The following is a 72,089-nucleotide window of genomic DNA, read 5'->3' on the forward strand; positions in this document are numbered from 1 at the left end:
GATGTTTGGGAGGTTAAAAACAGGTGTCCTGTGAGTTTTGTTCTTTAGGAGAGTAATGGATTGTCTGTCATAATAAATTCAGTAAGTGCTTGGGAACTTGTCCATGCCTCTAGCTCCCACATGCTATTTCCTTAAAATATTCATATGCATAAGATACCTTGTGATAGGCTGTCCCGATCCAATGTCGGGAGAGGTTTCGATACGATCCCAAGGACGAGATTAAGATGCAAACGAGGTCAAATGCCGTAAAACCTTTTGACTTTATTTTGGCGAACGAAGGGGTGAGGACCGGGTAGGGAGATGGGGGGCAAAAAAAAGAAAGAAAAAGAGAGAAAAATAGAAAGAGCGTGCTCAGGTGGGTGAGAAAAGAGCCACATAGGGGAACTAGCTACCACCACTCCGAGTCCGGCGTTGTCCCGTCGATCAAAGGTCCAGTCGGTCCAGTCTCTGTGTCCGCAGGAGCAGCTTCCAAGGAGGTGCACGGTGTAGGACGAGAAGAGAAAGAGGAGGGAGCTGAGGGCGAAGAGGGCCTCAAAAGGCACACACAGTCCTTTTATAGGGCCATGCACATGCACAGAACGGGTCTGCGTACATGCAGTTTGCGCTTCTGCTTTTCGCGCCCTGGTGTCTGCGCAGGCGTGCATGCAGTCCATGGCCCTGCCTTTCACGTCCCGGCCTCTGCCTTTCGCACCCTGGTGTCTGTGCAGGCGTGCGTGCAGTCCATGGCCCCGCCTTTCGTGTCCTGGTCTCTGCATGGGCATCCATCCTGTGGTGGTTTCGTCGGGGGCTGGATGTCGAACCCAGAAGATGGCGGTAGAACGGCAATGTCGAGACAATTCTGGTTCCATAACAGTCCTCGACATAGGCCAACAACACTCACAGCAGCTGAGAGTCTCACTTGCTCTTTAGTCTCAAGAGGGCTTAATAGTCCTTTTCTCAGTGAAACCCATGGTTGCTCAGGTGCACTACAGCAGTGAGATCAGCCTTGTTTTATATGGCTGATATAGAGTTAAGCTGAAAAGGTGCAGTTAATGCAAATGAAAACAGGCTCTTTCCATTGTTAACTTGGGAAATGACTCCTAGTGGGCAACTAGTGTTTAGTGAATAAGGAAGAATGTGATGAGCAGGAAGAAACACAATCTTTTCTTTCATCTTGATCCCCTTTGGAAAGTGCAAAAGCTAGTGAGGTGATTTGTTGCTCTGGATCCACTCCATGCTTTTCAGAATGATTTAAAGCAGCAAACAAAGTATGGGTTGAATGTAAATATGCTGTGACTATAACTGTGAGACAGAACCTTTCTCAGATATAAGCAGGCTTTGTCTCTTCTTGTGTCTTAGCCATTATCTGCTTCAATACAGCAAACAAACAAATGCCTCATAAAACCTTTAATAAGACCACAAACCTGCATTGAAAGTGCAGGATCTGCTGGGCCGCTGGAGAAACAATAATAATGAAATAAAAACCCTCCACCTCTCTTCCTAATGAGGTGACTTCAGTAAGGCTCACAATCCTTATCTGTGCGTTCAGCTTTGGGCACATGAATAGTTTCACCGAGGCACAAGCCCCTTGCGTGCCTCTGCGTGCCAGTCAGCGACTCGCTGGTTCAGGGCCTGGATGATTGAGGTGTTCACCATAGAGGCTTATGAGAAAAATTACGGGATGAGCCGTGCGGGCAGCGTGCCAGCTCTTTCAAGGCCTGAAATGTCCCTTTCCCCAGCAGCCTCCAGGAGGGGCAGAATCAGCAGGTGTCCCCAGGCAGGAGCAAGCCTCTCCCTCTCCATGTGCAGGGGAGAGAGCTATAAACTGCAGTGCTCCTATGTGTGATGGAAGGAACTGTCGAGCAACACATGAACTCCGCGACTGGGCTGAATCTCTGTAATTTTCCAGGCTTTTATAAAAAACACTCATTGAAGTCAGACTCTCACGGACTTCAGTGGGTCTTGGAGTGGGGCCTTACTTTCCCTCTTTCTTTTCTTTTTTTAATCCTGTCATATTTATTTTGAAGAGGTTCCACCAAAACACCAAATGTTTAATAGCAACATTTTGTTTCGTATGGGTATTTCTACCTGGAGCTCAGTAAAACTGATTACTACTTGCAGCAAGAAACAAAAAGGAAGGGACTTGCTGACTTTCCTATGTATCGGTACTTTAAAAAAATGAATATTTTCTGCTTCACAAATGTGCTGAATGAAATGCATGTCTCATTTATCACTTAAATAGTAATAACAGTGTCCACTGCATGCTGCAGGCTGGATTCTGACATAGGTGGATTGACAGTGTTCGCTCAGAGGAAGCAATAAACAGATCAATAACAAAATGGAGCCTGGGGGGCTGGAGGTGTGACAAGTCAACCATGATTTCAGAGTCTTGCTGGGACCCTTATTAAACTCATTTGTACATCTGAAAACAACTGATGCCTCACTGGGTTAAAGGTAGCTGCAAGTATTGGTCTGAAGAAGGCTTGAATCCTATCTGTGCCCCAGAGGAACACGGCTGCTCAAGAGCAGCCTGGTGCTCTTTTGGGAGAGCAAGCAGCAGTGAAATCTAAAATGTAATTAAAAAAAAGTCGACATTTTGTTTGATTTTATTTCCTTCACCATAACTGCTTATATGTCAGTGATGGTCTGGACTGAGCACTTTTGTTATATGAGGGAGGGAGGAAGGAAAATCAGATGTTTACCTTTCCTCTCCTCTTATTCCCCACTAAGTGACGGCAACGGACCTCCTGGGTGAGGGAAATAGCTTGCTCCTTATAGTTACTTTGCCGGAGGAAGTGATAATGAGAGAGCGCCTTGCCTTCTCTCCTGCTGAACCCGGGAGCTAGCTGACTGCAAGGCTGTGGGAAGAAAAAGTTCACTCTCTTAGGGCAGCAACGACGCGGGTTTCCACTTTTTCCCCCATTAGGGCTGCATCTCAGGTATGCTGCTGCGGGAGGTGACCACGCTCAGGCCATGGTTGCTGCCTTTTGCCAAGAGGTGTCCCTAAAGCCACAAGCAGGTCTTATAAATGTTTTGCTCAACTTTCAGGCTAGAAAAGGAGTATCACTCATCTGAAGGTCAGCCAAGGTGTCAAACTTGTAGGCTTGAATACCAGGTGGTCTTCTTTTTATCAGACTTGTGCGGACAGGGATGAGGTCACTGGCAGGAGAAAGCGCGGTGTTTCAGAGGCAGCTCGGGGAGCTGCTGAGGTGCTGGCCACAGGTGCTTGTGTGAGTGGACAGAGTGTGGCCGTCTCTTGTGCTTTTTGGATGAAAGTGCCTCGTTCTTCTGGAAATACTGCTGTAGTGTCTGACGCTCAGCACGCTAAAATGAAACACGGGCTGCTCTGAAATGTCTCCCTCCAGCAGGTTGATCAGAAAGGGTGATGACCTCACTTTCACGTGCTTCTTTTCGGAACAACATTTTGTTTTTCCCAATAAATAAAAGTAACAAGTGACTCTCTAAGAAAAGAATTTGCTAATACTCAGTTATTAGCTCTGTATCTCTAGTTTAGCAGCACTTCAGTAAGGATTGTTATGGGTAGGGTGGAGACTCATGAGGAGTAAGGTGGTTAGTATGTGTCTTTCAATTAAAGAGCTGATTATACCCATTCCTACCCAAGAAAGCACAACTCAAAATGAAACGCTCTGGGCAAAGCGGCTTCATCTGCTTATTATATTTGGAAATATGGGGTGGCAGACATTGATCAGTCAAAAGGAAAGTCAACACAGTTTGAATAGCAGGGTATGTATCTCTAAAAGCAGCTGGCAAGAACATCTCTGGGATGTCTGCATTAGCTGAAAGAAACCTCTGCACTGTGGGAAACTGTCTCATCTTGTAGGATGCCTCCTGCACTCAAGCAATGAGGGTCCCATGAGTTCTTGCAAAACAGCATGGTTGTTCTCTGCTAGCTGGAACCGCAGTGCCTCAATTACTGGCTTGTCATCTATAACGTCTGTGACTCAAGATGAGCTAGACTGTGCATAGAAACCCATGGTGCCAGTTAAGGAGTTAGTGACTAAAGGGACGTGAGAAGGATCTGGCTGCAAATTTTGCAAAGATTGTTTTATTTTTACTGAATCCACTTCAGAGGGCATGCAGATACTCTGTCATAAAAGGTTACATTTGCAAAAGCACTTAATTCCTTAGGGTTTAGATATTGATTTAAATTGGAGTCACACAGCATGAACTTTGAAAATATAGGGGGAAAATTAGACTAGGAGTTAGACCTCAAAGAAAAATAAATCAAATACGGGGTAGCTTGAAGATGACCCAGAAAAGAGCACAGCTGTTTTCAGTTTAAATGAATAAATCTTTTTTAAAAGAAAAAAAATAAATAGCCATAAAAAACTTCTACAATTAAAGTTTATGTCCAGTGATACATCACTCTGTGTAAATATATAGTTTATTCACAGCATTGAACTTAGTGAGATGGAAACTAAAAGGGAGGAAATGGTAAGGAGAAACAGAGGCTTCACCCTACTGCTGGAGTCATCAAATTCATCCTGGATACAGTGAAGAAATAGCACAAAATGGCTCACACCTAGGTTTTAGTGACTATCTAAACAGATTTGAATAGACACATATAAAAGGTCCCATTGGTTGTTTTGGAACTTGCATGCAGTTACAAATAAATAAGAATATATGCAGATCTGTATCTTCATTTCTGCATACATAGCAATAGGATAATTATATACTATATCCAAAGTAATTTTTATATCTTACTGATAATCAGATCCTTAATTAATTTAAAAGTATAGTTTAGCGTAGTGTAGAAAGTCATAAAAGTTCAAAAGAAAGAATTAATAAAGCTTTGTGTTCTAGGTGATAAATACATTTTCACTAGTCATTTTGTAATGGTAGAACTTATAGCTGAAGTATCTTCACCAAACGAATGTGTGCAAACACGTTAAACTTTCATTTGTGAGCAGAAAGTTCCATTTTCCTAATCATGATTAAGGTGGATGGCACAAATCAATGTGGTATATACACAGCTGAGAAGGACCACTTTTTATACAGAAGTCTTTAGGGGTCTGCAGTTATTAATGCAATCAATGCTGCAGCTTTATTACATACAATTCTGTGTATTTGTATCCTTATTGATTTCTGATAAGTGAATATTTTGGACTTTACTAAAAATGTAAAAACTCACCAAACTTCACAAAGTTGTTCTCCATGATCTTAACCCTTTTTTTGCTAAATTTGAAGTAATGAAATATTTTTCCCTATAGGATTGCCATGTATTTTGCATGAATGGCATTTGCATTGTGCCTCCTAAATTATTTTACTTTTTGACTCATAGTGCCATTCTATATGCTGCTTTCTGTTCTCTCTCAGCATACTGAAGGACAGTTACAAATAATAAATAATCTTATTTAATTAGATTAAAAAAAAAAATCGATCTTATTTTCCTACAGAATTAATCTAAGAATTCTAGCAATCCAAGGAGTCCCAAGAAAATGCAACATTCTCAGAACTCTGGACTGTTTCACAGACTAGGTTGGTGATGCCACATACACACCTTAGGTATAGGTATAGGTATAGGTATAGGTATAGGTATAGGTATAGATAGATGAAAGAAGTGAATGCATTGGACTTTTCCAGGTGTCATCTGGAAAGACATTACAAGGAGTAATCATCAAATCACTGAGTAATCACAAGGAAATTATCATTTTACTTCCAGAGTAACATCTTTAGTACTGTTTGGAAGTGAGTTTGTACAAGGAGCAATGAATGGTCATAAAGAACAGTGCTGAACTGCATTTACTTATTATTTTCCTCTCCAAAGAATTAAGATTGGCTCATCTTGTAGGACCTTGCCTGACTCTGGTACTTTATTACCAGCCTTAATTTCCTAAATCATGTTTTCTAGGTTGCTTCAGCTAGTAAGGTCTTTTTACCGTGATTGTTTGAAATGGTCACAAACCAGTGCAAACATTATATTACAGAAAAATATTTTAGTGGGAGAGGAAAAATAATTTGCTGTTTAAATTTAACATCTATGTATTGAATAATAATTCCCTCTAGTAATTAGCTTTCAAAATAGAGCTAGTAAGATGGATAAACTAACAAAGAAAAATAATTTGTTCTGCCAACCTTCATGTGTTTTTAATTTACACTATGTTATTGGAAGGAATATTTGGTGAGACGGAATTTCTGAAGGATAATTCATCAGGGCACATACAAGACAGAAAAAAAAATGAAATTTTATCCTTTAAAATTGGCAAATTGCATGTGGAAGGTTGCCTTATTTTTTTCACCTATTCAGTATAAACAATCTAGAGATTTTTTCTGTCTTAGTGGAGTGAGAGTAACATCTGTCATTAAGATTACTTGGCAGAGATTATAAATCTCTTTCTCATTTTACCTTTGCCAAACTGCAGAGTCATGGAGGTGAAATTTTTCTGTGCCTAAGGTCTCATGAATTCTGTTCCTAACATTAGTTGCTAATAGGTCAAAAGGATGCCATCAAATGCATTAGCTTGTGCCTTCACGTCATGATACTAATGACACAGTCCTTGCTTTTGTGTCTTCTTAATATGTAAATTTTGGCAAGAAAAATCATCAGTTTTAGTTCGAAGTAGACTAAACTTTTAACCTTTACAAAGAAATTTTTCTCTTTTTTATGGAAAGACTAAATCTAGAACTACCTTATGTAAATCAGCTTGATTCCAGTGATTTCAATAATTAAAACAAAGCAAAGCTGCTTCCCTACCTTAATTATTTATACTCTATTATCCATTATAGCTATGAATATTGTGGAATTAATGATGCTTTTCTAATTTATACCAGCAAAGGCATGATATACTGCCCAATATATGTAACTTAATTGGTATGGAGTGAATGTCACTCCCTTTAAACAAAGGTAGACTTCTTCCTGTGAGATTCATTAAAATACATGCATGACTCCTGATTTTATATAGGGCCTCATTGACTAAGCATTATTAACAAGAAGCCCCACATGTGTGGTTTAATTCAAAAAGAGGAACTTGTTCTCTGTCTGAAATAATTCCAACCTTATGCTTCCAGTCTGCCCAGGATGTCCACTGAGCAAAACACATGGCCAGCTTGAGAGAGAGAGCGCACGTGTGTGCCTGTGTGCATAGGTGTGTGCAGGTAAGGAGAAGTGAAAGAAGGGGCGAAAGAGAGAGGGTTGCAATTAATTTGAACACGGCTGTTATAGGAAATTAAATTACTCCTTTTTTCCTCAACAAACAAAAAGTTAGAGGCAAATTATTCTAAAAAAACAGTAATAATTATGAAGTCTGCTAAACCAAATGCAAGCCTGTGACCTTCTCAGCGCCTCTGTATTTCAATAAATATTTTATGACTGTGAATAGCATTAATAAGATGTAAACCTCACACATGTGGGCACACATGCACACACACACGCACACCCAGAGGGAATGAGCACTTGAGCGTACTAAGGCAACATTCCCGCTGAGGAAGCCGCTGGGCTGATACCAGCCTGTGTGTTTATCTGTGTGTGCTAAGCAGTTCTCAAACTGGAGGAAGGGCTGTTCATAACCTCCCTGCGTTTGAAGATGGGCATCTCATTGGAGAGTCTGGGCTAATTCAGATCTGTGCCAAGATGTTAGCAATGCTGGATTTTAATGCCCTGTACATGATGAATAATTGCATTAATCAAGCACTGGCTATTTACTTTCCTTAAGCAATCAGGGACTCTGAGAGCAGATTTTAGTTGTGAATTAGTCTGCCATTTTTTATTCCCATAGACTTTGGCCTGATATAAAAATTGAGGTCAGTCGAAAGACGTCCACCAATTTCCACAGGCTTTGAATAGGACTCTGTAGGGACTGAACTGAATTACGGATGCAATGATGAGGAGTCTTAATCCCTTTCACATGTCCCTGACCTGTGTGTGAGATACTTCACCTCTCTCCCTCAGAACAGAATCTCTGGCTCCATATATTACGTTCATTAGCCAACCTAAACCCCTGCTGTAAATCTCATGGACTGAGAGAAAATAAGACATCAGTTTCGGAAATATGTGGGGCCAGACAAGAAAAGTTCTGTTAGGTAGAGTGAGTCCGCTCACTTTTATAGGACAATTATAATTATTTGCCTTGTAGAACAATTTCTTTACAGATTCATTTAAACGGTTAATTAATTAAACTGTAAATTAATACACTTATCTTCTACTATTTATTAGTACAATTAATATTATGGAGGGGACAGCACAGGAAAAAAAAAAGAGAAATAATGGAATTAAGAACAATTTTATGAGGAAGGATGGTTTTGTGATTCATGGAGACATGAATCTCAGTTCCACTTTTGCTCTGCTACAGATACTCCAGATAAACTACTGAATTACTCCAGTCTTCCTGCTTTAAGATGGGTGTAGTAATCTTTGCTTCTCAGGCATTGCCTGTTTGGATTGTAAGTGTTTTAGGGCACATTTGGCTTTGCATGAATGCTTGTAAAACCCAAGATGATTGCAACCTCTCTTGGACCTCCATCAAGAAACCTGTGATAGTCTTTTCATTTACCTCTTCTGTAAGTATTTAAGGGATCTTGCAGAGCCATTGTTTCAAAATTTCTATGGCCAATATAAGAGGGAGGAATCAGGAAGATATATACAGACTCTTGTTTAAAAGAAAAAAGGAAAACTCTTCGTTAGTTGCCTTTTACTCCTCCTTTGATGTGGTGTCAGTACAGACCAGGGCAGTTGGAGAGGCTGGATGTGCCCTGACTTTCTATCTGCTCTCTAGGCCAGGTTGGAGTTGATTATTTCCATTTTCACTTCCTTTTGCCAATTTAACGGCTATTTGCCATAGCCAGCTTCATTCCTTTGGGGTTATCTCACCTTCCAGATGTTTTTTGCCACCTATTATGCTGCTTGTCTGGTTTTGATTTAGGACTGATACGATGTTAGAAATGAAAAAGAAGTGTCAAGCTGCCAGAAGGAGATGGACACCTGGAAACCTTAGTAGTTTTTCTGCATCTTATGGAAAATATCTCTTCTCTTACTTTTCTTTTAAGACACACGAGTGAAACTTAGCTTGTTCACGTCAGAGTTTTCTGGGGCTTGGGGGTTTTGGTTTCTTTTTAAAGTAGTTTGCAAATAATTGTGTAATTTATACAGTGTTCATACATGATGTTGGAACTGTTGTCTAACTCATTGTGTAGCATTGATTGCTGCATTATCTCTGCTCTGGCATTTTTAACAAGCTTTAACTTTTCAGGTTTCCATTCCATCAGGTCCATACTTTAATTAAGGCAAGTCAGCCACGTAGAAGGGAGCTGAATGTCTTTTTGCCGGTGTTGAAGGGCAGAAGGAGGGCAATTTGCAGGATTCTGACATTTCTCTGTTATCCATAAGACTCCCGAGACGACTTGAAAGGCTTCTGGAATTTTCTTTAAAAGCCGTGGAGGGAGAAATAAAGAGCACCAGCAAATGCTTTCCTATGTTTATTTTTTTAAAATGCTGGGGACCCTAAAAAAGCTTTTTTACAGGAGTTGTGAGATTGAATGAGGAACTTAAGTGCTTGTTCAAATGCTTGATTGAAAACTTTTTTGGTTTACATGGTTAGAGAGATAAAATCTCTTTTGGCACTGTCTCTGCCAGCGCTTCAGGGTGGCTGGGTAAGGCATCACTTATGGTTTGCCTGCTGCTTCAGTGTCTGCTGTGCCGAGCCAGCAGCTTCACCACCAAAGTAGGCCATAGCCCAGATACCGCTTTCTCCAGTTATCTTCAGGCTTTTCAAATGTGTGCTATGGCTTTGTGCTTAATGGGCTTCATGGTGGGGCCCAGATATGATATTTTTGTATCACTTTTTGAAACCTGCTAAGTACTTGGTTCCTATAGCTCAAGATCTGGCAAGTATCTTGCAAGCGTATTTGTCTAAATGGTTTAATATCCATAAACAGTGAATGGGAAATAGAGCCAGAGATGCAGATGTTGTACGATGATGGGGTGGTGGAGAAGAATTAAGTCATGGAGCTGGACCTTGTCTCAGGGCACCCCAGGCCTTGCAATGAACTAAACACCACACCATGCTACAGGGGCAGCTGTTGCATCTTAGCAACCTTCTGCTCTTTTGTCTTCTATTCCCCCATCCTGACAAGTCCCCTGCTCAAACAGGGTTTTCAAACCTCATGGGTTTTCAAACCCATGAGGTTGTGGGTGCCCTTTCCTCTGACACAGACCAGCAAGGGCTGCACCATCAAGAGCTGAGCCCTGATCTCTGGAGCATGGGTTTGTTTATGTAAGGGGGCAAGGGAAGACCTTCTGGTATTATTGGCAAGGCTGTGCTTTGGGGTCTGGATATGAGCTGGAGGCCATATGTGGAAGAAGCCCAATTATTGACCATAAATGCTGAATGTAAGACTGGTGCCAGTTCTTTTCCATATGCTTAAGAATAGTTAAAGGCCTAATCAGAGCATTTCTTTGCCTGAATGGGAGACCTGAAAGTTTTTACCCCATCCTATTTAAAGATTAATGTTGTTGCCCTGATTTTCCTATACATTTATTAATTTGGTTGGGTATGGAAGGTCTACAGAAATCTCTGTGGTTGTACTTGCCAGGTCTGCATGATCATACATATGGCCCAATAGTAGTTGTTATTCATTAGATGAAGTTCTGCCTATTCCAGCAGTTGTGAAGCATGTAAGGTAAAAAGGATGGAGGAGGAAATCTAAACCACACTCAGCTTATAATAATTAGAGCCCTGACCACACAAATGAACCTAGAGACAACTTGCTGAATTTACAGCAATCTCCATTAAAGACAGAGTGGCTCCAGGCTGGAGGCTGCTTGCAAAGGTATTTCTAAGAATGAGGATATATACTGTGACTTGTGACTGTAGCTGATTTATTTCCTTTTTTTGTTGTTTTTGTTTTGTTTGGTTTTTTTGTTTTCAAGAATAGTTGAATTTTAAGAATTGATCTGTTAGGCTATTTGCTTTCCTGGCTCTGTAAACATTGTCCACGACAAATGTGCCAATAGTCTGTGCAACTGAACTGGAAAATGGGAAGTAAGGAGCCGTAACGGTATCTTCAAATTCAACGTGCTGACCAGAAGTGCAGGACATCTACACAAAGGGCATGTGACAGGGTGGGAAAAATAGCGAGCACACAAGTAAGAGAGTTTTGAAGCTGTGAAAAGGGACATCAGTGTAATTGAAGACAAGTAAAAGATTCAGAGCAGCTTTGGCTGCTGAGTGTTTGCCCATGTCTGCCAGACTTGTATTACACATGATTACAATGTAATAACTAGACCAAATGCTTGCGGAACCAAAACCAATCCTGTATGGCTCAAAGTAAGTGATAATACCTTGATTGATTTCAGGAGAAGCAGTAGTAAGTCCCAGACACTTGTCTCTTTTATTGACTTGAGCATTAATTAATTTATGAGTGGGTTTCACATTTCCACATGGTGTTGCAAAATTAGAGTAGAATTAATTATTTGGTAATCGGTGAATCCCATTAGGTGAAACAATATGGACTTGTTCAGTAGCTTAAACATTATTCAGCATTAGCGTAGCAGTTGTATACTCATTACAATGATGATGCTTTTATTAAATATACCTTCAATTAGTTCTGGTTCATTTTAATCTCTACCTCCTGAAAAAACATTCAGTCAAGTGTTGTGACAAGAGCAGAATGATGAATATGCCAGGGCCAGCTCTGCTTAGTCCTTCAAGGGTACTACACAGGCTACATTAAGGTGAACTTCAGAAATGTTTGCCTTAGGTTCTTCTCTTCCTTGAAACATCATCTAAAGAGCATTAGCATGTTATCCTTCATTTATGCTTTAAAATAAACAACGTTCATGATTCGACCATTTATGATATCATGTTTGGACCCACAGCAGATAATTAGGAGAGAACAGGGCATGAAGAGTCTTTCCTGCATGCCTCCTCATTACCTTGCATGCTCAAAGGAATTTGCCCTTGTTCTAGGAGAAGACCTCCTTCCTTGCAGATGGTTTCCAGCTCTCCAGGTTTTGCTCCTTTCAGCAGCTGAGGGGTGCAGGTGGGGTGCTGCAGGGGCAGGGAGCTCCCAGCCATGGGGCAGCCCCGGGAGGTCCAGCAGCTGAGGGACATAGAGCTGGGGAAGGGGATTTCCTGGGACGTGGGGACTGCACCCGGGAGGGAAACCAAAACCCATCCTGACAGCCAGGGCTGCCCACAGGGAGGGAGCAGGGGGACAAGCCCCTCTTTCTGCCCCCACCAGAGACCTCTCTGTAGAGGCATGTACTGCAGCAGCTAGCCTAATAAAATCCGCAAAGTGGCTGCTGTGGTGGGATGTGTGGGTCACTGGGGGGTTTTGGGTCCCCTCAGAGCAGCGTTGCACTGCCAGTTGCCTTGTAATCTTCTACTGTGCTGATACTGCTTTGCTACTTCTCTTGCCCATATTTAAAATCAAAACTATCAGTATAACCAGAGAATTAGAGTACCTAACAGAGGAGACAAGTCTTATTCCCTGGAGGATGTGATTTTCAGGGATCCAGTAATGGATACAGAGCCTTTCCCCTTTCAAATCCCAGAAAGGGCAGCCGTGACTGAAAATCATTACCATATGCTATTTTGTCTGTCATCTTTGTAAAATGAGGAAGTAGGCTGGACAGGTTCCATATTACATAAAATAATATTACAAGCATATCTTCAGAGCCTCTGCGCACTAGCTGAAGATAGCAGAGAGAAGTATGGGGGAAGTGAGAACTCCTGAGAAAATTTCAGTCCTACGCTACACGCTTTTTTGTATGGTGATGTTTTTGAATGCCCAGCCTAGAAAGCTGCACTTCATATTCACAGTCTGTGAATCCAAACTCTTTAATATAGTTTCTTCTGGGCTCTCAGAACTGATGCAAATGATGCCTTCCTGATTAATAGCACTCTGAAAAACTTGGATCTGAATTTCTTGTACCCACTTGACTTGCACAATGACAGTGTGAACTTACTCTCAGTGACCTGCTGCAGCGCCTTTCATAAGTGCCGCCCACTAATCTGATGACTGTTAACCCGTCTAAGCATAATATTAATGAATTTATTCTCTGTTCATTTCAGTTCTGCTGCTGAAACACATAGATGAAGAGTTTCTTCATACACTTCATGTGCACTTGTCCTGGGAGATTGTGCGAGTACTGTGTACTTCAAATTCATTTGCTGTTTTGGTTTCTCTGGCAACTAGAAGGTGCCTTTGATCCCTCTACCATCTTTTTGTTTTTGCATTTTGATGATTTTATCATGAATTCATGTTTAATTCATGCTGAAGTGATGCAGTAAGTGGCAACACTCAAAGAAAAGATACTTTTTGCAAAATCAAACCATATTCATTTGAACTCTGTATGAACTACTCCATTCCTTTGAAGCAGAATATATTAATGAGGACAGATATTAAGAAAAAACATACTTACACTAAGTCACATTTATTATCTCATCTGAGGTTACAGTGGAGGTAGATCTATCAGATAAAAAATGAGTGTGCTTTGAGTGAACTTTCAGTTGAAACGTACTGACAAGGGACTAATTGTTTTGTGTTAGCTTTTTGATTTTTTGTCATTTTTATCTCTGTTTCTATGTTACATACTCACCGATATACATGAATTTTATGGTCAAAACCATGTGCATAATTAAAATGACATGTGCACAAATGCAAAATATGTTCAATAGGTTGGTGTTTTTCCTCTGGAAAAACAGAGGATAAAGAAGCTTTGTGTAGCATCTTTTTGCAGGCAGTATTCATCTTTTTAATAAAAAGCTTCTTGTGAAAGTATTGGGGCAACAGGGTATTTTATTTTGCTTTTTAAGGAATCACATTGTGATTGAAACACTGGAACTGCATGCTTTTCTGTCATGGGAAACCATGATGATGTGATGCTGAATGTGCCATTAGCTCAGAGGCACGAGGTGCATGTAACCTCCTGTGAGATGGGCTATGCACAGTCCAGGACTGCAGACTGCGTAAATGTCATCGTGTGGCACTGCGCAAGGCCTAGAGCCCCCGGTGATACCGCCTTGTGTGCGTTTTACAGGCTTACAGCCACTGTGCAGTGCAATTAGACTTATTTCTACAGCTAGCAGGCCTTCTGCAGCATTAATATTTGAACTTTTTTTTATAGTAACAAGGCATTTTGAGCATTTGCGTTTTACCGTAGTAGGAGTGGACTGTAGGTCTAGCATGAAGTATTAAATAAAAAAATACATCTTAAATGGCTTTGTTATTTTTTAATGGTTTTGACGTTCACTTCAAAGTACAATGTCTAGTATCCTGTTAGTCGTAAGGTCACCGCTTTCACGCCGAAGTAGGTGTGCACTGCTTGGGTGCCGGCATGCTTGCCCTGCTCACCAGGCCAGAGCAGAGGAGATGCAACGGGACAAGTGACAAACGGGATGATTCAAAAAGCAGACCGTCGAAGAGCGATTACAACTTAAGAGGAGAAAATAATTGCGAGTACATAAAGCTAAATTGGATTATATTTAAATACATGTAAATTTGATTGAACTTGAAATTTAATCTCTTGGACAGCATTTTAATTCACAGTTGCAACAATTTATGCTTTTGAGCAGAAATGAGCTTATTTGAGGATTTCAGGTCATTGCTTTTTTACCAGGGTTTTCGGTAGTTGTTGAAACTGGAGTTTGCTGTAGACTGGACTGTTTCATGGTTTCTTTAGCAATGTGAGCTTGCATTTAAACAGAGACCTCAGCTGCAGTTTACAAAATTATTGGAAACTTTGTAATTGTTGTTCACAACAAGGTTAGCTATTTGAATCTGTATGATATTTGCTTGTGAAATGAGGTGATGTAATGAAACATGAGAAGACTTCTTAAGAAAAAAAAGCCATGTGAGGCTCAAAGTGAACTCAAGCGCCTTTGGGTTTTCACAAAGAGCCCCTCAATTGATGTAGGGACTGATGACAGCGAGGAAGTGTTTTGGTTGTGAATATTAAGACACAGAATTAAAGGTAAGCAAATCTGTTTTCAAATTCTACCACATGTAATAAAAAATGATAAACTGATATTTGCCAATTTTTCTAAAGTTACTTTCTGATCAAATTTACTTCCTGCCCAAGGCATATCCATTGGATTGCTACCTCCTGCCCCTTGGTTATGGATTAGATGTGATGTGAAAACATGTCTCCTGTTACATAGAATCAGCTCTGATGGACAAGCATGGCGCCTGTGCAAAAGAGATGGGAAGAAAGTGGAAGAGGGGAAAAATAAAAACAGGTGGCAAGGGGCCCAGAAACAATAAAAGTCAGAATGAGAACACCTTTATCACTTCTGCAGCAGCAGCTTAAAGGTCCAAGGAGAGAAATAGATTTTTTAAATCAGGCTAAATATTTTTTACAGGGTGCAGTGTGCAGCTTAAGAACCCAGTTGGGAAAAATAGCTTTTGCAGATCAGTGAAGAAAATATATTTTACTGGCTACTCTTTAGGAGCAGGGGGAGATAGGACAGGGAAACACCTTTTACAGGGCAAAGAACAAATATATATGTATATGTGTGTGTGGAGGTTGTTTTGGTTTGAGTTTTTAGGATGGGGTTTTTTGGGTGTTCATAAAAAGCTACATAAAGGAAGCCACCAGCACTGCGTAGCCATGTTTACTGGTTCCTATAAAACCTGTAAGCCTTCCTTATGTTTCTAAATGTTATTTATTGATGTATGTTTTTATATTAACTAGCCATTTGTGCATATAAAACATCTCTTTTGTAGAGCAATCCGGTTACTGATTCTACCATGCAGTGACTTTGGAGAACTCTTGAAATAAGAGAAAATGAGTAAACATGTTGGATGGCAACTTTTTTTTTTAAATGAGGAACAGAAAGATTGAGCAAGAAATTGCTACTGATGACCTTCCCAAAGATGAATATGTAGCTTATCAAGGTAATTGTGGTAAAAGGAGATCATAATTGTGTAAAGACTTCAAACAGCAGAGGCTGGAGCCATACATAAGAGCCAGCAGTTTTACTGCTGAGTTATGTGACCCTTTTGAGAGGCATGATGACTTCCATTGCCAGTCCAGGGAAGGTCCTGCCCTGAGAACAGAAGGATGACACTAGTAGTAGAAGTGCATCTTTAGCATATAAGCGGTTTTTTTTATTATTATTATTACTAGTAAAGGGAATTGGTTAACAGGTTTTAAGGAGTACGGAAATTGGAATGAGACGTTTACAGATCCATAGTATTTTTCGGTTTGTTGTTTTTCCTGTCTGATCCATCTTTCTTCAAGATGGACAGGAACTGTGTACAGATTGGGAACAGAATAGACTGGCAAAGAACATACTGAATCTGCCCACTCATTTTTTACGTCAATAAGAAGCTGAATAAAAAAGATCAGAACACTGAAACATTTTTCATCTTTTCAAAAAATTTGACAAAATACTCTTTTTGGGCTTTTTGGCAAAACTGCATGTTGGGATTTTCCAACTTCTCTAAATTGGTCTGCCTTGGAACAGACTCTCTTGTGCTTACTTGAAAACTGGGGCAATTTTTGAAAGAGGGGAATTGTCTTGCTTCTGCTCCCTGCAACATAAGTGCTGCAGGAACAGTCACCATAACAAATAAAATGATGTATTACCACTGTCAAAGGAAAATGTTATATTGGCCAAGATGTTTCCTCCTTCTTTGGGACATGTTATCATTATTGATGGGAGCTCCAGCTGTCTGTTGCCAGGGAGTGTGCTGAGAAGCTATGTATATCCCTCCTCTTTGCAAAAGGACAGCTTTTTTGCTTTGATATCTGTTGTCCTGAGTTCTGTACATTTTTCTTTTGATCAGACTGCTTGTGAGTGTCACCCTAGTGTTTCTAGGCTGATTGGTATGGCTGCTTCTAAAGAACAGTTTCCCCTAAACAGTGGGTTTTTTGATAACCAGTGGCTACAACTGTTAGCTTCCTAATGAGGCACTCCTACTCAAGTATAAGGGCAGTAATAGTTAAAACTGCGTGCACTCAAATGGGCTGTAGTTTCTTAAAATTTGGAATGGACTTGTTGAAATATTGCGCTTTGCCTCTTAGAGAAAAAATGTACGTGGTCTGATATCTCCTTTTTCAGCCCTTTTATGGTGGGTTTCAAACCCACACTGTAGTAAAAAATTAAGGTAGCCACACTGTGCTAAGGAAGCCATTATCAAACTTATTAGGAGACTATGCGCATATTCTGTGCACCTGCAACAGCTTTGCCTCTGTGTTAAGTTGATTTAGTATTTGAAGAGCTGCAACTGTGTGTGAAGTGGATAATAGAAACATTAAAGCTCTACAAATTGTCCTTTCCTCAGACGTTTGGTGGTCCAGTCCTGTGGGTATCCCTCCCGTCCCCAAGGACTGCTGCTCTGGAGTGTCAGGAATATGTACAAAATCACTGTGGTCAACCAGCAAAGCAGAAAGCTTCTTCGGAGGACTGTCCAGTAGTCTATTGGCATTCAGTGACAAAGTGATACATATATTCAGTTAATTTTGCAGGCAAGGGAATGCAGCAGATCATACATTTATTCAGCTAGTCCAGGGATCATCAGGATGGTAGATTAATAGAAAGAGGACATTCCTATTAAAATTAAAACATTTTTGTAATGTTGGAAGTAGATTCTGAGCCTATTTCCATTATGCATTTTTAAAACTCATTTGTAAGTCAAACCCAAGTTTATATTTCATATGAATCTGTGCTGCTTTAGCACTTCCCAGATGGAGTTTCCAGACCTTGATTTCATGTTGTCCTGAGATATCCTTAAAAAAAAGTAACCACTGGCTGGGTTGCAAGGTTTAACTCAGGGAATCACTGCCAGCTAGGACCTGATTTCTGACCATCATTTCAAAAGGAAGGTATCTATGGAGCACCAAGGCAAGGCAGTGTTAAGATAAGTGGCAAGAAGTAGGAGTTCAGGAATGCAGGAAAACAGTAGCTGATGCCTTGCTTAGTTTGCAGTATGGTGTTGTTGAGTATCTTGTTTATTAAACTACCTTTGGAAGGATCAGCCTGCTTTTTTTTTTAATATAAAATGTGTGTTGGTGACAATCTGAGCTGAGCCAGAATCCTGAAATAATCCCCTTGTTGAAAAGGTGACTTGCCATCCTCTTGAATCTCCAGATAAAGTTTCCCTTTGGTTGTTCTGCCCCCGGCTCTGTTATTTCCTTGTAGGGCTTGACATTTCCAATAAAGGTAACCTTGAAGTTACAGTTGAGATTTACAGTGACTCATTAGTGGTAAATATTAAAGTGGTAGGTATATTGTGGAAAAATAATAATAATGAGGGATTGATGTAATGAGCATAATGATGATGAGGCTGTGATTTTTCTGCAGCTGAAGAATGCACAATGTTAAATCATACGTAATCATGAAGCAAGGTGAAAACTTCAGTCACCTCTGACTGCTATGTGAGAGTGGGCTGCCGCTTCATTCCTCCTCTCCACCGCTGGCAGAGAGACCCCTGGGGGTCCCTGGGCTGGGGCTGGGCACAGCAGGAGCAGTTCAAAGGAGGTGCTGTGAGATCCGGGACAAAGAGTTGTTGGAGAAGCAGAGTAGGGAGCCTGGCTGGCCAGGAGTGGGGGATTTGAGAAGGGGAGTTACAAGCCTGTGGCCACTGTGTTTGACTGCCCTGGAGAGGGATCACAAGAAGAATTACATGCAAAGCAGGGGAATAGCAAGAGACTCATGGAGCCATTCAAACAGCACTGTGAAAAACAGTGAAGAAACATGTGAAGAAACAGCATTATGGGTTTTATCTTCTGCTTAATGTAGAATATGGAAGAGTGCGTGTCAGTGTATGCTCCTGTTTTCTTCCTTTTTGTTTTGTTTAACTATTATGCTTAAATAGTTCTACTGTACTGCCCCAGGAGCCCTGTTGAGAACTATCACATTAGCATAGAAGTTAGCTAATCAAAGGACACCGTCCCTGTGTTTTCCAAGCTGTGGGAAACTTATTTCATTTGAACTGTCTTGCTGAGCAGTTAAGCAGTGCTACATCCTCTAGGACAGATTTTGTTTTCTGTTGGTTTTGATGTTGAGGTGCAAAAGGTGTAAAGAAAAAGAAAAAAACCCCAAACCATGCTGCTACTAATCCCAGACTTAGTGGTTTACTGCACCCTGATAGCACTATTAAAAAAACCCAAAAAACCAATTCCACTGGTGGTTCTTCCTCTGCTGGGCCCCTGAAGATGTTAACAGTGTGACACAGAGCTACTATTTCTGCTTTACTCACAGAATGGAGGGAGAGGTATATGGAGGGGGAAGTTATTCTTTAGAAGAGACAGTAATTGGTTTGCCTCTCCTTTTATCCATTATTGATCAGGGAGGCTCCACTTCTACAGTTTTATAATAATAAAATGAGTATTATGGGAATGTTTCATAATTATTTATTGGGTTGACTTTTTAGTACTATTGAAAAAATGTTATGAAATGGCAGAGAATATCCATTAGTATAACTTCTGAAACTATGTAAACAAACATAAGCTTTTACTCATAACAAAACTATTATTGAAATAAAGGGATTCTTGCTTGAGTATAAACATAGTAAGGCCTGCAGTACAGTGCAGCAATCAGGCTTTGGGTAGTGCCTGATGCAGTGCAGCAGGTTGTACAGGTGGAAGCTTATATCCCAGGAAAGTGCTGTACGAACGGAGAGCCCTTGCTGCAAGGGCTGACCAGCCCAGGCGAAGAGCCAGGCTCGCATGACTCTTTTTCCACTTCCAGCATGAGGAGAGGCAGAGCTTCATTTAAACCATGTGAATCTCAGCTTAATTTCTGTGTTTCTTAGGCACCTTTTACATAAATGTATATTTTAAATAGTGCTTTATAATTTCATTTTTCTGTTGGAGCTTAAAATTGTGTACAAGGTTATACTGAACCAATTATTTATCTAAACCTTACATTATTAAAATTGGTAGTTGATTAAAAGAAAAGTGTGAAAGAAATTCGTCGCAGGCATGGGTTGACTTATCACTTGCTGCAGTACAAGTGCCTTTTTCAGAATTGGATGGAAACAGGAAGGTACATTTCATTTATTTACTTGCCATGCTTGTGGCTAGTTGCCAGCTTGTCAATGAGGTGCTCCAAAAAGGACATTGAATCATGACAAGAGCTGTCAGTACAGCTGTGTTTTTCCATCAAAATTGCATGAAACAATAAGCTTCATGTGGTTTTGAGGCAAAACTGTATTCAAGGTCTCGCTTGCTTGAATCGGTGCCCAGGTTTGTTCGCAAAGTTCTGGAAACTTTTTGACTAATGTCTAGGTTAATAGTTTGCTGGAATCACAGAGCCTGATTGCCTTTGTATAGTTCAGGTACTGATTACTGAGGTTTGACCCAAGCTACTCTCACGTGCTCTGCTGCGTTTGGGGTCCTTATGTCATGTTGGACCATACTATTGGGAGCTAAAAGGAAGGCTGTAGCCAACTTCATTTACAGCTATTTAAGCCTCTTTTTTTTTTCCTTCTCTTCAACACAGAAATGGAACTTCAGGCTTGTCTTTTCTGCAGACCTAGATAAATATCACTCCTTTCAGCATGTAGTAGTTCTTGCTGAAGGTAGATTTACATGAGTGGAGGCAACTTGATTTATCTTCATAAATGATGACTTTTTAGAGAAGTTCTCTCTTCTTGTATGGTGCTCATGCCTAATTTCTTTGGAGATTGCAATGCTTTGACCCATGGACAGAAAATGATACCATCCTGAAAGTCATGTAATTCAATCAGCTATAGTCTGTGGCAAGGCAAGATCCTTCACATTTGTCTGCAAATGTCTGCTCATCATGGACACCACTATAATATAAATAGAAGTAGCAGGTACAGCTGAGGAATTCCGTAGAAAAACTAGACAATGATTTCATTTCTCTTTTTGTCAGGGTCCAGCAGAGTTCAAAGAGATGTGGGAAACCTTTATCCTTCACGTGTTAAAATTTTCTCCATTTTTTCAGCACGTTGTCAGCAAAGCAGGGGATGTGAAAGTTGCAATGTATTCAGGTGTGGCTATGTTCTGAGGATAGGGCAGCTTCAGAGAGAATATTAAACAGCTCATCTTCTGGTACTGTCAGTCATGCAACCCACCGTTTTGTAAGCTGGTCACATATCACTGGTGATGCGTATTAATCCACTTTCTAGCATCACCTGTTTTATTTTCTATCCCAGTTTCATACCTTTTTTGGCAAAACCACAAGGGAAATATATTTCAGTGACAGTATATGGTAATTTTGCTCTATGCACTCTAGCTCATTACACAATCCTTGTCTTTCTAAAATAGAGAAAGGATTTACGTCTCCTACTATCATTTCTGCCACACACTGATTCAGTGAAAGAGCTTTGGGGTGGTTGGGAGTAAATTTAATTTTCCCTGCTGTTTCATGAAGTGTGAATCACTTTCTAGCAGATGATGTCACTGCCAATTTACAAGTTTTTCTTCCTGTACTCCTGTGTAGGAGGAATCATAAGGACTCTTTTTGTCATGGTAATGCAGTTAGGTGTCGAGGGCTATGCAATGCAGGAGACAGTGTTCAAGCTTTTTTGTTTTTGCCAGCACAGTTAAGAAGCTAAGTTTGAAAGGTGGGGCACGAAGTGCCACATTCAGTCTCTGGCTAATGGAGAATGAAGGATTTTGTCCAGGTTTGGTTCCTGGATACTCTGAAGACTTGTTTTCTGTGGGGTCTACGACTGTAACTTGAACAGTGAAGAATTTTGTTTGTTTTGCTTTTCATTTTTGTAACAGAAGTTGAATTATACACTGTGAAGCTCTTCTCCAAAAAAGAGAACTTTCTCTTCTGTTTAAAAAAAGAAGTGCTTTTTTACTGTTAAGAACATTTTATACACATAAATTTTGTACTGTGGGTTCCTGTGAACTCTTCTTGACTCCTTGCTCTTGATGTTTTACTGGGAAGATGCATGTGATTGTTTCTGCTTTCACTAGCTTCTCCAGCTTTTCAGTAGGAGGAAAATAGTTGGTGAATAATGCTTCTTCTTCCCGTACAACTGATCTTGTGGAAAGAACAGTTGCTCTTCGAATCAGTTTTGTATGACAAAGGTAATTTATATAGATATATAAAAATGTGAAACCAAAGTATGCAATCCTAAAAATATTAATGCATAACACCTGTATGCTCTTAGATGCTCTAAGTGCCTTATTAACCCCAACAAACAGAACCACAGAGCACTCCGAGTTGAACTTTGTCTCTATTTTATAGGTGACAATACTGAAGCACAGTTTCCTGGAAAGCAAAGTGTCATCATAGCCATGATCTCCTTCCTAACCAAGGACCCATCACTGCAGGGGTCTGCAAATAACAAGCTGTGAGCTGTAGCAGGAGGGACAAGCCATCAAAACTAAGGAGCAGGACAGAAAATCAGCATGTATCAGAAAGTTGGCAATCTGAAAGGAGTGTGTCATGTGAGAGGTAAGAGCATTGCATAAGTAGCACTGAGAAAGTCGAGGTCATTCACAGATTATCCGTCTTTATTAGACTTCAGAGGCAGATATTAGTCCTTTCTGTAATTCGGACATTGTTATAGAATTCTTCTTTACATATATTCCATACACGCATGCTTCCTCAGTTGCGTATGGTGCCTTCATGTTAAGTTTGGCATCTAGTTCCAGTCTGCTCTTTGTATATCCCTCATTTGGGGATTCAGTGTGGAAGTAGGTAAAAGTTATAGATTGGGAGGGATAGGTGGAAATTGTTCCTTAAAAACCTGAAATAGGATCAGGTCCCAAATGGTCTTGTCTTTTCTGAAGGCCTCAGTCTTGAAAACTGTTATTTATCTACCATCCAGGTTTGGATGGTTTTCTCTTAAATATAAACTCCTGTTGAGTGCTTGAAAATGTATTTAAAACTCAATCCAGCTAGCAGAATATCTGGAAGGATTAAACAGAACTACTGCAAAATGTTCCTGCGAGGCAAAAAAGAAAGATGTAAGTAAAATTCCTATTTACATTGAATTATATTTGCTTGGCTTTATGAGCATATGTAGTTCACCTAACTTTGTTTATTCTTGGCTAGCTTCTTTTCATGTTTGTGGGAATGCATGCCTTGTAAATGCATTTGCTTATTCCCATGATGATGCCAAACATTAAAAGGGTCAAGCTAACTTTGTGTCAGTGAAGGAACATTCTAATAATTGGTACTTCTGTGAGTGCCTTTTAGGATCTAGCACATTACAAAAATTGCGCTCAAAGTACTACATATATGTGAGCTAAAGAAATATTATTTTACAGGTAGGGTACTGATAAATGGAGACAGGCAAGTGTTGATTCAGTAAGTTAGTTAAGAAAAACCTTCATTTTTATTTGGGTGCAATCCCCTTACAGTGAGTAAAATATGTCTGTCCCACCAACTCCAAGCCCTCCTCCTCACCGATGTCCAGTGCGGTCATTCTTGACAGAAGTAGTTGAGGAGCCCTGCCTTTTTGTATTCTTTCTCTCAAGTAAATAAGATCATCACTAAGGAAGATGTCTTTTTGTGTTAACTAACAATAACTTTAATACTGTTGTCAGCAAAATGACAACGGAGCGTGTGTGGGATTGCCGCATAATTGCTGTGACACACCATACCCAGGTACATCGTGTAAGCCAACGTGCTGATTGTGCCTGGGCCAGGGCATCTGCATTTCTGAAGGTGGCTGGTTCACACAGTGCTATTTCCATGCACCTTGGATTCCTTGGATTCCAAAGGTGCTTCCTGATTACAGATGTTCATCTCTTAGTTTTTTGCATGCATATTTGACTCACAAGCAGTGGGAGGGAGTTCATGGGCTTTTAACATCTGGTGTACACTGCTAATGCACTTTCAGTCATGGAAGAGTTGAGCTGGTGGGTTTCTACAGCTATGTGTTGACTTGTGCTGGTTTGTAAGCCATATTTGAAAAAAAAAACCGCAAAACCTCAGTTCTCTATATCCAACATTTATCTACAGTTTAGGTTGCAGCAAGCATCTGAATTTATTCTAGGTATGTTTTGTAGATGAGTATTTCAGCAAATCTAGCCCAATAGCTTCTATAAATTATATGCTTAGTTGCATGACCAGGTCACCCACCATAAGACTGTATTATATGACCTGAGGAGTTGCTCATTTGTTTTTGATTTCTCCTTTCCTTTTGCCGTATTACTGGATTTGTAAAACTCCTATCTATCTACACACTGTAAAATCTGGTGCAATTACAGAAGCTTGAAAGAAGTTTCCTTAGTTTTTAATATGCAGTGAATCATGTTACTTCCAACATTTGGCTACATGATAGCTCCCCTTGCCACATGCAGAATAAACACTTGCAGATTTTTACAGACATGGTAATTTATAGAAAGTCTCTTTTATATCTCACAGCAGCACTATATGCTACCTTTAAAAGAATTCTCAACCCAAAGGGAATAGTTAGCACAACCTTTTAATTACAGGGCAAGAAAATAATGTTACTACTCTTTCTACGTGTTTTATTATATCTTCAGAACAAGCTAAGCCATCAGGAGCTTCCCTGTGGGTATCTAGATATACAAAGCTGAAACAAGGAGGCCCAAATTAGAGCAAGTCAAGAGCTGCAGTTTAGAAGATTTGTTTTTTTCCAGAAGTGAATTTTGTTTCCATACAATTTTATCCCAATTTTGCAACTTTCTGTGAGGAGGAACTGCCCTGGCTACTGTAATGTGGCCCTCTTGTGCATGTGCATTATGATTCAGTCTTTAATCACACCTCCTGTAGGACCTCTTTCTGTTCTGGTGGAAAAGGTGAACACTGCTTGATTATTTATTAATTGTTGGCAGCTACTCCAACCAACATGTAACATCATCTTTTTATAAAAGTGAAATAATGCTTTTGTTGTCTTCCATTTGGGTCTGTGGGTGCTCAGGATTTCTGCTGATTAGATCCAATGATTTTCAGGTGACTACTTAGAAAACGGGCACACACAGTTAAGTACAGTTCCCTCAAGTTCTTTACATACCTAATCTCCACTGCAGGCAAAGGTACTTTGTAGATCTCAGTGACTTCTCGCAAAAGATCGATTTTAAGTGATTTGCTTGATCTCAGTAGAACTGCTATGGCAGAAGGACGTATGGAATCTGATTCCTTAGGGAAGTATTTACCTCTCATACTAATGATTAGTCTCCTTTTAACTCTTGCAGTCTTACACTTGTCGTGGTTTAACCCCAGTCAGCAACTAAGCACCACACAGCTGCTCGCTCACTCCCTCCCGGTGGGATGGGGGAGAGAATCGGAAGAGTAAAAGTGAGAAAACTCGTGGGTTGAGATAACGACAGTTTAGTAGGTAAAGCAAAAGCCACACATGCAAGCAAAGCAAAACAAGGAATTCATTCACTACTTCCCATCAGCAGGCAGGTGTTCAGCCATCTCCAGGAAAGCAGGGCTCCATCATGCATAATGGTTACTTGGGAAGACAAATGCCATCACTCTGAACATCGTGTGTCTGTCCCGTCTGTCCCGTCCCCCCGTCCCCCCCTTTCTTCTTCTTCCCCCAGCTTTATATGCTGAGCCTGACATCATATGTTATGGAATATCCTTTTGGTCCGTTGAGGTCAGCTGTCCCAGCTGTTTCCCCTCCCAACTTCTTGTGCACCCCCAGCCTGCTCACTGGTGGGGTGGTATGAGAAGCAGAAAAGGCCTTGAGTTAGTGTAAGTACTGCTCAGCAATAACTAAAACATCCCTGTATTATCAACGTTTTCAGCACAGATCCAAAACGTAACCCCGTACCAGCTACTGTGAAGAAAATTAGCTCTATCCTAGCCAAAACGGACACGCGCTTCATTCATCTCTGTGTGATGGAGATGTGATGAGAAGATGCATCTTCAACCACTTCATTTTTTGACCCATGCTTTGGGCAGCGTTCACTGTCTCCAGTCCCTTTTGCAGCTATGCTCTGTTGGCATGCTCTGGGACCGCTGGCCTCTGCGTGCTGTCCATCGTAGGTCTTCCAACCAGAGCTTTCTCTGTGTGTCTGGAGGATGCAGAACTGAGCCTGGGCTTGACCAGGTGTAAGAAATAATCTGAATGAAGTATACCTGGCATTTCACAACCAGACTTTTATGGTTTTATCTAAGTACTTGCACACTGCTGTTTTATACTTTACAGGGACTCTCAGTAAAACCAAGAATAATTGCCACATAACTTGAAGCAGGGAAGAGCATGATGGCATCTAGGCCCAGTGGAGCATCTAAGGATGACTTTATAGATGCTCCTGGTACAGTTGTGACCGACATATCTGAGGTATCATCCAGGGCTTTCACGATCTCTCACGAAACAGTCTCGTGAGTTTTTGTCTTCCATGTATTACTTTCAAAAAGCTAAAATGGCATAGTAGCCATATGTTGCTTATATCTTTTGCATGGACTAGACAAGCTGTTACAGGGCAGCGCTGAGCAACAGTGGCCTCTCTCTAGTGGGACAAAATTTTTCCCTGCTGTGAACGCTGGGCTTGCAGACACCAAACCTAAAGGTATTTTTAGAAGCAAAAAAGGTACCAATAGAGTTAATGGTACAATGGACTGAGACAGAATAAAGCAATGATGGAAAAGGCAGGCAGAAAATAATTTGTGGCAGGATAGCTACAGCAGATGAAGTGATAAAATGCGAAGAAGCGGCAGGGAAGCACCTGTTAGTGCTTGAGATTGCCTCTGTGAGGGAAAGCTAAGTAGATAGTGATGTTGGAGAGACAAGGTAAAAACTATAGTCTGAGAAACAGAAAAGGAAACTGGGTGGACATGAGGTTAGTTGGGAAATTTTTGAGGAGGAAGACTAAGACAAAAAAAACCCAGTAAGTAGGTGGCTATAGCATATAGATGAGTGATAGTTCTGAGATCTTCATAGCATGTGTAAGCAATATAGAATCTGCATAGATGTGCAGGAGACGCTGGAGAAGACTTGGTAATATTTGGTATTTAGTTGTAGACTTCATCCCTAGAGTCTCAGTTCTTTCAAAGCAACCAACGGATTAAAGATTTTTTTTTTCCACTTTAAAATTATATTTTAAAACAAACTATGTCATTCTAGTGATGTTGGCCAGACCGATCAGGCAAAAATAAGACAGTGAAGAAATTTTTTTATTGTTGTATCTCAGTCATCAGGCTTGCAGGCTACAAGTAAAGGATGCAAATAAAGCGCCAACTTTGTCTAAATATGAAATGAAGTTGCCATCTGCCATCCTGCACCTTTCCCTGACTCTCATGTAGCCCAGTCTTATTCCAGTCGGAACTGAGCTGCTCAGTCTCCGCTAAAGTGGAGGAAGAGGGCTCATTCAGGGTCTTCAGATTCCTGACCCCACCTGCCAGTGAGCTCTGTGGTATTTATGCTCCTTTCTCCTTAGAAGCTCACTTTGGAGGGACAATAGGGGTTTACTGTTGGTCTAATCTTCTAATCCCTTTGACAGGAAATACTTAGTTTACTGAAGGTACAGTGAAAATTGTCTCACATAACAGGCAGGAATCGATTGCACTAGGTACTAAGCTGAAGACCTAGGAAGAGTGGCCCATGGACCCATTTTAGCACTGCTGATACAATAGGGCAGAAAGATGGCAAGGTGACAGGGATGGATAGAGACTCAGCTCAAAGGAGGAAGATCACCCTCTCTGGAGCAAGACCAGGAAGAGAAACCTCTCACTTCAAATGGTATAGGTGGTCCAGGAGACATGCTGGGCCTCTGTGTATACTCTTGCCTTGTCTTGGAGGTTGCTTCAGTGGTTTTAATGCTGAGAACTGTGTGATAGTGCGTGCTCTGTCCCCAGCGCTGCTGCGCTGTGGGGCATCTTTCCTGCCTGTGGCCGGATGCTCCAGCAGGGATTCATACCTCTTCCAAGGAAGCCGTCAACAGCAGCTGAGTTGTTAAAAGCAGCCATGTGACATTTGAGTGATAAACGTCAGTGTTGCAAGAAGAGATCTCTTGTATGCGACTGATTATTTTCATGGTTTCAGAGTGTTACCTTGACCATGTTACGCTATGACTTAGAAATGTCGCATCTCTTCTTCATAAAGAACAGAGTTCTGAATATTTTCTTTTTAAAGTCAGAGCACTGTAATCTGCAGACCATTGCTCCGATTTCAGTGTGTTGTGTATCTCAAGATCCTGTATTGTATACATCTGCATCAGCTGGGTGCTTTTCTTTACTGAGTGCTCCATGAACTAGGTGTTTTTAGAGGACAACTTGCTGTTCATCCGAGGTTATTTTCCAGCTCCTTTCTTTAACTCAGTCCTGTTCAATTGTGTTGAGCACAATGGCTATTACTGTATATCTGTAAAATGAGTTGCTTTTTTCTCATAGCAAAGTTTGCTTTAAAAGAAAAAGGCGTTGGGGGTTGGGGTGAGGGGAAGGTCTGTTATTCGAAGCCTGGGAAATCTTTGAGTAAGGTCGAGCACAGTGGTGGTGCCTATAACCTGCAAAAGTGCTTTCAGCAATAGTTTACCCCCAGTGTCTGTGGAAACAAATCCTATTCAGTATGATATATGAAAGCATAACCCTCTGTAGTATAGGAATCAATGGAACCATTCATATAATAGATGACTGTTCAGACTTGTGCAGTCTGCTGCTCGAACATAATTGGCATCTATGTAATAAAGTACTGAATGCCAAGGGAAATGTTTTAGATGTTTATGAGTCATCACATGGTTTATTATAGAAGAGTGACATATGACTATGTGAAGCAGAATAGGCTAACTAGCACTTGAGTTACCATTAGAGTATTTAATACTGTCTTAAAGAAATACAAAGATTTTACACTTTCCTTGTGTTTAACATACCATCAAAATCAGTTACTGGGGGTCTGGTGGGTATAACAGAGCATCAGATTGGCAAGTGAGTGTTTTTACATTAAATCCTTAAGTCATTGCTCAAAGATGCAGATGCGAAATATGGCGTTTAGAGCGCAACATTGCTGACAAGCGGAACTGGGTGAACAGTTGCGCAGTACATTGTACATTGTAAGCTCTTCTGAATGGAGCTTGTTTTTTGCTATATGCCTATATAGTGTTTAGCAAACCTGGGAGTCCTTATGTCAACTGGAGGGCTCTCTAGATGTTACTGTAAAGGAAATAATAATATATTTGTCAGCGGCATGTCTTAAGCATGTTAATAAATTCCCGGTTTATAAAAAGGACCTGCTTGCTTGGCATTTGAACAGACTTGCAGCCTCTTGATCTTATCCTGCAAGTCTTGGGCACTGTCTGTTTAGAGAATTATGGTAAAATAACTTTTCCAGAGCTCTCTAACATCATGACAGCATTGCTTCCAGCCAGCAAGCAAGTTTAAAGCTAGCTCTGGTCTGACAATGTAATGCAGTCTGCAATGTAGACATGTTAATGTTAAGTGTTGTGCTTGCTCTGCAAGATGCTTCTCACAACTAGAGTTAGGAATTGTGTACACTGAACTACCAGAACTCTCCTCTTATGTCAGCTCTGCTCACTTGACCATCTAGTTTAAGTCACCTTCCATTCAACTGATTTTTTGAGTGAAGCAAGGGAAAGCAAATGAGTACAACTCCATCTGCAATAGAAAGTGAACGCATGCAACGCTCTCTAACAAAAAGCACGCAGTTGCCTGTACATATTCTGTTTGTTTTGCTGAGTAACAATGCTCAGCACATCTGTCTCGCTCCACGCCATTCAGCACCTGGCAGGAGTGTACCATTTCTCTTCATTATTAATGCTTTTGATTTTACCACAGCAAAAGGGAAAAAGAAAATGGTGCTCTGCCTTTTGAATGTTGCATTAGCTATGCTAGTACTTCTTACCCTCCACTCCTGAAAGGTGACTTAACCACACCAAGCAAATTAATCATTAGAGATCCGGTACATGCAAATGATTTGTAATACACAGGGTATTAATACCATTCTTTGTCTGCATGAGAGGTGGGTGTCTGTCCTTTTCAGTTGCATGAAAATTCTCTGAATCAGCTCAAAGTGCATCTGAACTAGCAGAGGTTTTCTTCTTTAACTCATGCATGTGCTAGATCCTTAGCTGTGGTGATTGTGCTTAGCCCTGATGAAGTTTGAGAGGAAACTTTTTTATTTGTAGCAGAGGCGCATTCTACCTTTTATTTAGTTGGTTTTGGTTTTTTTTGTTCTTCATCTCTCTTATGTCATTACTGTTTTGATTACAGGATGGGTCAATTTATAGCATAGCTTTGAATCTTCAATTTAACTATGAAAAGTCTCTCTCCTTGGGTGATGCTTCTGTAAATCATGCTTTCTTTCATTGTCTTGTAGCGGTGGTTGGCATTTCTGTATTACGGGTTGTTCTGGGTGTGTGTGGGGGGGTTGACAGAGAAAGGGACTCGGAAAGAGAGAGATCAGAATTGCCCTCATTCTTAACAGTAACTCTCTAACGTGTGATTTTGGACAATTGAGCCAGGTTTTCAAAGTGAGTGAACATGAGCAGAGTTCTTGACAATTAGGAAAAATTTTTACTTAGGAGGTTAATACAGTTCTTGCCCTCTGAGATGTGCAAACAACAAGTGCTATTTCAGTGCTAAAGATGTAGAAATGGGGGAAAATAACATGATTTTAAAAAGAAAATTACCATCCATCCATAGAAAATACTGATAAAGCTTTCAGAATTGAAGGACGAGCCCCGTGGTACCAAGCTGTGCAAGGATGTGGTGGGGATGCAGGAAAGCAGATGGAGACAGATTCCCTGGGGTATAACTGCTGTGCTAGATATCAGCGCTGAGGTACAATGAGTCTTGGGAACAGTAAAAGGGAAATAAAAATGTGCTATTTAGATATTGGGAAAAGATGATCTGCTTAAACTGCTCTTGGATGATTAAAACCTGCCAGGATAACTCTAGACCTCAAGTAGAGTGTGAGAGAAATACAGAGAAAGCTCCAGCAGATGAAATCAAGCCATTGGTACAGTCCAGGTGAACATCATGCTGTGAAGCAACTCCATCTAAACTTTGCTGACCTTAAAGACCTAAGCACTGGATCAAGGCTTCAATTTAGAGTCACACTAGGCTTGCTGGGGAAGGTTTATAGTTCTCTGTAGTTCTAGAAATAGGTGTTGTGCTTTAACCCCAGCCAGCTACTAGGCACCACACAGCTGCTCGCTCACTCCCCCCGCCACGGTGGGATGGGGGAGAGAATTGAAAAAGTAAAAGTGAGAAAACTCGTGGGTTGAGGTAAGAACAGTTTAATAATTGAATTGAAGTAAAATGAAATAGAATAGTAGTAGTAATAATAATAATACATAATAATACACTATACAATTGCTCACCACCCACTGACTGATGCCCAGCCCGTCCCCAAGCAGCCATTGCTGCCCCCCGGCCACTCCCCCAGTTTCTATACTGAGCATGACATCATAGGGTATGGCATAGCCCTCTGAGCAGTCGGGGTCAGCTGTCCTGGCTGTGCCCCCTCCCAGCTTCTTGTGCACCGGGCAGAGCATGGGAAGCTGAAAAGTCCCTGACTGGTGTAAGCACTACTTAGCAACAACTAAAACATCAGTGTGATATCAACATAATTCTCATCCTAAATCCAAAACACAGCACTATACCAGCTACTAGGAAGAAAATTAACTCTATCCCAGCTAAAACCAGGACAATAGGCTAGTGTTAGCCACACTGCGCAGGTGAGGGATGTACTAAGGGGCAAATCTGATGAGACGATATAAGGATGCAGTGTTATCCCACGATGAGGACCATATGCTCTGGTGGCTTGTACTAGTGTGAGAGCTCATTTCCCTTCCTTCTTCTGGTAATCTGACTGTTGGTGAATAACAACCAACCGACGTTAGTATCCAGCTGCAGTTGCTTGAGTCATAAGCTTTACTTGGGGTTTATTGCTGTTGGAAGTTGGCTGGCAGACTGTATGGTCAGCTTCCTGGTGCTGAGGAATTGCCAAACCTGATCCAAAGGGGACTGCTGAATGGCACCTGGGTGACAGTGATCAGTGACCTTTCTTTCAGTTATGCAGTGTGAATTTGGAAGCTCCATCCATTTAACACTGCATGTTTTCAGCTCTGAATCAAACCCTCAGGCTATAGAAAATTCATGTGGAAATCTCACAGCAGAACTTCTCCTGGGACTTCTTAATTTTCTCTAGTGTGGAACATATTCTGAGAGTAGGTGATTTATAGCAACATATTCCTTTGGGGGCAAATATAAAATGAGAAGAGCTATGAGACAAGTAAAATAAAGTGAAAATAAAATATTTTGAATCTCAGAAGAGATTCAGTATGAATTTGATCTCAAGATAATTTGGTATATTTGGGCCATTCTTATTAACTCAGAGCTGATTCATGTGTGCCTAGTAGAAAAGTGGAGTGAGGACTTGAAGTTAAGAGAGTGAAGGTTGGAAGGCTGGTTTTTGCTCAAGCAGTTTCATACAATGGGGTTTCATCTACAAGTCAGAATAGAATCCTGGCTCTTTTCCTTGACACTTTAGGCTTTGAACAGAAATGAATATACGTATATTCATTACCTGACTTTTGTAGTAAAAATAAAAGTATGGATGAAGATATTGCCTAACAGTACTCTTTCACAAAGGTTGCTCTTCAGTGATATTAGAGCTATATTATTTATTTAATGGTGTTACTTTCATGGCCACGTATGTAGTGCAGGTTTTAACTGTGATAGCAATATGATTATTAACTAATAAATACATTTACAGCATGAGTGAAAATATGCTAATATCTGTTGCAGTGTGCTTAGCTGTAGGAAAATGAATAGTAAAATAGTTAGCCATTCAAAAAAGAAGCACTTTTTTTTTACTAAGTGACAAATTGCTATTGCTTTTTTGTTCATGATTTGCTTTCCCAACCTAGGAGGTTGGGAATGAGTAGTGCACTTCACCTCAGGATTGGAAGAATGAGAATTTTGCAAATTGCACAAATTGCCTAGCAAAAAGGAACTGGCTGTATTTTTGAAACTGTTAAAATGTTCTTTATGGATTGGTGAAAGCTTGACAAAAATTACCATTGCACACTTAATTTCTTTTAAAGTGGATGATACAGTACTTTTTAGCAAGCAGATCCTATGTCAACTCTTGTTACAAATTTGGTTTAAAAATACCAAATAACCCTTTTCTCCTATTATTTTGTACAATAGTCAACCTAGGTAAAGGATTCAGATATGGGCAGAGAGGTGGGTTTCTTAATGTCACCTTTTGTTCTAGCTCCCTGGACAACGTAAAATCTGATTTTTGTCTATGTTTTGTTATTATGAAGAGATTGTGAAATATAAATTGATGGGGTGAGACACAGCCCTGCAGCCGTGTGCCCTAAACAACAAGGGCAGAGGCAGCAGCAGCAAAGGACTGAACCCTGCAACCTCGGTCACCTCTCTGCCAACATCGTCACATCTCCGGTGCAGTGATAAAACCAGGTCTGAGAGCGGCAGCAGGGGCTGGAATTGGGAGAGGGTTTCAGCTATGAGGATAAATTCATGTTTGCCCTTTTGTATGTTTTCTTGCATGAATACAGACCAAGGCGTAACTGGAGGAGCTGTCAGGGACCGTAAGCTGCTCTGGTTTTCCATGGGCTTAGAGGGACTTTGTTTCTGCTTAGTGAAGAGTGGCATGCCACAAAAAATTATCAATTGCTAAGTCACAGGCCTACAAGTAGCTGGGATTAGCTTTGATTCAGTGCTTCCCTGCGATGCCTTAACTCAATGTAATGGAAAGTCATTGGCTCTGCTTTCCTCAGTGATGTTTCCTCTGTGGCACAAAGGTCCTTGCTGATGGGGAAGCAGCATGTTTTTACTGCTCTGTACCGGCAGTAAGAGATTGTCTTGTGCATAGTCCTTGATAGTCTCCTTCCTGCCAAGTGTGGTAGGTTTTGTGTTTTCAAAAGGGGGATTTGTTCTTTTGACTGATTCTTTCTTCAATGTTTAACTTCTCTGCATTGCATTGCTTCTTCCTAAGCTTATTGCTAATCCTCACGTATTCAAATCTTTGCTTCCTTGGGGGAAGGATGACATGTAACTCTTTTTTTTTTTTCTTTTATTTTTTTTGCATTGCTTCTGCAACTTGCTGTACCCTGGACAAATCAGATGCTGTGCAATTGTCTATCTTGCATCTCTGTTACGCAGATCCAGCAAGTATGCTTGCAAAACGCTGTTTTTCATGCAGCCGAGTTCTCCCTGCATGCCACCGAAGCAAGGGAAGCACTGTGAGGGGTATGCAAAAGGCCTCTTCTGGCTATAGAAAATTCCTGCAAATCCTACTGGCAGGTTCTTCAGTTTGCTGTGGTCACAGATCACAGGGTCCATTCATATGCCAGAGTGATTCACAGCTGCCAAAGTGGGAATAAAATGTCATTTCTGGTGACTCATTTTTTTTTTTAATAACTCAGTCGAGTGTATGAGAAAGTCTTATGAAACTTAATTGTGACTCGAGCCTCAGTTCAGGAACACCTTTTAATTGGTTTCTCTGGGACTTCAAAAATATTTCCTGCAGTTAATTGTTGAAGTGGGGACAAATGCTATAGGATTTTGGGGACACTTAATAGACGTGCTCTAGAAAGTCTGCAGATATGAATAATCCCATAGTTTGTGCCATTCTCTAATAATTCTTCACACATTATATTTGCCTGTTTCCTTTTGTACTTTCTCATCTAGTGAAAAAGTCAATTTTTTTTTTCCCTCTGGCTGGATGTGGCTTTTCCATAAAGGTGTCGAATATAAAACTTGCGGCCTCTTTTTTCCAAAGACAAGCTGGGAGATTGGTTAAAACAACTGGAGAAGAGACTTGTACAATACAGTCAGGCAGTTTTCCACAGGCTGTCAGGAAGTGCTCCAAGAGGCACCGAAGGAACGCATATCAGCTTGAAAATCTCTCGGATATTAGCACTGGATGTGATGTCTGTCGTCTTCTCCATCTTAAACAGTTGCGATGCCATTAAAAGTCAGTGTGCTTCCCAGCAGAAGAGGTTGCGTTTCAGAAATGAGAGGAACAATTGCTGTGTGCAGTTGGCAGATGAGTTTGTAATGTGCTCAGGGATTCTTTTCCACGCTGTAAATTCAAATTACATCTCATCATGTGCCTAGTTAAAGAACAGAATATGTCACAATAGAGAAAAAGAAAACCAGGGACAGATTGTGATCCTGTTGGCAATTATGTAAGTCTAGACCACTTCACTGTCATTTCTTATCCCAGGATGAATGAGAACAGAGTAGGAGGTCTTTGGGGAAAAAAGCTAACAAACAAACATCCAAAACTCATATTGGACAATTTATGATTGCAGTTCTTATATTTCAAGTGATTTAAACACTAGGAGCAAAGCAAAATATGTAAACATAAATAATGTTGGAAACAAGTCACAAAATCTAACAGGATTGGTTATCTCCTATATTTTCATTTTTCATTTTGTGGTGGTTTCTTTTCAATATGTTCCTTCCACTGCCTGTTGCACATCGCTTTCTTTGTGAGTTGCAAGGTTTCACGATGGCTTGGCACTATCGGACAAATACCAGCAAATGAAGTGTGGGAGTAAGAGCCTGCCCAGATTCTGCCAATATATGTATGTATTTAAAACACATCTAAAAGTGTGGGGTCAGGAAAGGAATTTACTCTTACTTTGTATCGCTGGCCTTGCTGACCAAGGCAAAATATAACATAATCATTGCCCTTTAATAAGAAAGTTTAATATACGTTCCCAGAACATTGTCATGAAGTAGAAGTTGAACTTATATTGCAAGTAATAATCAGTGATGTGGAGACCTGAAGAAATGTCAGAACCTAAATCTAACTAAATCCTTGGGGTGTATCAAAAATTGTAGTGAGCACACGTTCCCTACAGCTTCTCCATCATTTTTTAATCTTTCATTCTTCATGTCTAGCTCTACCATCTTTTTGCAAACTGTGACGCATTTAAACAGAACATAAGTAATAGACTTTTGCATAGCAGACTATATTATTGCTATGAATGGAATTACAAGTTAGTTTGTTTGTGTCATCTCAGGAATGATTATGTCACTTTTCTTGGGCATTTCCGTGGCACAAAGCCATTGTAACGGCACCAACAATGACCCCTGGTGCTTTACAAAAGGAAGCGATGAAAACTTTCTTGTCCTGTTTTAGCGGCAGGGGAATCTAGGTATGTTATCCAGAATGCAATTATTCAACTTGGAGCACAGCCAAAGCAGCGAGACTAACAATATGTTTAATCTTATGAAAAGATGGCATGGGATCTTTAATGACCATGTTTTGTCGGAATCTAGGATTCATGACGTCTCTGAGAGACGGTTCTTGTGGTGCCATGCTCAAAAGACATAATTAGAAAATCCATAATTCTGCTGAGTTTTGTTTCAACTTGTCTTTTTTAGAGATATGTGCATTTATTCTGTTTTATTCCTAATCTGTTCAGTGCAGCCTTGTGATGTCAGGGAGCTAGCCTTGGGAGGAAGCAGCTGGTCCGACCCCATGCCATCCATTGATGGGGAAGCTGTTTCCCTGGCAACGGAAACGATGAGAAACCAGAGAATGGCTCTTTTCCAGTTCATGTTTCTTTTTCACTCTGTGTTACAGGCACTCATTAGCTTCTTAGGAAGAATCATACAGCTCCTATCAATCCAAACTAAAGCTAAGTGGAACAGTGTAAATGTCACCACAGTTTTCAAGGTTGTGAGCTTCTGAAGCCTGCTGCTATCAACATTAATTTTGTATTGAAAAATATTAACAAACTAGAATTTTTTCTTTTCCTCCCTGTTGGGAATTATTCATAGCACTGTATCAAAACAAAGAAGCAAAGGAAAAGATTAAAAATTGCTGCACTGGCTTTGCCTCACGCTTTGTGCAGAATGTATTTGTGTGAGTAAGAATGCAGTTTAAAGGGAAGTTTTGCAGCTCAATTACGGCTGTAGAGCTGGTGTACATGGTGAGACATATACCTGCCTTTTTATTAATACTCCTGAAATTTTGGATTTCCTTAGGAAAAGGAGAACCTGAGAGACAAGAGAAGGAGATGACAGCTGATTTCGCATAGGGAATTGACAGTGAAGGCATTCTGGTGTTTTCATGCCTGTGCAAATAAGACCCGCGAGTTCAGGTCCACTACGTCTAACATAAACTTTCACGTGGGATACTGCCGTTTCTCTGACATTTTGCAAGTGTTTTTCCCTTGTAATGTCTTAGTGAAAATGACTGCACAAGCTATAGGGCAGTAATGAAGAGAGCCCAGAACTTCGTAATATCAGGGAAGAGACTCTCTGGATCTGTTCTGTTTGGTGTAAGAAAAACTCTGTTTCTTGTTTTCTAATGTTAGGGTTAATAAATACAGAAATGTGAAACCAAAGCAGGGAACTCAAGAATTGGTTAATTCAGCAGAACATGAGACAGAATTCTTATTTTATGCTTGTACAAAATATTTGAGTAATTTAATTAATTCATAAAGATGAATTTTTTTTCCCCCTCAAAAAATGGCATCGCCACAAAAAGTTTTGTGAGGCTTTGAGGACTCCCTGTGACCACTCCCAGAATAGGTGCTCTTCCATGACCTGAAGGTCCTGCTACCTGTCTGTGCATGTAGTGGCATGTACATGCTTTTTGCATTCTGCAACCTCATCTTACTAAAGCAGAAATGGTCGTTACTTTTTGTGATGCTTCAGAGGAAATGCGCTCTTTCCTCTTACAGAAGTTCTGTGAAACTGTACTTATGCCAGCTGAGGACAAGCCCAAACTGGAAGGAGCGCTGGGCATTTAGGTGTGTTGGATTGCATTGGAAGTTTCTTGGGTAACTGGTGGAAGTCTGAAAATTGTTATTGCCAAAGTATGACAGAATTTAGTGTTCCTGTCAGGTAGCAAATACACAGTGATTTGGGCCTCAGCTGATGCAGCTTGGTGTGGTTTTAGAAGTGGCTACAGTGAGTTGCAGCACCTGAGGGACTGGTGTAAAAAAGGTCTTTGTGAGAGAAGCCTAGTCCAATTGCCCAAATCCAGTATGCCTGGTTTGGGTGCATCAGAGATCGACGCACTTCTAAAATTCAGACTGAATTTCTGCCAATTCCTGGGGTAGCTTAAAATTCTGGGCAGACTCTAAGATGCTGCTGACTGACCAGGTAGCATGAAATGCAGGGAATATGCACAGATTTCCAAAACCTAAATGTTAACCCTCCAAGGAAACTCTCCATCAACAAACTGAACAAACAAAACAAGTCATAGCTATGAATAGGCACCATAAAGCTGTCATTTTTATAAAACAACTTTTTTCAAAAGCCCCATGCTTTTAAGCATTATTGTGATTACTAGCTATAAATCTTTATAATGTGTATCATGTTGTTGTAGGCAACACAAGTACAGTATATTTTAATGTCTTAATAGCTACTGCTCTTGTAGGTACTCAGTGGCTTGAACAGACCACCAGTCTGGTCTTTGGAGATGGATAAAACCTGGACTATGGCGTTTTTTACTTTTTTTTCTCTTATGAAGTGTTAAGGCTGTGAAATAGGTGTATCTGAAAGGCTGCTTTATCTTGGATTGCAACATGACAAATTTTTATGCAACATCAGGCTCAATTCATGTGTAACTAAAGCTCTTAAAGCCTGTAGACACTGATCTCCTTCAGAAAAGGTAGCATCCATCCTTCTGACCAACATGTAATTTTGCTGCAGCGCCATTTCATGAGCAGACATTTTTCAAACTTACGCTTTTGGTTAGCCGTGGCTTTGTAACAAAGAATAAATACCAATTAGCTGTATTCAGTTAGAGGTTGTCTGTTGATAATGGGTCAGGGAGAGGATGCCCTGTTGATAGTTTATGGTTGCAATTCACTACAGCAGTTCATGTGGTCTGTCAAAACAAAAGCAGCATTTGAACAGGGGAGAAAAATCAAAGGAAGCTGGTGGCCAAAGTCCTAGCAGCAACATGTTAAATACAAACATTAACCTTTTGTTCTCATGGCTGTGTTTTTTTTTTCAGTGGAGTACAGGGTCTTTTCAGTAGTCTGCTGTTGCTTTGCTTTGTTTTAAACTCCAGCATTTTAGCACCTAATTTCCTGGGTGATGGAGTAACACATTCTTCCCTCTCAAGCCCAAATATTGTTGTTTCGTATACTTCCAGTAGCATCTCTACAGAGGCAGAGACAAGTCTGATGTTTGTTTTTTTCCTTATCTCTTCCTAGGGTTTCCCAAAATGAAAACTACAAATGTATTTGGTTTCCTCTCCAGCACTGTTATGCCTGACTCGTAAACCGTACTGCCAAATTAAATGTGATCAAAAAAACCCTTCATAAAAATGCAAACAAAATGTGTTGCTTGAAAGGCTTCCAAACTCTATGCTCTGCTTCTACTTTAGAAATGCACTGTAGATCAATTTGGTTTTTTTATTATTTTGGGGGTATAATCCGCTAGGCAGTGATCAAGGTGAATGTCTGAATGCAGCACTGCCATTGTGAGACTGAAAGATGGTGAAGATTATGGGAGTCGAGCATCACGTATTTGTTGGGGTTTTGGTGACAGTGGAACCTGTTTCTCGCTCTATTTGTTATTTGCAGGAACAGCTAACCTGATAAGGCATGAATCATGTCTTTCTTCTTCCTCCTCACAAATGGTTATACTCAAAATCTCAAAAATATTAAGCATAGCTTGTGGAAGAGGGCTGAGTAGCTCAGGGAGAAAGTGTGTTTCAGGACTGGAGGAGCTGCAGTCTCACCCCTAGTGGCTCTGCTCTGATTATCGGGTTCATCATACCCTGTTGATGAGGAACCCTGGTTGAGGCCAGATGAAGAACACCGGTTGAACTAGATGCCACTTGAGGCCCCATGAAGTTAAATCTGCTCTACAAATCTGACCTGCATTTTCACCAGTCATGTTAGTGCTGGATGAGGACATTAAAACACAGTTTGTAAGCAAAAGTCCAGCAGAGGGACCCCTCTCAACCCTACCCTTGTGTTGGAGTTGGAATAAATAGAATTGCAACAAAAATTTTAAAGATTCAGTTGAAATGTCGGACCTGTTCACCAAACCTCTACTTCAGGCATAATCAAAGATAATTATTTCAAACAGAATTAGTTCATCAAGCTATGGTGAATGTTGCCACAGTAGATAATAAATTTTATCCTGTATTGAATACAGAGATATACAAAAGGTTGAAAAGTGACACTTATTTGTCTCGCTAAGTGTTGAATGAAACTCCAGCTATCTGTGAAAAGTATCCAGTTGTCTCTTCTTTCCTAATATGCTTTTTTCTGTTACAGAACTCCATTTACAGGATAGCTGTTCATTACATGGGCACTTATCCTGCAATGCAAGTTAAACAGTCCCTCAGATTTTGAGAACCCTCTGGGCACTAGAGTCTTGCTTAAACTGCTTGAAGTCTGTGTCAAAACGACAGCCGAGAGATGAAAGAATTGCTCTCTAACCGAGTGTAGGAATGATGTGTAACGAGATGCAATTTGCCTAAATGCAATTGTACATTATGAACGTTATGGTGCAGCTATCAGCAGAAGTCCTGCTTTGAACAGCGGTTCAGACCTGAACTACACCAGCCCCAAACCCAGCTCCAAAAGAGGGGACTGGTGTTGCTCTCACCAGGTCAAGAGCCTTCACTGGAGCATTAGTAGTTCAGAAATAGTGCTGGCACTTGGGAGACCAAGCAGACTGCCCTTGCTATAGGTTTATATTGCAGGCAAGCTTGAGGGGAGGGAGAAGTATTTCGTTTCCTTGTGGGAGGTGTTGAGCTAGAAAGGAGTTGAGCCTGGATTAACAAGTTCCTAGTGGGTGGAGGTGCACAGCACCTGCAGCTCTGTTAGCTTCCATTTGAAGCTCAGCTTTTTGGAAAGCTCTCGATGTCACTTCCTTGGAGACAGTGTTTCAAAAAATAAGTGCTCAAGCATCAGAAGAAATGGAAACCATCTAGGATGGGTTTTTTGTGCTGGATTTGAGGAAGGCATTTCCTATGCAGCTGGATATGGGTGGGGTTTTTTGCTGCTGTTCTAGAAATTATTTGTAAATATATGAAATCTAATCTAAAAAACTAAAAAAAAACCAAAACCAACACAGGAGTGTTTGAATTGAAATGCAAAGTTCACTGGCTTGAAATAAGGCTGATTTTCAAAAAAGAGAAAAAAGAAAGAGAAATCCCTCTTAGACAGAGTTGTCCTTATCCACTGAGACACTTGTGATCCATGAGCTCTTTGATTCAATTCACATGAGGCAGAGATGCTTTCTAATTACTGAGAAATTAATTTGAAAACCAAAACACATACCCTTTTTGCACACTAAACACCCATCCTGTCCTGCACAAATTAGCAAACTGTGCATGCTGCCTGTGGGTCCCCATAGGATAATTTACAGATACACATGAAATTATCCATTTTGTACACGTTTCTAACACATTTTAAAAACCCAGAAAAGAAAATATAGCAGCTGCCCACATTTGGGAAGGTGGGTGTAGAGGAAGTTAAGTATTTGGGAACCCTTTTTAAACATACAGTGATTGATGATAGGCCAACTAGCCATAGGACTCACCTAAGCTCCGCAGGGAGCTTTGTGACTAATTTCTTGTGCATATGTATGTGACTATATATATATATATATATATAAACACTATAGCTTCACACATAATCTGAATACTTCACAAATTACCTCAGCCTTGTTTAATTGCATTTTTGTCTCCTAAACTGTTACAAACCAGGTAAGGGGAGGATCCCCCAAGGTCATCTGGTCAAACCCCCTCTTAATAATGAAGGATTATTTAATATACTGTATTTTTTAGTGCTTGTGCTAGCCTTCTTTTGAACATCTCGAATAATGAGGTTTCTACTGCCTATCATGGAAGATTATTTCACATGGTAACAGACCTTGCCAGTAGGAAGTTTTTGTTATTTGTTTCCTAAAGCTCTTTATCACCTTTCAAATACTGTAGTGAGTCATATGCTCTTTGATAACTGTCTTGAAACATCTATAATGAATCCCCATCTAGAAGTAATGCATGAATTTCAGTAAGATGAGGATAGCTAATGATAGCAAATTGAATGAAGATGGAAGGATAAGGCTGAACAATGTCACAATGCATATTTTCTATCCGTGTATTCAGTTAAAGAAAAAAAAAGGACAGAACAATTTACTTCTGCTTCTGGCATGAAAATACTCTCCCCCCTTCTCCTTATTTCTCATCAGAACTAAAGGAAGTGGATGGTTAATCTGCTCAGAACTGGCCATGAAATTCATCTAAATTTGAAAAAAAAACCCAAAACACCTTCCTTTCAAGTTCTTGAAATCAATGAATCTTTATGAAATTCTTTGAATTTAATAAGATTATATATGCTATTAGAAATATAGTTATTTGAGACTATTCCAGAAGACTCTTGTGCCTCCTTTTTTATGGGCCAGCTTGAGCTAGCTTAAGAAACTTGATTTTGAAGGAGGTAGAGGACTACTCTTATTTAAAACAAGTCTTCCCTAGAGAATTATAAATGCACATTCACCAGCTGATTTCAGTAATGTTGGAAATGTTATACTGTGACAGCTTGGAGGCATGAGAGGGTCACAAAATTATATCCTAGCGATATGATTTTTTTAAAGCTTTATACAAAATATAGTTTTTACACTAATTCAGTGATGAATTAATAGATATTATGGGGCCAGCTCCTATGTGTTGTTGGCATAATTGAACGAAAAGAGACCGAGCTGAATTCAAATGAGAAATTTGAAAACGTGATATAGTTTAGGCTGCAATTTTCCAAGCTGCATCTCATTTACCTTCCATAGGTCTATCCTGGGCTGTATTGGCCACAGACCCATCATCTTTAAAGGATTAAGAACAAGAACTGGGGAAACGCACACTAAAGAAGCAGGGGTTGGAGTGATATTTCATCTTGGCTTATCTGCCAGAAGTGGAAAAAAATGTTTTGCTTGCTTTACAACACACTTACTGTACAGTAGACTTGAAGTATAGATACCCTGGAGGGGGGGCTATAAGGGCAGAGCTGCAAAAATAATCGATGAAAGAAGAGTTTTATATGGCCCATGCTACAATGGGAAGTGGAAAGGGGAATGTGGGAATTTGAAACCAGTGTGTGCAGGGAGGAAAGGAACAGCGGGGGGGTGGTGGTGGTGCATGGGCTCATTGTGTGGCACAGCAGGCTGCAGTTTAGCAAAAGGTTGTCAAGAAATCTGTATGTAAAGAGGAGGGAGCGAAAGATGTAATGCAAGGGGGAAGGCCTGTATTTAGCCAGTCTTTGTCTTTGCTTGAAGGTTGGTGTCACTTGACTGGAGTGATTTTGCAGCTAATCTCATTCTTCTGGCAACAACCTTGTGTATGTGATATTAAGTTAAATACTTAAAAGCAGCAGTGGTCATATTTGAGGAGGCCCTACTGGTATCCTGCAGTTTTCCTTCATTTAAGTAGAGTGACCTCTAATCACAAGAAACCTTGAGATGCAACTTCTGGAGCCTTTGACCAGGTCTTTGGCCAGAATAAATGATAACAACAGTAATCGATGCCTTGAGACAAGACAGATTTGTGCTGTTTGGAGCAGTTTGTGAAAGTTATAATAATTTTCTTCACATTGTATAAATTATTTATTTCTCTTCTATGGTCATCTTCTGCAGATGTGTTAGCAAAAAAAATAATTTGCAGACTATTCATAGAAACATATTTAAGAGAGTATTGAAAACTCTTCTATTTATTTTTGGGCATATATCAGATATCTGGATCTAGGAGCTACACTCTGCATGGTATAAACAGGTTATTTTGTTCACTGAATAGATTCAGGTTACCTTGACTGAGGAATTAGAAATGTGCAAGAATCTTGTCGTTACCTTCAGATTAAAAATTGAGTATTTTCTAAGAAGTTAATTTAAAAAATTGAGGCACTTGAAGAAAATTCAAGAGTAGGGGAGATGCCATATTTGCTTATGTATTTATTATGAACTATTTATTTAGTCTTTTTTTCCCCAAAAATACTAAGGCAGGAGGGGATAATGAATTATGAAAAATATTCCTCTTCAGCTTAAGAAAGGCCTAAATGTGTTGTACTTCTAAATACAGTTTGGTTGACAGCTTCTCTACTCTGAGGGCTGAAGGTCAAGAGAATACATTATTTATCTGAGTGATATTTGTTGTTTGTCCTGGAAATTATGATGTTATATATATATTTATATATTTGTGTGCATATATATACATATTTATATATATAATAAAATAATATAGATATATTTTTTTTTCCTCATGAAGTAAAAATCGGAAATACTGAGTATTCATTAGAGTGAAGCAGGGGGAAAGGGCAGTGCTTTCTATGAGATTTACTGGAATTGAAAAAGTTTTCAAACTGTGTCAGAACAATAAAAGTGGTTACTTTTGATGCTTATAGATAGGGATATTGACATATTGAAAAAATGGGAAATTCAAAGCAGTGATGAATCCTTGAACAAGAATATTAGGGAAATACTGCCAAGCGAGTGAAGATGAGTAATGTCAGATAATGAGTGTCAAGCAGACGAGATGCAAATGAAGCTGAACAATGTTGGATGACAATTGTTAAGTGGACATGAACAAATCGAGATGAATGATGAGAGATGATGAATGTTGAGTAGGCAAGAAGCAAATGAAGATAAATAATGTCAGGTGATGTTTACCAAGCAGCTAAGAAAAAGAACAAAAACATTTTCTTTTTTAGATGGTTTATTCACACTGGATTCCTGAGTAAAGCCCTTTCTGTATGGGCTTGCATGTTTTGAATTTAGAATAACTGTCTGACAATTAGATGACACCAAAAAAGCTTCTGGTAGTCTTTTTTTTTAAACACTGCAAATGTATGCCATAGTCTCCTGGTAGCTGACCTCCTTGGATTTAGTTACAGTTGAGATATGCCCCTTGCAGTGAGCTCCTCATTTAAAGAACAGTGTCATGCTGGGGGTGCTAAAGGAAGCAGAAAGGCTTATTAATGCTTCTTCATTACACTCAGGCTTTTATAAATACGAATCGCTGTTTTTTATGCTTACCTATTCCTCCTGTGTTGTTAAATTTTAAATTGAATTTACTTTATGTTCTTTTACCACAACAAACAAACAAAAAACCACCTTCTTGTTTCATTCAGTAATCTTAAGAAGGAATATGGTGTATAATAGTCTCATATTTTATACTTGGATTGGATCTAAACTTGAACTAATTTAGAAGCTGAGTTTTAAGTCCTAAGTTTTACTGATGATAAGGGAGCCAAGCTATTGAGGTCCAAAATGAGAGGCAGCTGGAGGGATCAAAACCCACCTATTTGAGAAGAGCTTCAGTCAGATCATCTTAGGCATCTAAGCCGGAAAACCTCAAAAGACAGCTTAATTGGGCTTCCTTCATTTTGGAGCGTTTGGGCTCTTGTATTACTCAGTTGTTCCCCATGTGTTTGTGTGGTACTCTGTAGCATCTGCTTTGGTTATGGCAATTATTATTACCCCCTTATTCTAATTAAAATCCAGTGTTTTCTACTTTAAAGCAAAGCACAATACGGCGCTTGTCAGTAGTTGTCTTTTGGTGGTGTTCAAAATACTGAAGTACTTGCCCATATTTGCATCCTCCCAGTCTTTCCCTCTTTCCCTGTATTGTTAACCACAGTAGATTTAAAGTCTAATTTACCCTGCTTGTTTTTCCTCTTCCCTGCACAGTCACTTTCACTGCCTCAAAGTGACTCCAATATTACACCATTCTGATCAGAAACACTTTTTTTCTTTCTTTTTTTTGGGGGGGGGGGGGGGGCAGAAATGTGTGCTGCTTGCACCAGCCCCCCAGCTGTGTTGTCCTGGTCCCTGGTGTGGTGACGGCCACCCTGGGGCACTCTGTGCAGGCAGAGGAGGTTGGGGAGCTGGTCTCTGACTCCTTCCTCATCTCTCCATGGCTGAGTCACCTGCAGGTGTTAATTTTCCATCAGAGTTTCACTCTAGGTGACTCAGTTTTATAAGGCTGTGCTGCTTTCCTCCATGGTCTCCAGTTAGGTGTCCCAGAAGCAATGGGCAAGGTGTGATTCATACAGGCTCCTTAGGCTGTTTCTATTGAGACTTGTATTTTTCCATGTCATCCTGCTAGTTGGCACATCATATCTGTACTTGAGAAGAAGCAAAAGGAAAAGCATTTTATCAGAAGTGTCTCCATCCTCTCTCAGATGGGTAGTTCCTCCTGTAGTAATTGCACTTTTTTTACCAAAGTACCCAACCTCTTTGTGGGATGGACTCGCCTGCTGCCCATGGTTGATTTGCAGCCTCTCTGGCGGATGGCAGGCATGGTAATCTGCTGGTCTAGGTGGTGGTCTGAAAAAGGTGGATGAAAGAGAGATGAGACCAGCCACTGCAGATCTTGTTTCTGTCTTTCTGTGTTTGTATTTACTACCCAACTGGATGGAGGAATGGTGATTAATTATTAAGAAGAAGAAGTGTTTAAAGTGTTGTCTTTGTGGTGTCTTCTGCAATGTCAGGAGGGGGCAAATCTGCACGTCCTATGAAGCTTCTGTACGTGAGCTATGTAGGAGGATGCAGAGAGCTTTACCTTTCCCATCAGATATGAAACACTGACACAAAAACATGCTGGACAGAGCATGGGATTTGAAATCTATTTTTCTACCCTAAACAATGTTTTGACAACAGCCACGGATGTGCAGTCCATTGTCCCCCAGTCCTGCTAAGGTCTTAAGTTTTCTCAGTAACGTCTCCCTTAGCAAGGAACTAGACTGACTTTTGCCATTTGTGAACCTTGTGAAACAGGGAACATTCAGTCAAACGCAGCCCTGGAACTGAAGGTGCAGCTCCAAGTAGAACCAGTTAGCAGTGGATTTTCCACTGTTTGGAAATTTGATATTTAACATTTTCAACCCTAACCTTGATAAAAAAGTCAACATATAATAGCTTTTATAAGTTTTAGTCAGTTGAAAAGTTTCAGTTTTTATTACAACTATTTAAATGACCAGACTTTTAAACAAAGCAATTCTGAAATAGCCAATTAATCTTTTCATTCTGAAATTGTGAGAAAGGGTTGTTTTGCCATTTACGTGGTTTCTTTTTATAGTGTTAAAAAGAATTTTCTTCAAGATTGTTCAGTTAGTCATTTTTGATAGAGAAGATTTATATTGAAGCTATTTTTTGGCCAATTCTCAAGCATTACAGAGAATATTTCTTTTAAGGGTCATTGGCTCCCTATATTACTGTAGAGAACTCTTCATTAAGTAATCTTTATTATTCACTGATGTCCAGAAACTGGATTAACTGGGTCCGTTGTCACTGTGTCCTGCCTATTGGAGCAAGTACAGTGACAAATTTAAATGCTGGTTAAGTATTTGACTATAATCAATATATTTTGTATATCACTCCAACTGAAACTCAAACTCCTGAAAGAACCAGATCAATAGGAAGAAATTAGTGTTTATTTAATTAGCAGTGAAGTTTAATTATTCCTTTAGTTATGTTTATATTTATGTGTTTGTATATCTGTATCTACAGATAGAGATATGAATAAGAGCTATAATTTTGTTTAAGTTTAAGCAGAAATAGTTTAACATTGAAATGTTATGATGTACTAAACTAGGAAATTTTCAAAAGCAGTTACCTGATTAACTGGCCATTCTAAAACACAGATGCCAATTAACATTATGGCTATCATGTCGTGGTGGTGCTATATTTCCAATACTGTCCTGTATTGAAATATAGTAGCCAAAAAAATTGAAAATATTATCTACTGTGAAAAAATTAGACTTAGAATTTCATGCCCAAAGTTGTCTTTTGATGTGTCCTTATTCTGTGTAGTTGAAAACCTACAGAAAACTATTTTTTTAAACTGTTAACTTTTAGAAGTATTAACTAAAAAAAAGCTGAGTAGTCTTCTCTACAATTAGTGGGAAAATATGGAAATGTTTGGGTTGAATTCCAATGAACATCAATGAATTATAAAAGAATCCTTGATGTCACTGCAGCTGGAAATCCTCCACAAGATTCACATGCATTTTCCAGTCTGAGGAACGTTAATATAACTACATGTAATATAACAAAGTTTTATTTTGTGGCTTAACAAAAGAAGTTAAGTGGCTTAACTTCTGCCAAATTCAGTGCCACAGGGCTCACGTCCCATTGTTTCTTGTTACCTCATTACTGCCTTACAAAAGGCATAGTCTTCAATAGTACAAAATGGACTTACTTTCTTCCAGTTTTGACATGTTACTCCTTTGAAAGCATGGATTTTCATGTGGTGGGTTTGAAGACTCCCAGCACAGCACGAGCTGGGTCCAGGTCGGATCCAGTGTGGATGACATTTTCTTTCCTATTCATGACTGCAAGTAGTCAAATGTGCTTCTCGGATATTGGTCTTTCTATTTTTATAGTTTGGGAAAGAGAAAATTAATAGACAATGATTTGGTTCAGAAGAGCACCAATGACATTAATATGCAATATTTTAGTACCATCCAATGAAATCATAAGACTTTTTGTTTTAGTAGTTTTGAGGTTTAGTGCAATGAAATTATGCAGCATTTTTCTCCCTAATACCTCCATGTGCTATCAACCTGCCACTCAAACATTTAAATCTGAGTACACTTCAGCTCAACATCTGGACAGGTTTGTGGATGGAAATTGAGCTACGTTAGGAATGTTGCTCATCGCTGTTTTCCAGTTTTTGTATTCCTTTTATCTTTTTTTGTTTATTCTTTCTGGCTCTTCTTGGATATTTCAGGCCATAAAACAGCTAATGTAGAAAAGTTAAATATAAAAAAGGGGACAATGTCTAAGTTTATAAACTTAGCATTCTTTTAGTTATTGTATGACCTTTGATAGGTATGCCAAGGTCTGTATTTACGAAAGCTATTTATAAATAGTAAAATGAAGTGCATATATGCTGGTGAATTAATAGTAAAATGTAGAATTATACCTAGAGGGTACAGTTTCACATTCTTTTATTCTGTAGTATAAAGCACCTTGGACTGCTGCTGTTCTATGGGTTTTCTGTGTAGCTTTTTTTCCGTATGTTCTTGCCACTCCCTGACACTCCACCTCCCTGACACCTGTAAAAAGAAGTGAGATTTTATCAATTATCACTTCAAATATCATCAGAAAAATGGAATTGAAACTGCCCCAAGCCCCCCAAATACCTCATACCATCAAAACATTGACACTTTAGAAAAAAAAGACTATTTTCCACCTTAACCAGCTGACAGCGTCTGAAGAAAAAGAAGAAATAGTCTGGACTGCAGACTGCATTCTTGGAAGACAAATTCATCCAGAGACAGATTTGTTTGCAAAACCACAGCGGTCCCTCAGATGCAGAAATTGGCAGAAATTCTCTCTATATATCTTTTTTTGTATTTGTACTCTTGATAAACCTTCATTTTAATTTAATCTGTATCCCCTGCAATTAAAGTAGCAACATCAGTTACTACTGGCTGGTATCTGCTGCGTCAAGGGATCTTGAAGAAAAGAGAAGAAGACAATGTGTATACAGGACTTCCAGTGCTAGTACTGTTGAGACCATGCAATGTGAAAGTTTAAAATGGAAGGATCCATCTACTGACACATTTCCGTAGGACACTTGTGTGATAGAGAGGCTGGTCTGATGGTGCAGGGATGGAGGTTTCCTGTTCAAGCAGGAAAAAAATTACTCTAATCCTGAAGAATAGGTATGAATCTTGAAGTAGACTGAATTTAACTGACAACATACAGTCTTAGGCTTAAGGTGTACCAAGAGGTCTAAGTTAAACTCTTTGGCTAGTGGCAATATAGGCTTTTATTAAAATGTTCATTCTTCAGTTCTTAAACTCTCTTATTGTAAATATGCTGAGGAAAAAAAAGAAAAAGCCAGAACAGGTTATTTGGCTTAAGTGCCTCTGGCCCTGGTTTCATCCTTTGTACATTGTTAGTCTCTGACCTGAGTCGTGGAGTGGCAGGGCAGCAAGCAGCGTGGCTGGAAATGTGCGTCCGTATGGGCAGCATGAGGTGATAGCAGCGGGCACTTCCATATAGCACTGCTGCCTGCATCCTTGCGTAGAGAGACACGATTCAGTTAGACACAAAGCTTTTCTTCGCCTCTTATATCCCTGTCTTTAAGCTTTAAAGTGCCAAAAAGGAAAGCAATTCTGATGGCCCTGTCATGGTGATTGCCTACCTGAACGAAACGGGGACTAATGAGGTCCTGATACTGCACTCGTTACTCAGGCAAGGTTTTAATTAACTGAGGTGTCAGGTCCTTAATGTCTTATCCTCAAGCACCTTCTTTCCTCTGTGAGGCTTCCCTTTAGCTTCCAATTTCAAAATTGATTACATTGAATGCAGGTTCCTTCATTTTGTTATAATAAAAATCTTTGCTATTAAGATAAATGGAAGTTGTTTCTTTTTTCATCTCGTGATGTTTCAGTGCATGCTGTTGGCACTGTGAAATAATAAATAATATCTCACAAGCTTTTTCTCCAGTTTTGAGAAGGCAAGAAAATTACAGTCAAGAAGCATCTTTTAAAAATTTTTTTGTGTGTTCTTTTCCTCTGGTACTAACTGGTTATTAGTTCAAGCTCATGTCTGCCAAACCCTGTAGAATAAAATTTTTGAAGTAGCATCTGTCTCTTCTAACAACTTGTGTGGATTGCTGTGGGAATGAAATTTCTTTTGACTCACCTCCAGTTCCAAAAGTATTTGTGTGTTCTTATCTATTAAGAATGAGTCTGCAAAAGATCTATATGCAAGCCTTTGTATGATAGACAAGAAAGGTTTACCTGAGGCATACTTTCCTTATACTATGAGCAAATCAATGCTGTGCCCTTGGAGTCATCCAAATCCCAGAATGTAGCTCTTTTATAAACTTGTAAATTGCGGAAAAGCGCTACATCATTTTTTTCTATGCACTGCAATAGTGTTTTGTTCTACAGATCAAAATGAAGCTGCCTAATAATGAGGCTAGCCTAAGGTTTCTGGTAAAGTTTTTTTCACTCTTATTCAGCTAGTTCATAGGCAGGATACCTTCAGACTTTGCTTGCCTTTATATTATGACTATTTTTTTCTGCTCCATATAGCGGCTGGAATTCATCTTTATGAAACTTCACTGACATCTGTGGAATTTCACATTAAAAAAAAAAAGAAATTAATTTGAGGTTTACTGAAATATTATTGTACATTAGATATGGTTGGAAATGTCAAAGGAACTTCTGTTTTGAGAGACTAGCTGTTAATATTCCACAATGTATTTGGCACACAACAAAGTCAATGGGTTTAGGCTCCTAAATAGTATAGTTGCTTTCAAGTAGTTTAACTGTTGATGCTTCCGTTAACTGGAGAGGTAGATGAACCCAAGAAATGTGAAGTCTAGGATTTGTTAGGAACATAGGGTCTTCACAACCGAGGAAGCAACATTAGAGGGTAGACGATCATTTTCAGTGCTAATGCAGCACTAATAACTGAGACTGTACCAGTGGCCTTCCTTTCCAGTCTCTCTAGGGCTTGCTTTCTGCAGAAATTGGAAGCAGCAGGACAGTCACAGATGGTTCCAGCTGATGGCTCTGTAAAGCCCCAAATCCAGGTCTGCTGAGTACTAGCGAGGCAGCTCCACAGGTTTCTGTCATGTCTAGCCAACTTCTGTGAGTTTGTGTCTGGCTGTGCAAGGATGCCCACGTCTGGCTAACAGATCTGAACAATATGGCAGATGTGAGAAGACCTCTTATGTATTTTTGTTCCTGCCCCAGCTGTGTTCTCACAGTGGTGGTTTCAGTCAATTTTGTGGGTGATTTTAGCTTTTGCATTCTTATTTTTGAGCATGCTGTATTTTTTTAATCTCTGTATCAGTGTGGCAATGGTGTTGCAATGCAAGTCATTAATTACATGTTGTTTTTCAATTCAGCACCTTACGTGTTCACAAGGTAGTATCTGCAAAACTGATTATCTTTACAGCTAAGCTGTAAGATATTTTAGGTCTTCTAAGAGGGGCTTGGTCATTTACTTACACTCTGTAGCAGTGGACCACAATTTAATACTTGACATTTTGGGATTTATACATGGTACTGACGAGCTTAATCTCCTAATGTTTCTGAAGACCAAGGCAGAACTTCATCTGGCAGATTTTCTGTGGGCTCTCCTCACAATGAGGGCAATGATTTTTCCCTGCGGTTTGTTAATAGTGTTAGACCCATAAAAGCTGAAAGCTTATTTTTCAGTCAGGAAACAGAAACTAAGCCAGTCAAGCCATTCTGGGGTTTGGGATAAGAAAGAGGTGATATAATCTTTCTCTCCTCCTCTCTCAGGGGAGAAAAATGCTTATAAAGAACTTCTAGACTTATGATCAGGTCTTCCATATGCAGAAATCTCTTCACCTGGACTAAGACAGGACATGTTTTCAAATGAGGGTGACACAATAAGCTGTTTTTCCATTCAAGTCACCGCTTAGTTGTGTGCAAAGGATATTGCCAGGGTCAGAATGAAAATATGAGCCTCTCAGGCCCATTTGCTGGTTATGTATTTTGGTTGGAAAATGGTTATGTAACTTGCTGCGCTGCTGATGGTATATCAGTGTGGCTCTAGGGTAAGCAGTGGAACCATGTCAGTTTATATGAGATGAAGATTTGCTCCCTTCGTATCAAGAAAGAAAGGGGAGGGAGGTCCCTTTACTTATGCATTCTGGATGTTATCATAATCATCTTTTGTTTTGGTTATATTAGTTCTCCTCAACATTATCTTGGCAGAGGATCTTGCGTCTGGCAGTGATGAGTGTTACCTCTTGAGCTGCTGTTAATTTTTCTAGGGAACAGGACTATAAGGGCTGTTAACAAACCTGTACAGCAGATTTTGCTGCTGCATAGACCAACCTCTGACAGATTTATTTTTTTTTCCCTGCACCAGATGATTCCCCACCCCCCAGAAGAAGTGACAGAACTAACAATATTTGTCCTGACACCACTTGTTTATTAAGTTGTGTGCCCGAAGCTTGTGAATTATGATCTCCTGACAAATGAAAAATGTCTCAAGTTTATTTTTGTACCACCACAATTATTATCGTTATCTGATGGCTGAAAAAGAAAAAACTTTTAGTGAATACTTTCTCTAGACCAAGTATGTTTGTGGGCAGTCCTTGATACTTATCACTATGGTGTCCAGGTACCTTAGATATGAGGGTTTGATTTTTCTAGTACTCTTCAGAAATTGTTTCATTTCTTTTTTACAGATAGTGAAAGGGAGCCAATTTTTACTTAGCGTTATCCCCTTAATGCTTCCTTTTATGGCTGATAAAAAGTCAAAGAAGAAAAAAATGAACCACAGAAAGGCTATCCAAGGTCTAGCTTTGGACAGGGCTTGTTTGCTTTCCACTTTGCCAAGTGCAGGAGGGAGATGATGGGCTGTGAGAGTTGCACTTAGCATGGCGGGCTGCAGGCACAGCTTGCTCAGTCTCCAGGATGGAGCTAGGACATTATATAGGGTTGTGAATGGCCAGGTAGTTTCTGAGGTTGCTGCTAGCTGCTATACAGAAGATTTCTGGAGCTCACAGCCTCCAGGCTCTCTAGCAGGCATTTGTGCACAGCAGTCCCTAGGCCAGCGATGTAGATATTCAGTCCGATGCAGACTCAGAAATGTGTTCCCACCTGAATTCATGTGATCAGGATGCATCGCTATGCCACCCCTGAGGTCTGGTGGTTGTTCCTGATCTTCTTAAATTTCATGGAATACTGGTTGCCACACTTTGGTATGTGGCAGCTGTCATCAGGTTACAGTGGTCTTGACACTGCATCTGGGTTATTCTCTCATCAGAAAAGCCTTCATCCCTCTCACATGAGCAGAACTGTATCCCTGGGACATTGCATAGCATTGTGACTTGATAGAGCAGGAGAGGCACTTCATGGTCACTTCAACGTTTAGTGTTTGGAGAGCCTTCTACTGGTGCAGGTGCAGTTGCTCTGTGCTGGAGGATGTGATGAAGGTGCAGCCTGCTTGTTGGTTTGGAGCTTTGCTTACCCATTCATGGTGGGAGCTTATTAGGTGTGGTCCTGGTTCTAACTCTCTGGTTTGGTTTCATTTGGAAGAAACCCAGTTTGCATGCATCAAGGTTACTCCATGATGTAAAACAAGATACTATGTGCAGACAATTGGGCAATTAATTTCAAAAGTGGACTCCTATTCTAAAATAAAATGCTGATGTGGGCATATCCAAAGGGGATCCCATCCTGCTTTGCTGTGAGTTCTTTGTTCTTCTTAAAATGTATCAGTTACTCTAATAGCTTATTACTTCTCATTACAAGAGTCATAGTATTTCCTTCATTTGACCATCACTGTGACAGTTATGCTGTCACTAGTATCAGTAGAAGATATAAATATATATGTGTCTTTATACATGGAGTAACTTGGTTCTCAACAGAAATGAGAGCATCAGAAGAGAGCCTAAAGGAGACATTCAGAGGAGATTGGTAGGGAACCGTTCTTCCCCAGTCCCAACCATATGGCCCAACCTGATCAAATGCTGAGGGGGCATAAGCCTGGGGTAGGCACATATTCACATGAAGCACTAAGTCTAAGAAAGATGGCTAGTCAATAAAATGTGTTGCTTGCTAAAGGCTTATTTTTTATTTTTGCAGTTAATCTTGCTTTGTTTGAGTCACTTGTCTGTTTTGCAGTTGGTTGGTATCACATTTCCTGCCTTTCCAATTTAGGAAGGAAATAAAATGTCATCTTTGGGGAATATGGCATAACCAGTCCTTCTCGTATCTACCTTCTCCTTCCCATATATCGTATAAGAAAGAGGGAGTGCAGGTGATATCACTGCTATCGACTCAGTCCCTAGAAGATTCTGAGCAGCCTCTTCCCAGGCAGTCGGGATCTGATGCGCTCTGCTGCCGTGGCTTACTGCTAGCTGTGAGTCTGTGCCTTTTAAACTACACTGCAATATATCTTATATTTAGCATTGCAAGGTGCTGAAAACTAAAAGAAGATTATACAGCCTCACTTCCTCTAGGATGTTTTGTTATTAATGAGTTTAACACCTCTACTTAATACAGTCTTGTTTAGTTGCCATTAGAGACGTGACATCAGTTCAGACTTAAGAACTCTCAAATTATTTTGTCTGTCTCACAGGTTAACTGGCTTATTACAGACAGAAATTGTAGGTCCAGCTGATTCATCAAACTAATTAATTGAATTACTTCATCAAGATTAGCTGTGCCAAAATATTAGATGGCAAACTTGGAACTGTGCTGAAAATGCTTACAATACTTACATAACACTTCACGAAACACTGATTTTTCAAACACTAAAAATCATGCAAATGCAAATTATAATATGCTGAAAAATAGAGAGTTTTAAAAACTGATTTAAACATTTACTATGCAAGAAGCCCTAGAAAAATACTGGATATTTTGCTTTACTCGCTGGACTGGAAAAGAAGGTGAAGGGAGAATCTGGTGGTATTGCTTAGAAAAAAATTGATGTAGCTTTCCAGCTCTGAAGAAAAATTTAAAAAAGCTTTCATATTTGATTAATCTGGCCTCAAAGTGGAATACGTTTCTTTTCCCTTAGTAATCAGCAACATTATTTTTTTTTAAAATGAGATGTCTTTGATGTTTAAATGCTCTAAGACTAAAAATTCAGGTGTTTCATTTTGACTTACATTTAAAAACTGAATTTTTGTATTTTTTTCCTTTTATTTTCCCTTTGGCTGATAGAGTTCATTTAATCTTCAGCCATTAATGTGTGTGTGAAAATATTTTGCCCAAGCATTTGTGAATGCTTCAGTGATTTTTAGTAATGTTTAAAATTGACTCTTTTAAAACTCATATTTATATTGTACAGTCAGTCTACATTTATTGTGGTTGGAGAAAAATGTAAACTGAAATTTCACTGAGGTTAATAGGAAACTCTCATCAACATTTGAGACTTAATTTTAAATCAGGGAAAACAGCAACAGTGAAAGAGGTTGGACTTGCAGCCTTGGTGAGGTATTATTACTAGGAGAATATGATCAACTTTGTGGCTAAACCCCGTTGGCTCAACTGAACAGGGTTTTATCTGTTGGTAGACCAGAAGATATGAGAGCTAAATCATGCCAAATAACCTGTCCCAATTGGACTCGCATTGTGTGCTTTGGTTCAGCCTTGAGAACCTTGTTATCAGTACACAAAGGTATTGAAAGTAGGTTTTGTTTTTGAATGAAGGTTAAGTTCATTTCTTTCTCGAGGATCTTCCCTCCCTTATGATTATAGCACAAGATGCACAGTCTCCCACTCTTGTGAACATATGGTTTCTTTGAACAGGGATGAGCAATTATTTTCCACCCCTCTTTTCTGTGGTCTTTCTTATATCATTTTGCTTTGTTGTAAATCCGAAGAAAGTTTTTTTTTTTCAGGAAATATTGAGGTTTAAAGACAGAGATTATATGTATTGCTTTGTAAGCAGTGATAGCAATCTTTGTTGTTGCAAGTGAATGCAATCGTGCTCTCAGATTAAAGCATTTCTGGGGACCCGCTGCTCTTGTTACTGGCTCTGGAGCCACAAAGTGCAAAGCATCTTTATACACAATACCGAGGAGAGGAATGTTATCAATATGTGAGCCTTTCTTTTTTGTTTTCTGTGTATTTCCACCATCTGCAGGAATGGTAGATTTTCATTCTGTGTTTTTTAAACAAGGAGAAAATGAACGCAAGTAACTGCAGACATGTTAATAACATTGAGAATAAGTTTTCACATATTGGGATAGCTTTTTTCCTTTCGTCCTGGGCACTCTGTCCTGCTCAGGTTGTGGGAGGCAGTCAGAAGAACAGAGCTGCAGATGTCTAGTTGGCATCAAAGAGAGAGACTGGCTCCACTATCCCTTGCTCCCTCTCCACACGTCACCAAGGGTAGGTTTTTGAAGCGTAGGCAGGAGAGAAGTGGCTGGTCCAATGTGGTATTTCCAGCAACTGACACAAGCTAGAAGAATTCTTCAGAGTTCTCTTAAAACACATGAGAACAGACCAAGAGCAGCTTTGCTTAAATAACTGGTTTCTTGATGAGCCAATTCTCCCTGAAAGGATTTTGGCATAGAAGTACGTAATATCTGTTATATTTCTACTGATATTAACACTGTTCCTTTTATGTTCAAATAAAAATTACCTTTGCCCAGCACATATGTACAATGTAAGTTTTTGGAGCAGAAACAAATCTTTATCATCACCATGTTTTGAGTCTAAAAGTGAGATTGTAAAAACCCTGCTCACTCTAAGTAGCCCTTACTCAGCAAATGTTCCTGTCCAGATGTGAGTATGAACAAGCTTTTCAGGAGCTAGCTATATATTAAAAACCAGCTACATATAAGAAAATTATTTGTTGTAAACACTTGAGGCAATCCTAGCCCTCAGTGTGGTTCTGGAATAAGGAGTTCTGACGTTTCATAGCCGGTTTCTTTTGTCATTTCCCAGTTTCAGGTTGTGATGGTTTAATCTGAGACAAGCTTGGGAATGCTCCCGCCTTGCCACAGGTTGACTAGTCCCTAGTTAAATCCCAGCCACAGAGTTGGTATAAAGTTCCCTTTGCTTCTGCACCAAATTTATCATGTTAGAGTCCAGAGGATGGCCTCGCTGTCTTTTGTGGGGTCATTTCAAAATAGATGAAAACGGTATCCGAAAATGATACCGAACTGCCGGTTCACACAGGAGGTTTCAGTCACGAGTCCTTCATGAAGGACTGATGTTAGATCAAGGGAAGGTGCAGTTCTAGTGGAAAAGCAGTCTTCTGAATCGTTTCTGGCAAAGAGAATAATGTGTTGATACTAGATGTTGTGGAGCCATCTAAGTTCAAAGGTGATCATTTTGACAGAAAAGGTAAAACTACCATCACTTACTGATAACAAAATTCCCTTTGTATTTAGTAGAGTACCAAAAAGACTTTCTAGACTGCTTAATGCATAATATCATGCTATTTTAACTTTTATTCTTGCGTCTCCTTTTTAAATTATGGTGGTTTTTTTAAATAATTTGTAGGTAGATACCACATTTTCTTCAAAGATATTTTTCTCTTCTTGACACAATTTGATTGCTCAACTGTTTTCCAATCTTCTAATATAGTTTCTGTGGGTAATTTTTTAATGAACTAAAATTTCTACTATGGAATTAAAACTCACGGTGAATTTGACACATCTGGGAGAAAAAATTTTCAGCATAAAGTTGTCTAAATTTCCAGTTCATACAGTACTGATTACCTATACAAAAATAATGTTATTTTCTCATGACAGCAAATTATAATAATGGGAATTTTAATTATGGGCATTTCAGATAGAAAACTAAAAAAAAAATATAGCAAACTGGTATAAAAATGTAGTGTTTATACAAAAATCTTTTTTTTTGAAAGCACCTGAATATTTTTGCCCTTGATTCATTGCTTGAATAAGCTGCAATGGGAAACACAAGAAAGGGTCAGCTTCTCAGCTGGTGTGAATCAGAGGCACTTCAGTGAGTAAATCAAATGACTGCAAATCACATAAGCAGAGGATCTAGCCCAGAGTCCTCAGCTGCCCTAGCAGTTTTCACTAGGGTACAGACGTTTTGATTATCTGCTGCTGTTTGGTAGGATGACTGTTTACTGTGGTGCTGCTGGCTGACTAGCATGAGTGATTGCAACTCAAAGAAGAGTCAGTGCTGTTCACAAGTGCACTTTGTGCCAGAATAAAACTGGCTGTGCCATGATACTCCTCATTCCCTCAGTGGAAAGAGGACTGGTCCATTTGAAAAGGTATTGTGTCATTCTTAACATTTAAAAGACCTCACTGATTTTACCCATTCAGGATGCTTAACGGTGACCCTGCAGAGAATAACAGAATGACATAAAACTTGTACATGGAAATTACTTGAAATGTACTGTTATACATTTACATTTACATTCTTTTATGCAGAGAACAGATATTCAAGGGAGTTACCTCCAAATGTTTTAGAAGGATAGTGAAAGGATGTAACATTTTAATAGCTACTGTTCAATGAAGAGGTTGAACCGCCAAAATTGCTACTGCATCCTACAAAATAATTTAGCATGGTTTCAACTGCTGAACAAAGATGTAGTTGGTTTGGGGTGGGATTTTCCCCTCCCACAAAGCAAACACCAGCATGCAAATCCAATTAAACCAAAACCAAAACAATCCATCAGAAGAAGAGTATGACCTTTGCAATTACTTCCTGGAACTGGGATGTTTGGGATTGATCCCCAGGCAAAGCACAGAATAAGGGAATGGCAGCTGTGGGTCAAAGCAGAAGTCCAAATAGTCCACTGTCCTATCTAAAACAGAAGCTACTAGCAGTTACCTAGTGAAGAGATAAAAATTGAGTAAGCGTGTCGTGGCACTTCCCCAGAATACACTCCTCATCTCCAGCATCTCTGTGTTAATAGCCCTGTATAGATTTTACCCTGGAAACGTGTGTAAGACTATAGTTTCCACAACACTGTGGGGTAAGGACCTGTGTACCTATTTTGTGATCAATCACCTCCTTCTCTTTGTTTGGACCACCTCTTGCTACCTGCTAGCTTTGCTGGTGCCCTGTGGTGGGAGGGATGGTGAACTGCTGGTTCCTATTCATTTTTGTGTGCCACAAATGATGTTACAGACCACCATCGTAATTCCCCTTAGATATCTCTGGTTCAGGTTGTAGCCCATTTATTCATCCCTTATGTGGAAGTTGTCCTATGCCTACACCATTCTTGTCACCCTTTTCTGAAAATTTTCCAGTTCTACTGTAGCCTTTTGGAAAGGGGGGACCAGGACTTGCCTGCATTATTCAAAATACTGGCACTCTGTGGGTATATGCAGAGACATAATTATATTCTCTGTCCACCCCCCCCCCCCTTCTTTCTCTAGTAATCTATATTGTTTGCTTTATTGATTGCCTCTAAGTAGAAGTGAAAGAAGTGGGTATGCTTACTCTAAGGTACAGAAAAAGTATAACTGATGTCTAATTTCTCCAGCGTCCTTGTTTATTCTTCCTTGACTTCAAATATTAATAATGTAGCCTTTCTTCTCTTATCAAAGACAGATTTGGCTAGAGCAGGCTTACTATGTTTACTCTGGAATGGGGAAATCTATAGAGAGCATTTCAGGAGGTGCTCTTGCGTTTGACCATAAGCACTAATTGAAAGTGTATTATTTTTTTCTGGAGACCGCTGGTCATTTTTCCTGCTTTCAGTGATGGCAAATGAGGTGTCAGAGAAAAGCTGGTGCATTTGATGCTGGATTTGCTGCATTCTGTTCCTCTTGGCACCAGCAGTCAAACAATCAGCACGTCTCCTTTTTATATTTTGCAGGAGGACTTTGAGCAGGGAATGGGAGGGACCCCAGGGAATTCAGGTTTTGGGCTCTGGTGAGCAGATCCTGGCATCTCCCCGTTATGAGTGACAGGAGGGGTGCAGCCTGCTCTGCTAAGCTAAGTGGGGTGGAAGTCCTCAGCCCAGACAGCCTCTCCCACCCGTGAGTGCTGCAGTGCTTCTCACCTCGCACCAAGAGCGCAAGTTAACTGTGCCTCCGTATGCTGAAGCTAGCCAGTCTCGCATCGTGCCCCCTCCAAGTGGAAGTGTGGGAACATAAGGAGTACATCCACTCCTGCTTGACAGCCAACCCAATGATGCATGTAGAAGAAGTGTGGGCAGTTTTAGAAAACTGCTGGCAGCAGATGCTTGGCTGGTGTAAGGCATCTTCAGCGGTCCTGTGATGATCTACACCAGCTGAGGATCTGCTCCCGGTTAGGCAGTCGGGACTTCAGATGGGTGTCTGCGCTGAAACCACTTGAGCTTCCCCCACTCATCATTTAAAAGGAATCTTAATCCTTTCAGAGCCTGCGTTTTTCAAGTCTTGTAATGACACATGCTGATTTTTCCATTCACTTCATCAAAACTAATCATCAGATGTAAAACACTGTGACTGACACAAACGTGGAATTGCTGTATCACTAATCTCTCAAAAAATTTAAATCTACACAATTAGCCAAGCCACAAGGCTTTAGAAATGTAACAGCTTTCTCAATAAGCAGTATGTCATTTAAGTCATCATGTAACATGGACTCTGTGAGCAAAAATTTGACTAGTTTTCTAAGCGACTCAAGCATCTTGCTGCTGTTTTTGTATGTAAGAGAGGAAGGGGCACAGCACTTTCTTGATACTCCTTTGTAAGAACTTCTTACAAAGTGTCTGTGCCTATAATTTTGTCAGATTACATTAATTAGCAGTGAAAATCACTTTCAGAAAGATTTATTCAAATGCTTTGTACAGACCACTTGTACTTGAGATATTTGTGGGATGACTCACTTTAATCTTGGGGTTTATAGCCCTTTCTCTTAAAGTAATTTTTGTTGCCATTTTCGATGGATGCTTTCCCTAAGAAGTAGTGTCAGAAAACCACGAATGAAGCTTTAGGCAGTTACATTACTTTGCAGCAGTAGTAGGAAGAATATAGTGATAACATTCATTCTAAGCTGAAAATTAAAATTCAGGTACATAGCATTTTCCACCTTTTCATGGTTACCTTTTTCCACATGGTTGTCACACATACATGTGACAAATTGGTGGGTTCTGAAGGTTGTCACCAAAATAGTATTTTTTAATTATTTTTTTAATTTTTATTTTTTATTATTTTTTAAAGTAGGTTTCACTATTTTAAATGCATATGTTTCTGAGTGGCTCATTCAGGAAAGAAATAACACCACTCAGCTTCACGGAGTGCTCAGTGATTACATACTCTGAGTTTACGCTTCATAGCAAACAGATGACCTACTTATATAAGAAAGATTCTCAAGAGTCCTGTAAGTAATGAAGTGGGTGAACTGTGCATGTTCATAAATAGAAAAATAGGTAAAATCTGATGAACAGAAATCATTAACATTTCTGTTCACAAAGATAATTAAACTAGAAAGAAAATCAATATGTAAGAAAGTTGTAGAAAAATATTATTCTAATCTATCTATCTGTTTATAGTTTCCATGACAGGTTTAAATGAGAGTCTCTTCTTAGGAGCTTGAAGGTTGGGTGTTGTTTTTTTAAAAAAAAGTGTAAAATCTCAGCAAAAAGGAAGCGACAAGACCTCAAGAGGATGTTTTAATATCTATCAGAACCACCAGAAAATGAGTCATTTGCATTCAGAGGGTGTGAAGCATCTGTGGTTTATGGCTGAGAGAGAGTTGGAGGATCATGGGCTGGCAGATGTAAACAGGCTGAAGCTGATTGCTGCTTAAAAAACAACAACACTTAAGACAGCTCGAACTGGGAAACGGAAGATCGTGGAATGTGCTGTTTTCCAACAATACTTAAGGAACGCAGGAGGTACTCTTTTCCCAGATATGGTTTCTGAATATTAGGACTCAATGTGTCTCAAGCTTAAGGTGTAATACTATCATAGAGTTAAAGGTGGTTGAACAGGAACTGATACATGGTAAGACTGAAGCATTGCAGGTGTAGATATAAAACTTGTAGCTGCAAGTTATGTATCTTATTTTAATCTGTTGTTGTACAACCACTAATTCAAGCTCCAGAATCCTACATATTGTGCCATTGTCACTGCTGGTGAAGCCTGCTGCTTTCTGATTCCAAATACCTCTCGACACGCCATTGCTGCAGAACTGAAGCTCCGAAGGACTGAAAATTTCACGACATGGAAAATATCCATGAACACTCAGAAAAAAGGCCTGCCGCTCTATAAGCATAGAAATACCCTTATGCCATAAAGCCAATATATGGAACATCTTGTAAGGGCTATTTTAGGCATCATATTCAGGTGCAATTTAGGAAAATGTAGTACTGAAGAGAGGAACCCAACTTCCTTTTAGGACCAGCAGGGAAAATGGGATGGAGGGTACAGGAGTCAGAAATTTCTGAGCTAAATAAATGCTGGAAGGGCAGTGGTTTTCGTCACCACTCTCTGAGCTTTGCCAAAGGGTACTGAATAAAATCTGTTACAGGAAATGTCATCCATTTTATATGGTAACCCTCAAACTGACTTCTGCAAGCTAGCAGGAGGCCTAACCTAGCCTCTGGGATTGCCAAATGTAGCTTTCATTGCAGATTGCCCAAGGGGTTTGTCAGCACCACCAATTTATTTGGATTTTGTCATTTTCATAAAAGCCATGTGTCTTGAGACTGTCAGATTCACTTGAGTCTGCTTGAAACAGTAGATAAAACGAGAGATAAGCTCCTGACTAGAAAGCTGAAAAGGCTGTTGCAAAAGGGAGGCATAAAGTAGGGAAATGTAAAATGCACCTGAAAGCAATCTTTTCTCCAAACTGCCATGTAAGATTGTGACTGGTCTTAGATGCTGTAGCTGAGGGCTGATGCCACAAAGCCCTGGTTAGAGAACTGCCTTTGAGAGCAGACATGTGAAATGACTTTGGGAAGGGAGCAGCTCAGTCCTGCTCACCCTGGGCACTCTCTGACTCGACGTTTCCTCTTTTTCCTTGGTCTCAAACGGGTCTCTCGGGCTCACTAGCATTCTCTTCCTGTCTGTTTTATCCAAGAGAAAGTGGCTTTGATAATACACATTTCTACTAATACTTACCCAGTTTCTCTTCACTAATTTCCTCATGTATTAATTTCCCCTGTCTTGGGGAACCTTCTCTAAATGTGCATTGCCATTTTAGTCCTCACTTAGCATACTTCTTCCAGCGGAAAGGCTTTTTAGTCCTCACTTACCAAGTTTTTGCTGGTTGAAAGACTTTTTCGGGGTTTTTTTTGTACTTTTAATAGATTTCTACTTTTTCCGGGCTGACAGGCCCCCATATATATCATAAGAATTAGTCATTTTGCTGCGCATTAATCCTATTAGAATCCTAATCATTGAGTTTCTCATTGAGATCATACACAGCAGCTGCAGTGTTCAAACAGTTGTTTAAATTCTTTTCGACGGTGTCTCCTGTTGCCAGTTTTGAGGATCCTGCTATGACAAAACAACTGATGTTGGGAAACATTCGTGCCACGGGTGGGATTCCCTGCAGAAGCAGATGTGTTCACCCCTGGGCAGGCACAGAATTAATGTCTAGTGTAGGACATGTGTGATTCGTAAGAGGGAGAAGTGGGGCTGCATGTATTTCCACAAATCAGATGTTTGCACATCTGTAAATCAGGAGCTCCTCCACCGAAGTCAGTGGGATTATGGCACTGTAAAAGTGATGTATGTGAGAGGAAAACCAGAGCCATGAGATGAATGACTGGAGTTGCAACTGAGCTGTAGAATCTCCTGGCATAGCTGGTCTATAAGATGCAGAGACTGTGTGTGATGCTTTCAAAATCAGAACAGCAATAAAGAAGGATTTAGGGGAGACATCAGTAAAGCATCAAAGCAGAGGGTCTTGTTTAAAATAGGGAAACAAAAATTGCTCTAAACTTTCTGAAGAATCAATTGTTTCTCCAACAGAAAGCAAGAGTGAGTCTTTTCCTCACCATCTCTTTTGTTTTAAAGGCTGGGGGGAAGGTTAGCATTAAGTTCCAGATGCTATTGAAATTTTTTTTTTTTTTCCCTTCTCTCACGTTTCTGTGAAATTATGTTAAAGCTAATTGCCAGTCTACTGCCCGTGGTAAAAAAATGATTCATCTTGGGGTTAGCTTTTCAATTGCTCTCTCATACTTGCTAGAATTCCTTTAACACAGACTTTGCAGTCAATTCTTAAAATTCCCTTCTACAGGGAAACAGAAAAACACAAATGCAGAAGAACTCATCTACAGCCTTTTTGAGTTTCTTATGGTGTCACCAGTCTTTGGAGCTGCTTACTTCTTTGTTGCTCTGGAGAGGTTAAGAGGAGCACTCCCGTGGTATATTATGTTGTGATCTGTTTTAAAAGATTCATGTGTAAAGTAGAGATCTCAGATGATTTAGCTGTGAGGTAAAAATTCACTTTTTCTGAGTGAAACCTCAGTGCCTCAATTCATCAAACACATATTTTCTGTAGGCCAATGTCATCTGAATTTTAGATGCTATCTTAGTGCATATTTTCCCTGATCAATTAACTTGTGATTCAGTTGTGATTAGACACATAACCTCTCCAAGTAGATGAGTATTCTCACTGAAACCTTCTGCTGACACTTTTCCAGTTCATATAAGCTACCTGATTGCAGAACTGTAACCTACGTTTCTGTGAGTGATATATATCTGTTTTATTTGAATTAGGTTTGATTTTTTTTGTTTGCAGGCAGGTATTCAAGAGTCATCAGTGTGACAGCTTCCAAGTCAAAAGTAATTCTGGGTTGTTTTTTTTCCCCCTCATAACTGCCCTTCTCTCCCTGTTTATTTGATGGCACAATGCAAGCTTTAAAGGAACAGCCAGCAGGGAAATGCTGCATTTTTCATTGGGGTGATACATACAGAAAGTGAGAGACTGCTGAGTCAGGCACAGTTTGCTGTTTGTCGCTGCCTAAAACCATTAGCAATATAAGATTATACAAGGCACCTGCTGAAAGATCAAAAGATCTTACTTGAAACCCTGGAGAGTGATATTAAAGGCAGATTTGTAGCATGTACCCTGCACAAAAATAAAAACGATTTCTTTTTCTGAGAGCTTTTATGGCTTGGCTAACAAAGGCAGGAAGGCAGCATGATTCTCCATGGCTTGTCGCAAGCCTTTGAGATTGTCTGACGTGATCTTTGAAACATCTTATGAGGAGGAGGGGGGAATTATTACTGATATCATTTATTAGAGAGGCACAGAGTGGTCACATCCTTTATTGCTTTAAATCCACTTTTTTTATCTTGGTGTGTGGGGGGGTGGTAGGGCTCAATCAACATTGCAGCTTTGACTTTAAAGTGCTTTGTTGCCTGATGTACTCAACAGTGCTGACCTGAGTGCCAGGGTCCTCCGTGTAATGCAGGAGGGGAGCTGGGTGCATAAAAAGCCAGTGCTTTAAAAGCTTGCACTAACCAGCAGAAAGTGCTGGAGCAGGGAATATGGCTGAAACCCTGATCCTCTCAGGAGCAAAGTTAACAAACCGTGTGCTGCAGGAGAGCATCCATCTCCAGTCTGATTTCCTTATGGAATGAGAGAGAGTAGATGAAAGCACCTAGTGAAACACTGCTGCAATAATAAGAAGTGATGATTAAACCCTTTGTTTTCTTTTCCTAAAGTTAGAGCATCTGCTGCCATTTTGCAGCTGACCGCTGTAACTGCCTGCTGCTGTGCTGTGGCAGGTGCCCGAGTGACACATGCTTGAAGGTTTTCACTCTGCTTTCACTTTACTTTAAGTAATTAATAATTTATTGGGCTGGAGAGGAAAAAATACAACTGCAGCCTAATGACTAGGGGGTCTCTCTAGGAGAATTATGAAGTGGGTTCATGTCCCTGCTCCAGTATGTACTTAACATTATGCATTCATTGAAACAAGCTCTTGCTGGGTCAGTTCCTTCCTAGGTGACTACCGAGATCACCAGGATGCAGTGATTACTGCTTGTGTTTATCTACTCCTTCTCTCCATACTCCAGTCCTTGTGGTAAGTGGAATAGTTTCTAGTATAAAGATTATTAACGTGCCACCCTTGAAATATTACATGGCCTGGTAGTCTGAGTCTTTATTTTGGCAACAGGAGGTGCAGGTTCAAACCCCTTCGAGCAGTGGATGGAGTAAAAAATTTGCTGCTTATAACCTGTGCGCATGTGAGTGAAAGGGGAAGGCTCATCTCCACTTACATTTTTATTTGCAACCTGACTGAATAGCTGTGCTCTGTGAAAACCTGCATTCTCATAGAAAAAGTGAAAACTGCAAAAATTAGTCATAGTGGTTCATTTGGAAGGAGCCCAGCTGAAAGTCTAGCCTTAATTTCTGAAATCATAATTGGTCTAAGATTATTGCTAAGTTAACCGCTTTGTGAATAGCCAAAACCAAATGGAGGGTGTTTATGATACCTGTGGAATCATCATATAAATAAGATACAAAAATAAATTCCTCCCTATTTTCAAATCTGACTCTCTCAAAAGAACTTTAAACCCTTTGTTCGGCAAAGTTATAAAACTTTACAGTCGTTATGCCCAAAATGAAGTAGTACATAAATATTTAAAATTATTTTTTTGCCTGCTGTAGAAGTGTTGCTTTAAGTCTTACTTTTCTGCAAAATGGCTGCCCCAAGTAGAAGGCCGCGAATACACTTGCTATTGGCGTGTTTTGGCCACGTCCTTCCATGTCCTGCAGTTGCCAAAAGCAATCGCAACAGCCATGGATGCAGCCCTAGGAGGGTTCTTCAGTGGAAAGGGATTTCCTGGTGGCAGAGAATCAAGGCTTTTATTCTACTGTCTATTCTTGCTGTGGGGGGTGTTTGGAGAAGAAAAGAGCTGCAGCTGAAGCGCCTCTGAGCCCTGCCAGTCCCTGCTGCTGTAACAGGCTGTCGGAGCAGTGGGTACTCAGGTATGAGTTAGAGCAGCTTTTTAGTGTCTTCTGCTTTGTGCCAGGGCTTGGGACATTTCCCAGCTGCCCTCAGAAGGCAAACAGTGTAGAGGTGGCTTAATTCCCCCGAGTCTGGCACGGTATCATGACTGCTGGGTTTGAGAGCACTTCCAGTGCTCAATAGCAATTTTCCAGTGCTGTGAACATGACACTGTCTTACCTTGCAAATTCTTCCATTGGCAAGACATTGCCCTGGCTCCAACTGAAATGTCCTGTCATTTCAGGAAGAGACTGTGTATATATTTGTAATAGCTGTTTGTGTCAAACACTTTTGAAAGGCTTTGCATCTTTATATATTCCAGTCTGAATCAGATCTTAGACTGTCAGGTGTCTGAATGGACACAAACATACGTTGATAGGAGTGATGACTTGAAGATCCTAAACAGAGAAAATGAGAGTAAAATGACCACCCCTAGAAAAATAAGGCATGAAAATCATGAGACAAGCCTTCAAGAGAAAACAGGAAAGAATAAGACAAAAAACCCCAACCAACCAACCAACCAACCAACCAAAAAAAACCCCAAAACCCAAAGTCTAGGAGAAAAGTAATATGTAGTAAGCTGAAGAATTTTTTTTTATATAAAGAGTGCTTTTTCAAAGCTCACTAAAGAGGTAGGTGCAGGCTCATTGTGCAGTCTTTGTGCTCCTCCAGGCACACAGGGCTTTAGTTCAAGTCAGTCACTCATTTCAAATATATCACTGTACTTTGGAAGTTGGCACATTACTGCTAAAATCAGTGAATGTGTTTTAAAGAGCTTTTTGGCTTGAATAGAGATGAGAAAGTTCTTTCTAAACTTTTTTTTTTATATATATAGACACACAGGATTCTTCCACATTTGCGTTTTAGCACATTATTTAACCAATAGATTCTTGGCTGAGTGATTGTATAATGCAGGATATATTCCAGGAACTGGCACTGTATATCTGATGGGAATAGCTGTATTTCAATTCCCTTGCTTTGTGTCTGAGAGCATTTACTTTCTTCTGCCTCTCCTGTTGTCAGAAGTCATCCTTTTCCTTCCAGATCCAGCCAGGAACTGTCTGACAAAAGTCTGATGATCCCCTTTCCAAGCATTGTATCTTCTCACATTCTTTGTATGAGGTCTTTTCTTAAAACTCTGAAGTATTGAAGAGCTATTCCTTTCTCATTTTACATATGGGCAATTGAGGAGGAGGTACAAGCCAGGAGCTAGTGTCTACAGAGCCAGATTCCTAGGTTGGAAACCACCGAGTCACTCCTTTTTTCTAGAAGTGGAGAAAAGAGATGCTTGAAATGACCTTAGCATGTTGATGTCACCTTGCCAATAAAAGCTTTTTTCCTAGAAGGCAGTCTTATGGGTTAAAAAAGAAAGGGGGGGGGGGAAGGCATAGAGCAGCCAAATCTCATTTCAACATAATACAATTCATTGCTGGACTGGTCTTAAGTTTATTGTTCAGTGCCAAGAAATATGCTTATCAGTGCTTATTAGATTGTTAAGTGTTTTTCTTTGGTCATTCTCCTCCATATGGAATTACCTAGGGTACAGACAAATAGATATTAATGGGCTGTGAGAGCTGTTGTTATTCCATTCTGAATGCCAAGTCGTGCTGGTTCTTTTTCATTCTTCCTGCACTTACACAGCTGTGAGGTAGCATTTTCTATATTTCTATTTTCTACTATCTTTTCCCAGCTGATCCGTTTTAACATACGGTTGTTCGTTTCCTTTCAAGTACAGACTAAATGTCAATTAGTCCCTCGTCTGTTTTGTGACTGATCATTGAATCTCAAGGGTGTAAAATCCAAGTAGCTCTACATGTTGTGCTCATCTAAAAATGGAGATTCTGGCCTGTAATATTTATCTGCTTTACACTGGAAAACTTTGAATCTGATGAAAGTGTCTGCAGGAGAATAGAGCCCAGTGAGCGCAGAAGAGCAGCGTAGATTAAGCACATTTGTCACCATTACCTTTGTTACGTCTCTTCCAGTAAACAGAGCATTCCTTTTACTCACATTCCTACCATTTTCCCAGTGTCCACTTTCATTTTGAGATGAAAAGAATTCGATTTGATTTTCTTTCTCAGATCTACATATTGATACTGCTCTGCCCTTATTGTACTTATTACCAGCTCATTCTTGCTAATATGCTCTTACAAAATTTCTCATAAATGTTTAATTCCTAACAATAGAGTACCGGAATAATTTTCATGGTACAGAAATGTTCCGCTGACCAACTTACCGGAGTAAAAATGCTAATATGACCCTTGGGTCAGTCATGCAGCTGTCTTTAATGTAAATTTAATACAGTGATTCCCCTGGAGATGGAAGATGTCAGGCTTACCAGAGCTGCACTGAATCAAGGTATCAGTATTTAGCAGCCCCTGGTTACTAGGCTACTGTTCACCTCTGAGACCAGAAAGGATGATCACAGAAATGCACTTTCATGTTATCCATCACATGTATGACTGGCTATGTTGTATGCAGAAAGCATTTTACAGATTTGATGAGAGGTTTAAAAATAATAAAGGACTGGATGGGAGGGCACAGGGGGAAAGGCAGAAGGCACTGTGTTCCAGTGTCCTGCTCCATTCTGCAATTGTTTCTCTGTAGAAGAACCACAAAAAGCCCAATCCATAAACTCGATATCAAATAAAACATCATATTTTTCATAAGCTGAATAGATGCCTTGGAAAGCAGCCAACGAGGGAATTTTCCACTTGTGCTGCCTTTGCAGCCTCTTTCAAACCTACTGTTAAGCAGCAGGGGCACATACGCATTTCACTCCCTTTTCTATTATGCAGCTATGACACATTAAGCTCCTTGGAATGGTATTCATATTTTATCAGCTCTCCTAACTTCAGTTCTTTATTTATAACGTGCTCTGACTTTCTTTTTTTTTTTTTCTTTCCATCCTGTATATCCAGATTTAGTAAAGAAAGAGACCAAAGCAGCTAAAAAAAAAAAAAAAAAATACCCCTCTATGAATTTAATCATATCTTTCAGGTGGAATGTATGTTTTCACTCAGTGTTAAAGAACTCACCTGATCATTATTTTCTTTTTTCATACACAGCTTGCCATGGCACCCTCTGCAGGTCATATCTGATTTGCTTACATTTAATATATCATCTTTACTTCGAAGAATAGTAGATTTTATCCCCAAAAGGATGATGTTTAATCTGTGTCTGCAATCTGCCAAAATGCTGAGCTTCCTGCACAAGAAAGTACTAAAGTATCCATGCAGACCTATGCTGATTTGCAAATGCAATGATACAGGCTTGACAAAGACTTTAGAAAATAGTGCTTACATACTGGTAGCCTTGTTTTTATAAGATGAGGAAATCTCTTTTGTAGTATTGAGGAAAACATTGATTAACTGATACCAATATCGTTATCTCATAATGTTGAAGGCAGTCTGTAAATACCAACAGGAGCTGAATTTGCTACCACCGCTCCACTAACCTGAGCAGCTAGTCAAAATTAAGGACCCTGCAAGAACACTTTGTGTAGGTGGAGGAATTGGTAACATGAGCACATGATATTTTTGGTACAATCTCAGTGTGTTTGTTTTGTAAATAAGTCCTGTTTTTCAGAATACAAGAGAAAGAGCCATCAGACATTTTTCCTATTCTGAAATACCAGGCTTGCTACTCCAGTAAGATCTGTCCTCAAGAAGCCTTTCTCTCTCTCACACTCCTGCCTCCTACTTCCATCATATATTTAGATTTGTTTCTTAGCCCGTGCTTCTACAAGCAGGAAAACATTTCTCCCCAGCCCACACAGGTCAGCCCAGCCTCGACCTGAGCTTATAGCCATGGCCAGTGAGTCCCAGTCAGAGGTGGGGTTTTTGACGCCGAACAAGAGTAATAGCACAGGTGCCTTGTATGTGAAGGTGCTCAAAAGTGTTGTTAAAATCAATGGATACATGAAACAGTCTTAATACACCCATGGATGCCAGCAAATGATTGAGATTTTATCAGCTGTTTGGCAAGACTGTGTCTCAGGGACGGCAGGGGGCAGGGGGACTTGAACATGCTTTCTTTGCTCTAAGAAAAGGATTTTGATGTTTGCATTATTTGGAAATCTTGCATGTCAAGAGAAAAGCCCACCTCTCCAAGCTGGGAAAAGAAACAAAAAAATGAGTGCTCAAATCTCACTACTTCCTACTTGGAGGATACTGCTAAAGTAAAAATCATGAAATATTTGTTATCTCTGAGTGGGTGAAGAATGAATTGCATTATATTTGGCAGAGCAGTAAGAGTGTACATGGGGCAGATGGCACAGTGTCTTCACACCCTCCCCTTGTTGGGGCAGGGCTGCTGTTCTTGGGGAAGAAAACAGGACTGAACTGTGATAGCAGTGCAGCAGAGCACTTCTTAAGTATTCCCTCAATATTAAGCACGTGCATAAACCTAGGAGCTCTGACTCACTGTCTGATGCTTTCCTGGAAAAAAAGGTTAGATGTAAAATGGATAGTACGAAAAGTCTTTTGCCCACTTTAAAGATACAAATCTAAAAATGTAGTCTTTTAGTAGGGCTTTTGTTTCACTTTCCTTCTTACATGCAGTGTCTTCCATCAAAGATTTTAAGAAGTTTTGAAGAGAAAAAAATGAAACTTGCATTTTAATCTCATGGGTCTACCATCGGCTTTAGACAGCATGGTAGCATGCAAGTGGACTGTAAGTGATAATGTACAATTTGAATTTCGTTGGAATGACACAGTCAAAGAAACAATGCTCTTCCAGTACAGGCTACCAAAAATATTCTTGAGATCCCTGCTCTCAATGTGATCCCTCATTGCTGGGCATTTCTCAAAGCCCTTTGCACCTGCAAAATACACTGCTAACATTTTCTCACTTTGAGCACAGAAAAATGCATGGTGCAAGAAGACAGAGAATTAAGGCCTTCAGCTTACAGAAATGAAAGGAAACCTGGCTTCACTCCAAGCCATATTTTGACCTTGGGTAGGTATCATTAGA

Source organism: Platalea leucorodia (assembly GCF_965183815.1).
Source record: "Platalea leucorodia genome assembly, chromosome: 3".
NCBI lineage: Eukaryota > Metazoa > Chordata > Aves > Pelecaniformes > Threskiornithidae > Platalea > Platalea leucorodia.